This window comes from Mobula birostris, chromosome 13, assembly GCF_030028105.1.
Source record: "Mobula birostris isolate sMobBir1 chromosome 13, sMobBir1.hap1, whole genome shotgun sequence".
Classification (NCBI taxonomy): Eukaryota; Metazoa; Chordata; class Chondrichthyes; order Myliobatiformes; family Myliobatidae; genus Mobula; species Mobula birostris.
Window position 1 is genome coordinate 50,294,329 of NC_092382.1, and position 72,089 is coordinate 50,366,417.

Sequence of the window (72,089 nt, forward strand, 5' to 3'; positions counted from 1 at the left end):
AGGGAAAATAATATGGAGAGAAAGTGGGAAGAAGACCTTTCAGGGATAAGCAGTGGGGATCAGTATAACGGGGAGAGAGCGAGAGAGAGAGTGAGACTGGAGGAAGAAAGAGACTGGGAGAGACGCCAGGGCTGGAAAGCAAGTAGCGGGAAAAAGACTAGGAGGAGAGATTATAAGAAAGCCTGGTAGGGGTGGGGGCGAAACTATGGTTCCGAGAGAGAGGGAAGACCAAGAATCGGGGAGAGCGATAAGGAGACTAGGGACTGACAGAGAGAGAGAGAGAGAGAGTGAGAGACTGGGATGAAGAAGAGTGTGGCTTTGTGAGTCAGTGAAAGGGCTTATGTTCGTGAAGGATGTAGAGGGCTTTCCGACCGGCAGGACATTATGGGATTGCACTGCCACCATTGTACAGTCCCTGTGAAACATTCACTCATTTTCCATCGGGCTGACCCCTCCCTCCCCGTCACCGTGAGTCCACACCCTCCAACACGTTTCGCGATCGCCCTCCTCAATCCGTCCTCGCCAACATCACCCTCCCTTCCTCTCTCCACAATCTCCACCTCCGTGACGCCCTGCCTCTCCGGTCTGACCCTCACTCCCTCTCTCTCTCCGACTCTTTCGCCTCACCTGCCCAGTGCGACTCCCCCTGCAGTTCTCGGACGGGACGGCCCCTGAATGTCTCATGCAGTCCATGAACACAGTCAGGCTTCCTTCCTGTCAGCTGCTTGGAGTCATAGCTGGAACTCAGTGCAGGCTGGAGGCGGCCCGAACTGGAGATCGGCCGTGTTCGAAAGGAATCTTCCCCTCCCTGAGCGAGAAGATGGCGCCGGCCGTCGTCGCCTATACCTCGGAACACCCTGCTCCCGACTCCCCTCCCTTCTACCTCCTCTTCGAAAGGGAGACCCCGGGGTGCCTAGCTTCCTCCTGGGACACAAAACGCCCCCAACCTCCAGCCTGGTATTTTAGGCCTGCCGCATGCTTCTGTCCCAAGCGCGAAGGGAACTAATGTAGAGGGACTTTCCCGGGACCATGTACAGAGCAGCCTCGCTTGCCGTTCGTGTCCTGTACGGGCGAGATCGAGGGCAAGCGTTCACCTCAACCTCCTCAGAAGGTCTTCCGTAACTTTAAGGAGAAGTCCCTGTCAGTCTAGATGTATGTGAAGAGGAGGATGACTAAAGTGAGAGTAGGACCGGTCAGGATAGAAGATGAAACGTGCGCTGGAAACGGGGGAAGAATGGCAGTTCCTTAATGAAGGCTTTTCTTCAGTATTCACCAGTGAGAGGGATCTTGATGTTTGTGAGGACAGTGTTATATGCGCTGATGTGCCATATGTCTAGGTTAAGAGAGTACTGCAATTTTGAAAAAAAAGAAGCAACAAAACATTTGGATATTTAAGTCCTCTTGTGAAACTGCGAGAAGCAGGGGCGAGAGATTGTTGGGTGCATACCTGGCGATTACCTTTGCGTTATCACTGTCCGCAGAGTTATTATCAGGGGATTGGAGCGGGAATGGGATTAGGGATAACCTTGTAAATTATAGTCCAGTGAGTCCTACGTCAAAGATGAGCAAACTATTGGAGACGATTCTTAGAAACGGTATTTACGAGAATCTGGAGAAGCTGATAAGGCAGGATCAGTATGGCTTTTGTGAGGGGCAGATCATGTCTCACGAGCCCGGCTGAATTCTCTGAGGTTGTGACAATGTACATTGATAACGATAGAGAAGTTGAAATGGTATAAATGGACTTTAAAAAAGACACTTATTACAGTTAATCATGGTATGACCTTTCAGAACGGCAGAAGGCTTGGCACCCTGGAATGTTGGCTGGTGGATTCAGAACTGACGCCTACAGAAGACAGAGGATTCGTGTGGTCGGAGCGTTTTCTCTCTGGATGCTGGTGACCAGTGGTGTCCTGCAGAGATGTGTTCTGTTACCCCCGGCTTTTTGTGCTTTATAAACGATTTGATAAAGAAGTGGGAAGGTGGGTTATTGTATTTGCAATGATATGGAGGTTGGTGACATTATGGATAGTGTAGAAGGTTGTCACAGATTACAATGGGACAGTGACAGGACGCAGAGCAGCGCTGAGAAGTTACAGATGGAGTTCAACCCGGAAAGGAACCAAGTGATTCCCACTTTGGGAGGTTGAATCTGAAGGCAGAGGTGATACTTTCTCGAGTCAACCGAGGGCCGCACATTAGTACGAGTTTCACAATGGAAACAGAGTGATGCGACTCTCTCCAACAAGGCGAGGGCCGCTCATCTCTACGAGAAACACAAAGGGCACGTTGTGTTGCACTGCAAGAGCAGAAGGTGAGCTTGAACACACCCACTGTTCTCTAAATTCTTATACTGACGCTCGAAAGGCAATATACCTGAGAGTAAATCGGGAGAAAATAAGTTAACTTCCTGGTCAATAACACAACAGCCTGAGAAGCTGTGGATTTTTCATAGAGTTTACTTGGTATATTTTGATACCGAGATTGGATGGAGAGAAAGTGGTAAATTGTGGCAGGTTTGAGAGTAACTTTAAAGTTAAACAGACTGCATCGCACGTCACGAATATGGGTGGTTTAGTCATTGACTGGCAGAGGTCAGGTTTCTTTCAAACTGTGCGCTGGAAAACATCGCTCTTTAAACTGTCTGCAGCCCTCACTAATTTCCCAAATGCACGTTCCCTTTTTGATCACAGATCTCTGGAATATCGCTGTGGATCTTTAAAACTGTTTGGAGGAATATGTGCAGTGTATTTTATTGTAACGTATGTCAGCTGTCACTATGATTTCCATCACTCAAACCGCCCGGAATGACTGGAAATAACGAAAGAAAATATGAACAAATGTTCCCCTTTAATAAAGAAGTTTCTCCATTTCACTTGCCAGAACAAACTACTTCCCTCAATTTCAGAAGCGAATGTGCTCCGTCAAATGTTACAAAATACATCAACGTCAAGATGAATGCCGACCTTAAAAGCAACACAGATATATGAACAAAAATCGTGTTTAAAAAAAACTGAAGCCAGGTATCATGGAAAAATAACATGGAAAATTCACATCGTATTCTGTTTTAAAGTAAATAGATCCCTTGAGGAGTCACAGTCATGACACGGGGACAGTGAGTAAAAATAGTTTATATAAATGTTTGTGCAGTTGGTTGTCACTGACGTCCCTGAAGTGATAGCCACGCTAATTGCCTCAGTGGAATTGCTTTCACCTCAATAAAACTCTGCTAAACCGATCACCAGTCCATCTGAGCAGCTGAAACGTTCCGTACAACTGAACGCTGCTTCTGACGGAATATGGGATATCCGGCGATTTATTACATCACGGGCATTTTCTATCCCACACTTGTAGCGGTTGGTGTTCCCGGTGAGGTGCCGGAGCTGGTTACTTTATGTACGGTGCCGTCGTCTTGCTGTTACTTTGCTGCGGTATCCACACTGTTACTAAGCACAGATGCTACCGTCGGCTGAAACGTGTTTCCGGAATGAAGAATTCAAACATCTGATTGTTTCATTTTCATTTTCCTTACTTTGATCGAAGTGATTTTTCTTTTGTCATTTACGTCTTGGCCGATATTGGCATTGTTTCATAATTTCACCTGGCTAGGCATTCTGAAGTGATGCTGGTCTCTGCTTTTCCAGGTCCGAGTTTCTATCAGTGTAGACCTTATAACAAGATGGCAGCTTATTTAAATGATTGTCCAGTCTATTTTTGACACATAGGTCTGTTCTTACATAAGTCAGTAAATGATAACTTGTGCTTTGTATCTCTTGATTCCACTTTGTCATCGCTGCAAACAATCTCTTCAACTTTTTCACCTCTAATAATGGAAATCGTGTTTACTGGGGCGATCGTCCGTTCACCGGTACGTGAGTCGTGGAGCTCAGATTCTTTTCTCTAAACTGTGGAAATGTAGCCAATCCTCTGACACTCACATCCGTCATTGTCCTACAGCCGGAGTGCAGCGACGGAGACCGCACACACTGGACTCCCGCTTTCCACTTCCAAACAGAACATATCCATGGGGGCATTCAGAGATTTGCTGCTGAACATAGATATATTTTGCTTTCCTATTTCTTGATGTTAATTTATCGGCGATTGTGATCCTATCTCGGGGAAAATGCGGACTCTCCAAATGCATCACCCGTTACCTGGCTGGAATGGCCTCAGCGTATCTGATGGTGGTTGTCGTTGTTGCTTTAGTGGAACAGACAAACAATATCTACATATATTCTAATTATATTTCTATTTTATTTTCAATTTTTTGCAGTTAATTTAACGGCGATTATGATCCTGCTTCGTGGAAAATGCGGACTCTCCAAATGCATTACCCGTTACCTGGTTGGAATGGCAGCAGCGGATATGATGGTGGTTATCCTTGTTGGCTTAGTGGAACAGACCAACAATATCTACATGTATTCCAGATTCCTGCTCATCACTCCTGTATGCGCTCTGACACTTGTATTTGGGAGAGTAGCGACGGACTGTTCTGTTTGGTTTACGGTCAGTTTTACCTTCGATCGCTTCATCGCAATATGTTGCCGAAAGCTGCGGGAGCGATACTGCACCGAGAGAACAGCAACGGTGGTTATCGTGACCGCGGTTATAGTGAACTGCGGGAGATGTGTCCCGTTTTACTTTGCCCTTGAACCTTACGTCATCATTGACAACACGCCGTGGCGGTGCACCGGCAGATATGAATTCGTTACTTCACCCGTGTGGAGAGCATACGAATTGCTGAACAGTATTTTAAAACCATTGCTACCAATCGGCTTACTCGTGGTGTTTAACGGGTTAACTGTAAGACATATCGTTGTGGCAAATAGAGTCCGCAGAAGGCTTCGGCACAGCAGCGACAATAAGAAAGATGTCGAGGCGGAAAACCGCAGAAAATCGATGATCTTGTTGTTTTCTATATCAGCTAATTTCATATTATTTTGGATGCCCTATGTAGCCCATTCCCTGAAATGGCAAGTGCAGAACTATTTTTACCAGGACAGATATTTGAGTTCCTCGGTATACATTCTCCAGCAATTTGGGTTCATGTTGCAAGTACTCAGCATGTGCACCAATACTAGTATCTATACACTGACACAGAGGAAATTCAGAGAAGAGCTGAGGAATGGAATGACGTATGTGTTTACATTAAATGCCCATCTGTGTAGGTAACGCCCGCGTTTAATGATAATACCGCGGAGTTTTCAAATAATGCTGTTTTACATCGAACAAGATTGGCAAATATGTCTTGAATTCAAACAATTATATGCCTGGTCATCCGGAAATTGCAGAATTGGCGGCAGATTGTTTATTTCATACAGTTCAGGTCGGTAGCAATACAAACGCTCACTGCTGCTGGCGTGATTGTTACATTATTTGAAGTATGTTCCAAACTATCACAGACACTCGTCTGTCACAAGGGCAGGAATAGCTTCAGGGCTTTCCCGGTTTTAGGTATTTCAAAATGGACAAGGTCACGTAAGAGAGTGTAAAGGAAGTGCGATGGCAAATCAGGGATGGTATCGCAGATGCAGAAAGGGAGGACAACGTGGAGCGTTCGTTTGTTAATAAACTGTGAGACGAACACAGAAACGTGCTGGGCGCAATCTCCCCATTTGGAGCATTCTGTACAGCCGCCCACCAGATTAACGAAAACAAAAACGCAACGAAAACAGTGAGGAACTGATCGGGACCGAAACATGGTCATTGGACATGTTATTGGCACGAGTAACTGAAACTTTCCTAATATTCTTTGGCATCTTCCCAGGGTAAAAGGCTTAAGTATGACACAATTTCTCAGTTGTGACAGGGAAGGATTCGTGTCACTATAAGAAAGGCGGACAGATAACCACTCCGTACCGGATCTAAAATTAGAAAAGGAAACGGGTCTGGTGACAGATCTGTCCGTGGGTCAGCATTTGAGAACGATAGGGAGAAATCTCCTTCATTTACCTTGCACAGAGATAGGACCAGAGACCGTGGGATTCATTTGGGAAGGTAAACAGGGAACTGGTGTACTCAGAGAAATGCGCAACAGATATGTGAGGATTGTTTAGGGAGAACATACATGGGGTTCAGTATAGGCTTGTCTCAGTGAGGCAGGGAAAGGATGATAGCGTAAAGTAACCCTGGGTGACAAGAAAGTTAGAACAACTCGTCAAGAGGAAGAACGAATTAAAGATTAGGAAGATAAGATTAGGTAGGCTTATGGCGAGTCACGATGTAGACAGGAAATCATTTAACAATGGACTTAGAAGAGTTAGAGGGGATTTGAGAAGTCCTTGGCGATTTGCACTGTGAAGAAACCAAGGAGGCAGTGAAGCTCCTGACTGAATACATTGATGAATGTGAACACAGCGTAAACAGGCAGATATGCTCGTACATGGCGACGCTGAAAAGTGGATGCGCTGGAAAGTTGGATAACATTATGGTAGATGATTCCTCAGTGCCGGAAGGAATATAATCCAGGTGATAGATGAATCCCCGATACCGGAAGGGATATAGTCCAGGTGATTTTGGAAGGCGAGCTTTTGGACTATTTGTGTCTTCGCTGGCCACGGAAGTAGAACTAGATGACTTGGTGGGGGGGGGCGGGGTGGAAAATGTTATTCATTTGTTGACGAATGATAATAGGGATACTTCTTGGAATTATAGACCAGGGAGTCTTACATCAGTAGTGGGTACACTACTGGAGAGAATTATTGAAGAAGGAATTAATGAGTATTTGGAGAAACGTAGTCTGGCTACGGAGAGACAACATGGCATGTTGCCCTTTATGAGTCAGATTGAATTATTTGAAAAAGTGGAAATAAAACAAACGGAAGAATCAGAACAGTCGATGTGGGTGCATTAATTCTGGTCAGGCGTTTGATCAGTTGCCCATAGTAGACTCATTCAGAAAGTCAGGAGGCATGGGATCTGGGGAATCCTGGCTGCGTTGATTCAGAGTTGGCTTCCTAACAGAAGGCAATTGATGGAGTAGGTAGAGTGAAATCTGGCTGGAAGACAAAGAGCAGCCGTGTTCCGCAAGGAGAGTCGAAATGTCGGTGCACTTTATAACTCAGTTCCGGTGCTCCGAGAAATAGGGCTGAGGAAATGACCGATTTAATCTGACCACACAGCAGCACCTGGATAATTAATGGAATTAGGGCTGACGATCTGAGCAAATTGCTGACCGATTGGCTGCACCAGCAAGTTTTCTAAACTGACCTGTCATTTACATATTACAGGGCAGATTCTGCAATGGCTTCAAAGCATCTTTTCCAATGGAGCCCTACAACTGAAACCCAGCATGTAACAGTGTTCAGCAGCAGCTTCTGGTGCTTATTAAAGGAACCAGCCTTCCAAAATGTCAATTCCAAATTCTCAATTCAAGTACTCATCAATTTATCCGAATACCAATTTACCTCTGAATCGGGGTTTTATCGTATCGGGTGTAGATACGCTTATATTTCTATCCTCTAACCCTGAATCCACATGGCCGCTGTGGAATCCGTGTCTCTGTCTGAAATCAATAATAAATGAAACATACAAAACTACACAAACTAAAAACTCAGTGAAGGCAAAAGCAAATATCCGGGCTCACACTTGTTTTCCTTCAAAACCACCGCAGGCAATTAGAGAATACTGAGTAAACAATTTCCAAAGCTTCTATCTTCTCATGGTATAAGCATCCATTTTACTCAGTTTCCATGCTTCAGAGTGTGCAAGGACAGAGAGATAGAAGAGTATCGACGAATTTCTAGATTGGTCGGTGCTAAGGCACTAAAGTTCAAACCCAAATACACAGTCAGACAGCCATAGGAAACTACTGCACAGAAACAGGGTCTCCAGTCCGTCAGGTCAGAGAAGATTTTTTTTAAACTGCCTACTCCCAACGACCTGCACCCGGACCGTGGCCATCCATACCCCAGTATTTCTCCAATCACCTCTTAAAAGTTGACATCGTAATCTGAATTACCATTTGCGTTGGCAGCACTGTCTACACTTTGACGACTCTCTGGGTGAAGAAGTTTCTCCTCATGTTTCCCTTAAACATTTCACATTTCACACTTCACCCATGATCTCCAGTTGTCTTCTCACCCTGCATCAGTGGAGAAAGCCCGCTTGCATTTACACTCTCTATACGCCTCATAATGTTGTATGCCTCTATCAAATAACCCCTCAGTCTTCTGCACGCTCGGGAATAAAGTGCTAACGTATTTAATATTTTCTTTTAATTCAGAAAACCCAATCCCGTCAATAGCTGTGTAATTATTTTTCTACATTCTTTCAAACTTAGTTACATCTACCCTGTAGGTAGTTGAGCAAAACCGTACACAATATTCCAAATTAGGCCCGAATAAAGTCTTTAGCATAATCAACATAACATCCCAACTCTTGCGCTCAGTACTATGGTCTATGAAGGCCAATATGCAAAACGACCCTGTATAACTGTGCCTTAACCTTCATTGAATTATGGGCGTGCATTCCCGGATTCGTTTGTTCTACCGTGCTCCTCAGTGCCCTATTTCTCATTGTGTCAGTTCATCCCTGGCTGGTCCTCCCAAAGTGCAACATCTAACACTTGTCTGCGTTAAATCCGATCTGCCATTTTCCGCACATTGTTCCAGCTGGTCTAGATCCCATTTCATGCTCCGGTAGTCTTCCTCGCTGTCGACTACACCCGTAATGCTGTTGTTATCGGCAAATTTGCTGATCCAGTTAACGACATTATTGTGCAGATAATTGATGTAAGTGACAAACAAAAACGGGCACAGCAGCGATCCGTGCGGCACTCCGCTCCTCACAGGTCCCCAGTCAGAGAGACAACCATCTACTACCACAGTCTAGCCTCCCCAACACAGCCATGCCCAATCCAGTTTACTGCCTCATCGTGAAAGCCAGGCGACTGAAACTTTCCGAGCATCCTCCCATCCAGAAGCTTGCAAATTCCTCACTGAAGTCCCTGTAGACGGCATCCACTACCTTGCCTTCAATATCATTCCTGGTAACTGCTCATAAAGCTCTGTAAGATTGGTTAGACATGACCAACTACGGACTGGCCCAGACTGGCTATCGGTGATGTTCCTGTTTGTCCAGATACTTCCCTTCATACCCCATGGATACTGAATTTAAACGAGGGACCGTGTGGTGCACCCAGTCGAAGCAAAGGTGATACGACTAGTGGAAGTGGAGAGAGTGATAGGGACCCCCAAATTCCCCGGAGTGCTGGAGGGCGAGGCCCTCTTACTGGACGCTCTCCGGAAGACCTCGAGGGGCAGTCTCGATTTCCGGCTGGGGTGCTTGTGACGCCCGACGTGTGGAGGCGGGCAGAATTCCTGTGATTGTCAGGAATACGACGAAGAGAGATCACCTTTAAGAGAGGGATGTCCCTGGCGCATATGTTCCCGGTGACGGTGATGTCCAGCGCCCCCGTGAGGCCCGCTGGGGAGAAACTATTGGAGAAAAGGGAAAAGTTGACCGCTGAGGCCTTTAACTTTGGGGACTCTTCTGTGCCGCCGGGTTGGAAACGGAGGCTGGCGGAGAAGATGTTGAAGCTGGAAGGTGTCTTTTCCCTTGACGAGTTTGATGAGGGTTGTCCCAAGAGCACTCACACACTATCTGGGTGAGTGAGGACACCCAGTTCAGAGAGAGGTCGCGGCGACTGGCCCCTGCAGACGTGGAAGACGTGTGGCAGCACTTGTGCAAGTTGAAGGAAGCTGATATTAACACAGAGTCCCAAAGCCCCGATGCAACCCCAATAGTACTGGTTTGGAAGAAAAGTGGGAACATAGGCATGTGTGTAGACTACAGGACTGAACAGGCGCACTGTCCCTGACCAGTATACAGTGCCGAGCGGCGAAGAAGCGCTGGCCTGTCTGAGTGGGGCGAAGTGGTTTAGTGTGCTGGATTTGAGGAGTGGATGCTACCAGATCCCTATGAGTGAGGCCGATAAAGAGAGGACGGCATTTATATGTTCCCTCGGATTCTTCCAGTTCGAACGGATGCCCCAAGGCATTTTGCCAGCCCCTGCCACCTTCCAGAGGGTCACGGAGAAGACGTTGGGAGATATGAACTTGCTTGAGGTGTCGGTATATTTGAATGGCTTGATAGTATTTGGGACCAACTTAGAAGAACGTGAGGCGAGGCTACTGACGGTGCTAAGCTGACTGAAGGAAGAAGGGTTAAGAGTTTTCCTGGACAAATGCCTGTTCTGCAAGATGTCTGTTCGCTATGTCCGACATATAATCTCGCGAGATGGAGTAGCTACAGACCCGGCTAAGATAGAAGGGGTGACCTCGTGGCCGTGGCTTCAGACTGTGAGCACTCTGGGCTCGTTTCTGGGGTTCTGTGGGCATTATCGGAGATTCGTGAAGGGCTACACCGAAGTGACTCACCACTTGAACCAACTTCTGTGTGGTTACCCTCCCTTGGGGCAGAAAAGGAAAGGGATTGGAGAAGGGGAGGTTGGAGAATATCTAACCGTAGGAGACCTTCGGACAGAGGTGGGATGCAAAATGTGAGGAGGCTTTCTAATCGCTGAAGGAATTGATGACCCAGGCACCGGTGCTGCCTCTTGCAGACCCCTGGTTGCCGTATGTGCTATACACTGATACCAGCCGAAAGGTGCTAGGGGGCATCCTGTATCTGGATCAGGGCACCGGGTTGAGGCCGGTGGCGTTTGTCAGCCAGACTTTGTCGCCCTCTGAGAGAAACTATCCCACTCACAAGTTGGAGTTCCTGGCGTTGAAATAGGCGGTTGTGGATAAGCTGAGCGACTATCTATACGGGACCAACTTTGAGGTGAGGACGGACAACTATCCTCTCCCTTATATCCTGACATGGGCGAAACTGGACGCCACAGGCCATCGGTAGTTGGCAGCGTTGTCTGCATATGATTTCAGCCTGAAGTACCGGCCGGCGAGTCGGAACATCGATGTGGATGCTTTGCCCTGACGGATGTATGAGAGACTGGACAAGGACGAGGAGTCGGAGAGCGTTCCTGCCCCTGGGGTGAAGGCCATATGTCAGTTTGCGATCGCCGTGAAGGCCGAGGACGAGGTGAGGCCGGATCGAGCAGTGGATCAATGGGGTTTTTCTGATGACGCTCTGCCCACTGTTTATCACAATCTGACTGCTCTGGAGACCAAACAGATGGCCGAATTCAGCTCTGAGGAAGCGGCAACTGCCCAGCAAGATGACCGGGGCATTGGCACTATTTGGTGCGTGGTTAAAATGAGGCATACTGATTCAGAGGATGATAATTTTGATGTGTGGTACGTGCTGCCGTTCACTAACTCCCCCGTGAAGGAGGAAGAGACTCCTGGGCCTTCTCCTACTGAGTCAGGTGAGCCGGGGGGTTTTGGTGAGGCTATTGGTGTGCAGCCTGGGGTACAGCAGGACTCTGACGGAGAACAGGTGGGGCTTGACACGAGACATGAAGAATTCAAACATCTGATTGTTTCATTTTCATTTTCCTTACTTTGATCGAAGTGATTTTTCTTTTGTCATTTACGTCCGGGCCGATATTGGCATTGTTTCATAATTTCACCTCACTAGGCATTCTGAAGTGATGCTGGTCTCTGCTTTTCCAGGTCCGAGTTTCTATCAGTGTAGACCTTATAACAAGATGGCAGCTTATTTAAATGACTGTCCAGTCTATTTTCGACACATAGGTCTGTTCTTACATAAGTCAGTAAATGATAACTTGTGCTTTGTATCTCTTGATTCCACTTTGTCATCGCTGCAAACAATCTCTTCAACTTTTTCACCTCTAATAATGGAAATCGTGTTTACTGGGACGATCCTACGTTCACCGGTACGTGAGTCGTGGAGCTCAGATTCTTTTCTCTAAACTGTGGAAATGTAGCCAATCCTCTGACACTCACATCCGTCATTGTCCTCCAGCCGGAGTGCAGCGACGGAGACCGCACACACTGGACTCCCGCTTTCCACTTCCAAACAGAACATATCCATGGGAGCATTCAGAGATTTGCTGCTGAACATAGATATATTTTGCTTTCCTATTTCTTGATGTTAATTTACCGGCGATTGTGATCCTATCTCGGGGAAAATGTGGACTCTCCAAATGCATCACCCGTTACCTGGCTGGAATGGCCTCAGCGTATCTGATGGTGGTTGTCGTTGTTGCTTTACTGGAACAGACAAACAATATCTACATTTATTCTAATTATATTTCTATTTTATTTTCAATTTTTTGCAGTTAATTTAACGGCGATTATGATCCTACTTCGTGGAAAATGCGAACTCTCCAAATGCATTACCCGTTACCTGGTTGGAATGGCAGCAGCGGATATGATGGTGGTTATCCTTGTTGGTTTAGTGGAACAGACCAACAATATCTACATGTATTCCAGATTCCTGCTCATCACTCCTGTATGCGCTCTGACACTTGTATTTGGGAGAGTAGCGACGGACTGTTCTGTTTGGTTTACGGTCAGTTTTACCTTCGATCGCTTCATCGCAATATGTTGCCGAAAGCTGCGGGAGCGATACTGCACCGAGAGAACAGCAATGATGGTTATCGTGACCGCGGTTATAGTGAACTGCGGGAGATGTGGCCCGTTTTACTTTGCCCTTGAACCTTACGTCATCATTGAGAACACGCCGTGGCGGTGCACCGGCAGATATGAATACGCTACTTCACTCGCGTGGAAAGTATTCCAATTACTCGATAGCATTTTAACACCGTTGCTACCAATCGGGTTAATTCTAGCGTTCAATGGGTTAACAGGAAGGCATATCATTGCAGCAAATAGAGTCCGCAGAGGGCTTCGGAACAGCAGTGATAATCAGAAAGATGCCGAGATGGAAAACCGCAGAAAATCGATGATTATGTTGTTTGCTATATCAGCTAATTTCATATTATTTTGGATGCTCTCAGTAGCCCTTTCCCTGAAATGGTAAGCGCAAAACTATTTTTATTAGGACAAGTATTTGAGTTCCCCGGTATATATACTACAACAATGTGGGTACATGTTGCAAATGCTCGGTGTGTGCACCAATACTTGTATCTATACACTGACACAGAGGAAATTCAGACAAGAGCTGAAGAATGGACTGAAGTATGTGTTTAAATTAAATGGCCATCTGTGTAGATAACGCCCAATGTCAAATTGCAATTCAGCGGGGTTTTTGAGTAAAACTGTTTGAAAAACGAGTACGTTTGTCATAAATTCAAACAATCATGTACCTGGTCGTCCTGACATTGTAAAATCCACTGAAGATTGCACACCGTGCAGTTAAGGTAGGAAACTGGGCAAGCATTCATTGGGCTCGCGTGATTATTACATTGGTTGAAGTGCACTGCAAACTATCACAGAGAATTCACAATCACAAGGGCAAGAATGACTTCTGGACTTCCCCGGGTTCAGATGTTTCAAAATGGACACTGTTGGGTAAAAAAGAGTAATTGAAACACAGGGAGTATGTGATAGTAGCACAGCTGCAGAAAGGGAAGAGACGGTGGAGAGATTACCCATTGATAGACGGTGAGCGGATCTCAGAAGCAGAAGTAGAACAATCACTCATTTGGGAGTATTCTGTAGAGACCACACTCCGTATATATATACACGGAGCAGCGAGGAGGAACTTTCGGGAGATAGATTTTCATTAGGTGCCAAATTAACACGGCTGTTGTCACAGGCAAATTAATCTTCCCTAGTATACATTGGCACTTCCTGAGGTTAAAAAGTTTACAGTTTATCTGTTGCGTCTAGGAAGGAGTCCTGACACAATAATTCGACAAGCGAACTAGAGAACAGTGCAGCCTGGATCTAGTACCAGAAAATGAAATGGATGAGGTGACAGATCTTTTTACAAGGTCACCTATTCGACATATACTGCAACCTTACACTGGGATAAGAGCTGACAGTAGGGAATGCATTTAATCGGTGCTATTAGGTCGGAACTTTAGAGCCGAATTGGGAAATGGTGTCCTCCTTGAAATGCGCAGCAGATGATTCTTAATGAAGCACTTGCATTGGGGTTCAGTATAGAATTGACTCAATGAGGGGAGGAACAGAAGCTGGTGTGAAGTAACCCAGGTTGACAAGAGATATGGAACACCTCGTCAAGAAGAAGAAAGAAAGATACTTAAGGTTCTGGAAGAAAATATCAGGCAGGGCGATGGAAAGTCATAATGTAATCAGGAAGGAAATTAACAATGGATTTAGAAGAGTTAGAACTGGGCTTGAGAAGGCCTCAGAGAATCGTATTAAGGTACATGAAGAGCAGAATGATGACAAGAGATAGAGTGAGACTGATCAGCAATACAAGAGGAAGCATGTGTCTGGAGTGCAAGGAGGCAGTGAAGGTCCTTAAAGATGCTTTACTTCGGTTTTCACCATTAATGAATGTGGATACAGCGCCAGAAGGCACATGTAATGGGACATGACATTGTTAAGAATTATGTGTTGGAAACTTATAAAATATTAAAAGAAATCATTCCTCTGTGCAAGAACGGATATACACCAGGTAATTAGAGAAAGCGAGCGAAGATAAAACTGCGGTTTTAGACATGATATTTCCATCCTCACTGGCACAGGAGTAGCACCAGGGGATTGGAGGATGGAAAATATTAATTCTTGGTTCAAAAAATGTAAGTTAGTCTTGAGAATTACAGGTATGTGAGTCTTCCGTCAATAGTGGCCAAGCTATTGGAGAGGATGCTTCGCGAGGAAAATTATGAGTATCTGGAGAAACATATTCTGGATGGGGACAGTCAGCACGGTTTTGCGTGGGCAGGTCGTCCCTTATGAGCCTAATTGAATTACTTGAAAAAGATAAATAATATAGAAATGTAGTCAGAAAAGTCGATGCGGAGTTTATTAATTTTGTAAGGTATTTGACCGGGTTATGCATAGTAGGCACAACAAGAAGAGAGACGGCTTTGAATCGACGGAAACCCAGTTGCGTGGAGTCAGAATTGGCTTATTAACAGAAGGCAGATTAGGTAGTAGATGGAGGGAGTTCTGTGTGTAGGACAGTGGCCAGTGATGTTCCGCAAGGGAATTATAAATTTAGTACAGTTTACTACTATGTCTCCACTCTGATATTACAGAGAGACCGACTTTAATTTGACCATACTGCAACACATGGATATTTTAATTTAATTACGCTGACGATATAGGCAAGGTGCTGAATTACACAATGGAACTGCACGGTATATAAACTGAGCTTCCGTTTATACATTACAGAGCCGATGCTACAAAGACATAGAAACGACCTTTTGCAATGGAACCCTCAATGTCAGCATTTCAATTTCTTCACCAGCATCTGTTGGTGCTCTTCAAAAGAATCAGCCTTCCAAAAAGCGAATATCGAATTCCTAATTCAAGTACACACGAATTTGTAGTAATTCCAATTTACCTTTGAACAGTAGAAATTTGACGTTACTCGAGTGAAAAGAATGCACGACTCCGGGATTTCGTTCTAGGACCTTTATTTTACTTGGTACCAAGGAGAGAGAGAACTGGCCTCCATCAGCATTCTTCTAAAATATCCAGTTATTGTACAGAAATACAACGACACTCAACAGTATGTTACCGTCGCAAAAAAAAACGACTGAAAGGAGCAGTTACAATTTAAACTATCTTGCCGAGCTCAACACATTAGTTTCTGTTTCATTGGTCGCAGTAGATTAAACTCATACCATATCTTCCAAGAGTTAGCACATAATGTTCGACACACAGTGCAACGCTTTGCTGTCTCCTTGACCCGAGTCATGTAGCCTATTAGCCTTTTCCTCTTCCGGATCCAGAATATATTCATCATATCTCGACCCCTTTAACAATGATTCCACCTGGGCAGTATGGAATCCGCATCTCCCTCAGAAATCAATAACTAATTAGACAAATAAAAGAACACAATCTAAATGCACAGGTTCGGTAAAAAGAAAAAAAGAATCAAGCTTGCAATTTGCTACCTTCAACACCGTTGCGGGTAACGGGCGTAAACAGAATAAACAGTTAATTGCCAGAGTTAAATTCCTGATCAAATATTCTAAAGAGCGGCGGGACGGAGATGAGGGCAGTTTCCGCCAACATATACTAACAATTCATGTAATTTTGGGAAAAAAAAAAACAGCTTCTGAAATTCACATCAGTTCCTGGAAATTTATTTCACTCAATGAAACAGACATGTTCAGAGAAAGAATTAATTCAAACATCCTGTCAATACAAATCTAGCAAACATACGCCTGCCTTCCGCTCATTCACACACGGATTTCCTCTCTTTATCATTCAAGTGAACTAACGCATGGCTGGTCCTCGTACATTATCGTACATTATCAATGCATCCACACTTTAAAATATCGCAGAATATGGACTGATTTTAAATCTTGAACAGTTAACAAATACAGTAATCAATAATTGGAATCACGCACCATTTAAGAAACCCTCTCGAATCTAAAGCAAAGGGACGCCGGAAGTTATGCAGCGTCCGCAAGTTCATATTCAAAAATAGAAAACATGACGTCTCCGCGTCACCGAATTTCCAGGGGCGTCCACGTTTTCTGCCTCTAATCTCTGACTATGGAGAGGATTGAGATTAAAGTAACGTTTAGTTGCATACTATCAGATATACTAATCCGCATTTCCACCGTTGAATGAATATATTGGGAGACTGCACTGGGATCATTTCCACACTAAATGAGTCCGGAACTATCTCCTATATCTCCTCACTGTAGATATATTCCTTTAGTGGCTACCTTCTTTATAATCGCACGACTGCACTTTTTTATTCACAGGCGATAACTTTTTTACTGAGTCTCCATGCTTCACTCTGTGTAAGGACAGAAGAATCAAACATTACCATAGACTTTCTAGATTCATCGGTGCTGCGAGACACTAAAATTCTGAACGATATATATGTGACTTCTGGCTCTAAATTGCCTCGATATAAAGTTTGTTAATCATTGAGCCAGGAACACCATTCACAGATCTGACGTAAATGTAATGGGTGCTTCCTGCTCCCCTGGTTACATTTGGTGAGCACGTCTAGCGGTATCCTCTGTTAACAGCCGAAAGTAACTTAATGGATTTTTGGTGCTGTTTCCTGGACGCATGGGGAGCTCGTCGACTTCATCAACTTCGCCTCGAAATTCCACCCTGCCCTCAAATTTACTTGGCCCATTTCCGACACCACCCTTCCCTTTCTCGATCTCTATCCCTATTTCCAGAGGCATCATATCTACAGTTGTCTACTGTAAAACCATCGATTCTCACAGCTACCTGGACTATACTTCTTTCCATCCTGTATACTTGTAAAAAATGCCACCTCTTTCACTCAATTCCTCCCATCTCAAAGAAAGATGTTTCTCTTCCTCCATCTTCAACGTTGTCCTCAACCACATCTCTTCCTCATCGTGCGGGTCTGCCTTCCCGCAACCCCACCTAGGACTGGGACCACTTGTCCCCACCTTCAATCCCACCAGCAGCGGCGTCCAGCACATAATTCTCTGAAACTTCCGCCACCCCCTTGCCCCAGATTCCGATTTCCACATTGATGCGACTCCGTTGTCCATTCGTCCATCGCCACTAATCTCCCTCCTGTCTCTTATCATTGCAAGCTGAACAAGTGCTACACCTACCCTACACATCCTCCCTCACTAACATTCAGGTCATCAGACTGTCCATTCAGGTGAGGCGACACCTCAACTCTGAATGTGTTGGGGTCATTTATTGTATCTGCTGCTCCGGTGTGGCCTCCTGTCCATCGGTGAGACCCGAGCGTTGATTAGGAGACTGTTTCACCGAACACTAATGCTCCGTCCATCAGAAAAAACAGGACCTCCCAGTAGCAAACCAATTAAATTCTACTTTCCATTCCCATTCCGACAGGTCAGTCCATGGCCTCCTCTATTCTCGGGATGAGGCCGCAGTCATTTTGGAGAGCAAACAACATATATTCCGTTTGGAGCGTCTCCAACCTGATGGCAGGAACGTCGATTTCTCCATTTTCCGGTAATGTTCCCCGACTTCACTACTTCCCTCTCTAAACTTATCTCCAAACCTGCCCCTGATGCCTCTCTGTCCCCCTTCCATTTTATGTCGTCTATGGTCTTCTGTCCTCTCCTATTAGATTCCCCTTCTCACCCCGCATTACTTTCAACGATCAACTTCCTAGCTCCATTCCGGTTTCACGTATTCCCTGTGATTCTTCCTTCCCTTCACCCAACTTCTAAACCTGACTTTTCAATGGTATAACCATATAACCATATAACAATTACTGCACGGAAACAGGCCACCTCTGCCGTTCTACTCTGTGCCGAATGCTTACTCTTACCTAGTCCCACCTACCTGCATTCAGCCCGTAACCCATCATTCCCGTCCTGTCCATATAGCTATCCAATTTTACTTTAATTCACAATATCGAGCCTGCCTCTACCACTTCTACTGGAAGCTTGTTCCACACAGCTACCACTCTCTGAGTAAACAAGTTCTGCCTCCTGTTACCTCTTAAATTTTGCCCCCTAACTCTGAATCCATGTCCTTTTGTTTGACTCTCCCCTACTCTCAATGGAAAATGCCTATCCAGGTCAACTCTATCTATCACCATCATAATTTTAAATACCTCTATCAAGTACCCCCCCAAACTTATACTCTCCAAAGAATAAAGACACAACTTGGTCAACCTTTCTCTATAACTTAGGTGCTGAAACCCAAGTAACATTCTGGTAAATCTTCTCTGTACTCTCTCTATTTTGTTGACATATTTCCTGTAATTCGGTGACTAGAACTGTACACAATACTCCAAATTTGGCCTCAAAAATGCCTTGTACAATTTTAACATTACATCCCAACTCCTATACTCAATGCTCTGATTTATAAAATACATCATACCAAAATCTTTTTTTCACCTCCCTATCCACAAGAGATTCCACCTTCAGGGAACTATGCACCAATATTCCTAGATCCCTCTGTTCTACTGCATTCTTCAATGCCGTACCATTTACCATGTATGTCCTATTTTGATTAGTCCTTCCAAAATGTAGCATCTCACATTTATCAGCATTAAAATCCATTTGTCATCTTTCAGCCCACTCTTCCAACTGGCCTAAATCTTTCTGCAAGCTTTAAAGCCGACTTCATTATCCACAAAACCACCTATCTTTGTACCAGCTGCATACTTACTAGTCCAATTTACCACCCCATCATCCAGATCATTAATGTATACGACAAACAGCGTTGTACCCAGTACAGATCCCTGAGGCACACCACTAGTCACCGGCCTCCAATATGACAAACAGTTATCCACCACTGCTCTCTGGCGTCTCCCATCCAGCCAGTGTGGAATTGATTTTACTGCTTCAATATTAATACCTAACGAATGATCCTTCCTAACTAACCTTCCGTATGGAACCTTGTCAAAGGCTTTACTGAAGTCCATATAGACAACATCCACCGCTTTACTCTCGTCAACTTTACAAGCAACTTCTCAAAAAAATCGATAAGATTTGTCAAACATGACCTTCCACGCACAAATCCATGTTGATTGTTCCTAATCGGACCTTGTCTATGCATCTAATGACATATACCATTTCTGAGAATACTTTCCATTAATTTACCCACAACTGACATCATACTTACAGGCCAATAATTGCTAGGTTTACTCGTAGAACCCTTTTTAAACAATGGAACAACATGAGCAATGCGCCAAACCTCGGGCACCTTCCCCGTTTATAATGACATTTGAAATATTTCTGTCAGAGCCCCTGCTATTTCTGCACTAACTTCCCTCAAGGTCCTAGGGAATATCCTATCAGGACCCGGAGACTTATCCACTTTTATATTCCTTAAAAGCGTCAATACTTCCTCTTCTTTAATCATCATAGTTTCCATATCTTCCCTACCTGTTTCCCTTACCTTACACAATTCAATATCCCGCTCCTTAGTGAATACCGAAGACAAAAAAATAGGTCAAAATCTCCCACCGTATATTTTGGCTCCATACATAGCTGTCCTCTCCTATTCTCCAAGGGACCAATTTTATCCCTGACTATCCTTTTGCTATTAATATATAACTGTAGAACCCCATTGGTTTTATTTTCTCCTTACTTGCCAAAGCATCCCCGTCTTTCAGCTTTTGTAATTTCTTTCTTAAGATTATTTTTACATTCTTTATATTCCTCGAGCACCACATTGACTCCATGTTGCCGACATTTATTGTAGATAACTCTCTTTTTCCGAACCAAGTTTCCAATATCCCTTGAAAACCATGGCTCCCTCAAACTTTTAACCTTTCTTTCCAACCTAACAGGAACATAAAGATTCTGTACTGTTACATGCTCAAGGAGATCTGTTTTTTTTTTGGGAGAATGATGTAATGGTTTTTTGGAGGTCACCTGATGTGATTTTCCCGCCAATGTGAGGTCACGTGATGATATATGCACCATGGGTATATAAGGGTCGACTCCAAATGACGCAGTTAGTTTTAAGTTTGTAGATTTCCAGGTAGAACGTGCTGTGTGTGCGCTTCTGTTGTGTGTTTGTTTTGTGACGCAGTTTCATTTTTAAAACGGAGTATTGCGTTCTATTGCAAAATACAATATTATTGGACTTTTTGGCTAGATGTGCTGATTTACTCAATCCGAACAGTAGAAGGGAGAGCGAAGACTTTATCGAAGTACAGGACTCGAAGGATCGAGAGGAGTCGGCATCGTTTGTCAGTTTAATAAATGATCGACCTTATTGAGTCGTCGTTGGAGGAGTAGCGACCTGCACCGCGGATAACTCTTGCCAAAAAGAGCAAAGAGTTCCTGCAAAGGTTTGCTCTCTCTCTAAAAGAATTTAAGGTCAGTTGTTTTAAACTGTTTATTTTCGGCATCTTGAATCCTGTGGACAGAACCAACAGGAAAGTTGCGTCTGTGAAGAAATCCTTCTCCAGAGAAGTCTCTCCCAATTGAACGTATAAAACTGTTGGACTTCGAATTTACCATTTTAAGAACTATATCTAACTTTGTAGCTTTAAGAACTGTTTTCGCATTTAACTCTTTAAGAACTAGTGCCGAGTGATGATTTGTTGAACGGCTGCCTACCGGTTAACTTCCGGTTAAAGTTTTCGTTTTTTTTTTTCCTTATCATTTATCAGTGTTTAATAAATGTTTGGTTGTTTTTTATATAACCTGTCTCGATTGATGTTCATTGTTGCCGGTTACGTAACAGTACCCTCAAAATTTCACCTTTAAATGACCTCCATTTCTCTGTTACATCCTTCCCATAAAACAATTTGTCCCAATCTACTCCTTCTAAATCTTTACGCATCTTTTGAAAGTTAGCCTTTCTCCCATCAAAAATCTCAACCCTGAGCCCAGACCTGTCTTTTTCCATAATTATATTGAAACTAACGGCATTGTAATCAGTGGACCCGAAGTGCTCCCTAACACTTACCTCCGTCACCTGCACTACCTCATTCCCTAACAGGACATCCAACACTGTCACTTCTCTAGTTGGTACCTCTATGTATTGCTGCAAAAACTGTCCTGCACACATTTTACAAACTGCAAGTCATCCAGCCCTTTTACAGTATGGACTTCCCAGTCTATATGTGGAAAATTAAAATCTCCCACAATGGCAGCTTTGTGCTTACTACAAATATCTGCTATCTCCTTACAAATTTGCACCTCCAATTCTCTCTCCCCATTAGCTGGTCTATAATACACGCCTATAAGTGTCACTACACATTTCCCATTCCTCAATTCCACCCAAATGGCCTCCCTACACGAGTCCACTAATCTCTCCTGCCAGAGGACCGTTGTCCTATTTTCTCGGACAAGCAATGCAACACCTCCACCTCTTTCCCCTCTTACTCTATCACACCTGAAGCAACGAAATCCAGGAATATTTAATTGCCAATCATACCCCTCCTGCAACCATGTTTCAGTAACAGCTACAGCATCATATTTCCAGGTATCAATCCATGCTCTGAGCTCATCTACCTTTCTTTAAATTCTCTTAGCATTAAAATAGATGCACTTAAGAAACTCTCCAGCTCTTACTCTCTTTTTCTCCTTAATGTAGCAAACAACCTTGTTATCCTTTTCTTCCTTCTCCCCTACATCTTTGGTCTGAGTACTCACGATCGCTGTCCCCTGCCTATCCCCTCTACTAACTTTCTCTATCTGTGAACTAACCTCCTCTCTCCTACTCTCTTCAATTTGATCACCCCCTCCCCCACTCAAACCATTCTAGTTGAAAGTCACCTCAGTAGCCTTCGCAAATCTTCCCGCCAGGATATTGGTCCCCCTAGGATTCAAGTGCAATCCGTCCTTTTAGTACAGGTCACACCTGCGCCAAAAGAGGTCCCGATGATCCAAAAACTTGAATCCCTGCCCCCTGCTCCAATCCCTCAGCCACGTATTTATCCTCCACCTCATCGCATTCCTACTCTCACTGTCGCGTGGCACAGGCAGTAATCACGAGATTACTACCTTTGCGGTCCTTTTTCTCAACTCCCTTCCTAACTCCCTGTATTCTCCTTTCATGACCTCTTCCCTTTTGCTACATATGTCATTGGTATCAAAATGTACCACGACCTCTGGCTCCTCTCCTTCCCACTTCAGGATATCTTGGACGCGATCAGAAACATCACAGACATTGATTAGCCTGGGATTTGCAAGAATTGATGGTTGAGAAGAGGCTGATTTTATTTTCTGGTAAATAGACTTCTGTTTTTCAAGGTGAGATATCCGGAGTTCAGGTATTGCGTGTTACAATCAGCGTGATGGGCAAAGCTGTCAAGAGTACGGAACATTGGTTGACGAAGGATATTGAGACCCTGGTCTGGATAAAAATAGGATGAGTAACAAATACCAAATGCTGGAGAAACTCATCAGATCTGACGGCATGTCGGGAAAGGGGGGTGGGGGGGGGGGAAACACAGTCGACGTTTCCGTCTGATAGTTCAGAGTCCCGTGTGTTAAAAAGGAGACATAGCTCAGGTTGAGGTATTCAGAACCAAGTAAATCCTGTGAAAACACTGAACAGGAAAACAGGAGGGCAAAAAGAGGGCATGGCATTGATCTATCTGGAAAGGCAGAGGAAAATCCTCCGGGATTATACAAATGTATTGCAGGAAGTGCATGATCCGGGTTTGAGTAGATCCGTGCCGCCATTAATGTGCAGCCAGAGAGGATGGGCCTGGTGTCAAATGAGTACTTTGTACCCGAATTTTGCGTGGAGGATAACATGGAAGCGGGGAACTTCAGGGATGGAGACGGCCCTGCCCTGAAACATGTGCCAATTGCAGTAAGTCATTAATCCTAACTTTACTGATGGGAAACTACCTACACCTCATTCTCAGAGACACAATCTAGCTGCACTTGGAAGGGCAAACTCCGGTTGAAAATGCTCAGCATAAATTTCGGGCGGGAATAAAGTCTCTCGAGAATTTCGTTGGTTGTTCGAGAAAGGTGACGAAGAGGATGGACCAGTTAAGAGGGTCGCAGGTCACCTGGAAACGATCTCATTTATCGCCCTGGGAAAACTACCAGGCTATCCAGAGATCTATGCATCTTATCGTCTTGTACTATCTTATCATCGCCTCATATCCTCTTTCTCTCCAAACAGAAAAGCAATAGCTCGCATAGCTATTCCTCATAATCCGGGCAGCATTCCGATACATCTCCTCCATAAAACTTCTACATGTTTCCGATAATAAACCCTACATTGTGTTAGAAACTCGCATGTCCTGACCCGATGCATCTTCTGATCTAGTGAGAAGACAAGGAAAAGAAACCGGAGGCCCTCGCGGCCACATCTGCTTCATCTTTAGGCTAAGGTTATGTTCCAGAGGACTGCAAAGTGGCTCATGTCGCACCATTATTTACACGTAGCACAGGCACACCAAGGAAATTCAAGCCAGTGAGCCCGGAATTAGTGGTGGATAGGTTACTGGAGGGGTTAATATTGTCAGCATCTTCGTGTTAGCAGTAAATCGGATTTCACGAAGCTGTTAGACTTCTTTAGAGAGATAACCTCGAGGATCTACATAAGACTCATATCTCGGAGCAAGTAGAGTGGGTGGTCCTGAAGTCACGTGGTGCGCTGACCTTCATTGAGTTCAAGTGCAGCGAGGTAATGTCGCACTGTCAGACTCTGGTGAGACCAGGCTTGGAATATTGTGTCTAGTTCAGCTCGTCTCAGAATAGGAAGCATCAGGGATGAAGGATCAATGATTAACAATTTCGCCGATACGTGTATTCTGGAATTGACGTTGACTGTTGGGACAACATGCAACAGAAACAACATCTACCGATGATAAATCATTTAAAAAAAACTATATATAAAGTAAAGTTCCTGGTTAGAGTACTGCGGTACATGTCCACAGATCCCTGAATGTTGCCTCACAGTTAGATAGGATAGTTAACAAAGCTTATGGGGTGTTGGCTTTCATAAGTCGAGTGATGGAGTTAAGAGTCGCGAGGTAATGATGCAGCTCTATAAAAATCTGGTTAGGCCACAATTGGCATACTGTGTCCAGTTCTGGTCGCCTCACTATTGGAAGGATGTGGAAGCATTGGAAAGGGTACAGAGGAGATTTACCAGGACGCTGCCTGGTTTGGAGTATGGATTATGATCAGATATTAAGGGAGCTAGGGCTTTACTCTTTGAAGAGAAGGAAGATGAGAGGACACATGATATTTGTATACCATATATTAAGATTAATAGACAGAGTGGATAGTCAGTGCCTCTTCCCCAGAGCACCACTGCTCAATACCAGAGGACATGGCTTTAAGGTAAGGGGAGGGATGTTCAAGGGGGATATTGGAGTTCTTTACTCAGAGAGTGGTTGGTGCGAGGAATGCACTGCCTGAGTCAGTGGTGGAGACAGATACACTAGTGAAATTTAAGACACTACTAGACAGGTATATGGAGGAATTTAATGTGGGGAGTTATATGGAAGGCAGAGTTTGAGGGTCGGCACAACATTGGGGGCCGAAGGGACTGTACTGTAGTGTACTATTCTATGTTCTATGTTTCTGTGAAACCAGCGTTTATTCACAATGTCAACACTTTGAGAGAAATGTGGTTTGATTTGATTATATTGTGGTGCAGTGACTGGGGTGTTAGATAGAAGTGGCTTGGCGGGAGGTGTGGTGTTGCTAAATGGAATGGTTGATCGGAACATCTGTCTGGGGGGAGGGTTGGAAAAAGTCCGCTGGAGAAGGTGCACAGGAGGTTCAGCAGAGCGTTGCCGCGATTAGAGCATGTCTTGTAAGCGAAGATTGAAGGAGCTGGATTTTTTCTGTTCGAAGTTAAGGATCGTGATGGAGGTGTATAAGATTACAAGAGATACAGGCATGCTGGACAACAGCATCTTTTCTTCAGGGTGACAACGGCCAATAGGAGAGTACATACGTTGAAGATCAGTGGTGGAAAGGTTAGGTCAGAGGTTTTTTTTTGTACACAATGTGGTGGGATCTGGGAACGCACTGCCCGTCGTGGTTGAAACAATAGGGACATTGAAAAGATACTTGGTGTCTGTCGTGATAATAGCAGATTATGGGCTCTGTGGGAGGGAATAGTTATATTGACGACAGAGTTGGGCTACATAGGTGACAGAGTTTCGTCGGCCGAAGGGCCTGCAGTGCGTCGTACTGAGCTTTGCTCTTTGATCTGCTTTGGTCGTAAAGTTACCATCAGATGAGTTGACGAAGAGGTTTGAGAAAATGAAAGGCAGCTCTTTTATGTCATCAATATAGAACGGGCTTGTTGGTCTAGTGGTATGATTCTCGCTTTGGGCCTGAATTTGCGAACATGCGAGAGGTCCCGGGTTCAAATCCCGGACGAGTCCCCTGATTGATATATTTTTAGAACTTCAGACATTGGAGCTCAGAAGATGAGGGAAGATATTTAGATGTTTAGAAAATTATGAGGGCTATATATATATACAGGTCACTGCCTGCAATCTATCCCACCTCAGGTTAGGCGAGACGACAACTAGAGATCACAGCTTTAGAGCGGACGGTGAAAGATTTGGTTTGGTGAACGTATAGATTGGATTGGACTCGATCGGGAGTGTTGATAAGCTGACTGGCTAATCCCTGCTCCTACAATCTTTTGTTTTTTGTATTATTGAAATTCAGCTCTTTCAATAGTAACATCGAAGTGGGATACAGAAAGTGAGCATGGATAATTGAGTTTAAGTAGATGACCACCTTCCAATTTTTTTTTCACGTCTGGAGACATTCTTGCCGAGCAGAGTGTGGCAAACGTAACCTCGTAGTTTCACAAAGGAACTGAGAAAACCAGCGAATTAGAGCAAACCAGCTAAACGAAATTATGAGGGGTATAGATAGCGTTAATGCAAACAGGCCTTTTCCATTGAAGTTGAAGCCAGAAGTCATAGTTTATGGGCGAAATGTGAAATGGTTAAGGGGGACCTTGTTACCCAAAGGGTGGTATTCAAAAGTATTTTGGAAAGTTTCCATAAATTTAGTCTGCATGAATACCAACCTACAGGTGTCATTGTTAGATGATTGAACCGAAGCAGGGAAAAGGGAAATGAGGGCATTCTGTTGGATAGAAAGAAGTGACAAGTTTGCTTTCGTGGAGTTCCGTACCCAGCATAGCATTTTGCAGTGTACGGTGAGAACTTTGAAGCTGAAGTGCAGTATTTCAATATTAGATTCATTGTGTTACATGTACATCTAAACATCAGGTGAATTTCGCTGTTCGCGACAAGTCAAATCAGCGAACGTTGTGCCAGGGCAGCCCACAAGTGTCCGCAACCAACATAGCATTCCAGCAACTCATTAACCCGAAACCGTACGACTTTCGACTGCTGGTGGAAACCGGATCACCCGGAGGAAACCCACGCGGTCAGGGGTAGAACGAACAACTCTTTGCAGTTAGCTGTGGGATTTGAATCCCGATCTTGCAGCGGCAGCTTTAGTAGTTTTATGCAAACCACTAAACTACCGTGTCATGGTGTGGACACATTGTCTGTTTGTGGACGACAGGAAACTGCACTGTTGCTGGCGGGATGTAAAGCAGTGAGCTGGACGTAAAGCGCCTTCGATATTGGCCATGCAGGATTGTTGAACGGCCAGATGCGTTCGAGATGTGGACAGTGATAATTGAGAGGTTAAAATTCTGTACAGTTAACTATATCCAGAGCAGAGAGACAAATTGTAAATTAACAATAAATTATGTTGTTTCTTCACATTGACCCGTGTAAGGAAAGAGTTATGTACTATATGTCAAAAATCATTTAACGTACCATCCGTGCGTATAAACGTGTGAGAAATATGGTGGCCGTACGACGGGGTAGCACTAGTTAGGAATGTGGGAATGGTTTGAGAAAGTCAGATACCATTTCACGGACTTGTAAATGTTTATGAAAAGCATACTTGTACCGGAAAGGGTTCGGTCCAGTTCTGTGTAAGCCGATTCACAGTGAGATCGCTGAGTGCTTTCTGAAATTTATACTCTACTGTATTTCAAAGTGATTTTTCAGCCAACTTCGAATGATTTTGTAATCTCGTGGGTTTTTTAGACGAACATATTTAGAATGCTGCTTTACTGTAAATCAACAAAAAAACAAGTAAAAAGTCTTAATTTATTTCTTATGGTACCTTGCACACGCAGAGGAACGCACAGCGCTTTCATTCAAACGTAACCACAAGACCTTTAGACGTAGGGACTGAATTAGAACCTTCCGCTCATCAATATCGGCCATTTCATCATGGCTGGTTTATTATCCTTCTCAACACCATCTTCCTGCCTGTTCCCAATAACCCTTGAAACCCTGACTAATCAAGAAGCTGTAACATCCCACTGTAAATATACACAATTATTTAGCCTCCACTGCCGTCTGCGGCAATGTATTCCACTGATTAAACATACTCCGGATGAATAAATTCTATCTTCTCTCTGTTATTAAGGCACGTCCTTTTATCCAGAGGTTCTGTCCTCTCTCTCTCGAACCCCTACACTTCAGGAATCATCTCCAAGTACATTTCTAGTCGGCTCAATATTTCATAGGTTTCAGAGTTAGCCCGAGATTCTTCTAAACTCCAGCGAATACAGGTTCTGAGCCATCAAAGGCTGCTCATAGGGTTAAATCTTTCATTCCCTCGATAATTCCCATGAATCTTTTCTCGATCTTTTCTAATGCCAGTACACTTTTTCTTATCTTATAATGCCTCCGCGTTACACCCTCTGCTTTTATAGTTCAACTCTCTGGAAACGAATGCTACCGTTGCATTTTCTCTCCATACCACCGAAACAACCTGCGCGTTAACATTTACGTTGCCCTACACAAGTACTCCCAACTCTCTTTGTATCTCCGAATTCTGAATATTCCCCTCGTTTGGGAAATAATATAAACTTTTATTTCTTATACCAAAGTGCATGAGCACACAGTTTCCTGCCCGATATTCCACCTGCTTCTTTGCCAATTCCTTTAATCCCAGAAGACTCCCTTCTTTCCCATTCCTGACTGTCTTCATACCGTCCGCAAACCTGGCTACCGAACCATGAATTCTGCCATCTCATTTATTAAACTGTAATCTGAAAGTCAGCAGTCCCAACACCGATCCCTACGGCACACCACCAGTCGCAGGCAGCCGCCCAGAATAAGCCAATGTTACTCCCCCTCTTTGCTTCCTGCCAGTCAGCTAAATTTCTCTCCATTCTTGTGTCTGTCCCGTAATACCATGCACCCTTATGTTGTTTAGCAGCCTCATGTACGGTCCCTTGTCAAAGGCTTCCTGAAAATCCAAGTGATCGACATCCACTGAGTCCCCTTTGTCTATCCTGTCTGTTACGTTCTGAAGGAATTCTAACAGATTTCATGGACCAGATTTCTTGCGGGCAACAAATCGAACTTACGCCTATTTTATCCTGTGCTTCCACGTACCAGGAAAGTTCTCCTTAATAATGGGCTCCCATATCTTTACAACAACGGAGATTATGCTGGCTCACTGTTAGTTATTTAGTTAGTTAGTTAGTTAATTTATTTATCTATTTATTTATTTATCTATCTATCTATCTATCTATCTATCTGTCTATCTATTTATTTATTTTGCCTTCGTCGCCTCTTAAAGAATATTTCACAGTTCTCCGGAACCTTTCCAAAAGATAGTGATTGTTGAAAGATCACAACTGATGTATTTAACATTTTCGTCATCTAACTTTTTCGGAATTCTGCTGTGTAATGCATCCGATCCACGTGAGCGATTCATCGTCAAAGCATTCAACTTTCCAAGTACCGTCTCTTAGTAATAGCAACTACACTCAATTCCGTCCCTTGACAGACCTGGCAAAACTTCTCTATACCATGGCAGTCAATGCTGCTTAGCTGTTAAAAAAGGTGGGATAAGTTGATACGATTTAACGCAGGTACAGCATATCTCGTTTTCTATCTGTCCTTGGAGTTACTCCTAATATGAACTGTTTGTGCTGTATTGCAATGGATTTCTCAATTTATCTTCCACGGGATATACTGCAATGCAACTGAAATAAGTTACATGCGCAGGATGTTCGATACTGGGCATAGTTCAAGGGTTGAGCCGAGTCTTAAAATCTGCCCGGGCGCAAGCCCACCGGTAAATTGTCCCGCCGAAAAAGAGAGCCTCACTTGCCGACCATTGGCCTATATACGCTTTCCATTTCCTATCCATGGGCTGTCTACGTTTATTTCAAGTGTTGTTAAGTCCTTGCCAAAACTGCTGTCCTGGTGAACTCCTTCCATATATTTCTACAATGAGTGCAAATGTTGCCCGTCAATATCCTATGGAATATCTCACTTTATCGAAACATATTTCCATTAGTTTCTAATACCATCATATGTCTAGGGTCATCAGCCTGGCCAGACAAAACATTATCAGTGTGGTGAGTCGTGAATCTGATTTAGCTATGTCGTCGCCAGAGTGTTCAGCAGTGGTATTGTCAGTGTTTTTCTTTTTTGATAATTGCTCTGAAAAAAATAAACGTTAATACACCTGTAACAGGCTGCAGGGTTTCTCTGCTGTGTAACATGCTGCAATGTTTCACTGCTAATGTAATGGTTTCTCTCTAGCAGCAATGTTTGCGTTATGACTAATGAAAACGGGGTTACAATGCTGTTGTTCTTTCTTCTGAGCTGGAAGAGAGATTTTCGCGGTCTTTAGTGGGTGAGAGATGAGGAGAGAAGACGCTAATGGAGAGAGTTGGTAGACCACCGGACGAGGTGGACGGAGCGAGGGTCCGAAGGGCAGTGACGATCGGAGGAGGTCGATGGTGGACGATTGACTTATCAGTGAACTCCAACATTGCGCAACATACTATTTAATAAGATTGGGCCCTTTTCCCCTTCTTTTTCGCTTCTTTTCTAACCATATAGTCAAAGTAAGAGTTATAAAGCTTTATCGTTTAATCGCATATTGTGTACTGTTCATTATTTCGAGGTACTGATTTGTAATAGGGGACACATCACGCAGCATCCACCCAAACGAGATTTCTTAAGTTTGGTTGGGCCGGAGGCTATCACCCCCTAAATTAAGCCGCGAGCCGAAACGAGAGTTACGCACCTCTCAACACACACAAGCTGATGGGGAAACTCATCAGACCACTTCTGCTGAAAGATCTCGACCCGAAACGTCGACTGTTTACTTTCCCTCCATAGATGCTGCCAGGCCTGCTGAGTTCCTCCAGCCTTGTCTGCGCGTGTTGCTTGGATGTCCAACATCTGCAAATGTTCTCTTCTTTGTGTTTTAACATATCTGTGTGCACTGTGATGTTTAGTATAAATATAAAAGAGAAAATGTTCCTTATTGTGCAGATGTGTCCAATTGAAGGAAGAAAATATGCTTGTGTCGTTCTCACGTCACAGCTTTGCAATCTTTACTTTTTTTTCTGCGTCGAGTGCAATGTTTCTGAAGGTCCATCGTATTCGGCCTCTCTTCTCTTTCCACCTATATTGCTCTCTTTATTCAGTTCCATTGAAAGCTTGCTCCTAATATAGCAACGTCACGACAAATATTTTATAGCTTTCTTTTTTTTTAATAAAAACACGTCTAATTTTCCATTTACACAATCTGATTCGAGGGATTGGTCTGTACTGTAAGTTTGCTCATGCCGAATGTTTCCTGTTAACTTACATATCTTCATGACAATTATTCCTTGTCGGACAAATCAAAACAGATGCGCAAACCGTATAAATAATGAAAGCACGTTTTTGTACGATTCCCTATTTGCGATGAATAGCTGTAGCTACTTATTGCAAACTGCATCTATTTTCACACTTGAGGTTCCTTATCCACGAAACCATTGTACAATGCCCAGATTTCAGATTTAGAGAATAAATAACATTCTTCCCTTTGAGCTTGCAGAATTATTATTGTTATTATTACTATTATTAACAATAATAGCAATGATGATAATGAACAATTTTACGATAAAGGTGGTTTACTCCAAGATTTAACCTGCTAAATGTGATTTAATCGTATGCGGATTTCTTCCCAAACCTGCTCCGATCCACAATCCCTCTAAAAGTTTGAGTAATTCTTGATATCACTGCAAAATAACAAAATGTGATATTTAATGCCTACTATATTAATTATTTGTTTGGTCATTAGTAGGTTCCTTGTCCAATGATTTACCTCCTCTGAACTTTTTCATTGGTGAAATCAATTTTGTGGTAATGAATTGCATGCCATTTCGTACCACCATATTACAGTCATCTGTTAGCGCGAAGGTCATTATGCATGTCTTTGATGACGGTGCTTTGAGGTCCACAGCAGACATCTACAGAAACATATGATATCGGAGCAGAATCTTGCCCATTGTGTCTGTTCCGCCTTGCCATCATGGCTGATTGATTATCCATATCAACCCCATGCTCCTGTTTCTCCCCGTAACATTTGATATCCTGATTCATCAAAAATCCTCTGCTTTAAAAATAATAAACGATATGACCTGCATAGCCTTCTGCCGAAAATGAACTCCACCCTCTCGTTGCGGGTATTTTTTTCTGATTTCTATTCCTTGTAAAGGTCCCGCCATAATGAGGCAGTGCCCTCTAGTCCTGGACTACCTTATGATAAGAACATCCTCTCCAGATCCATTTTATCTAAGTTTAAAAAAAAATCAATAGGTTGCAATGAGCTCCGCCCTCATTATTCTATACACTCGCGAGTAGAGGCGCAGCACCATCAAATGATCCACATATGTTAATCGTTTCTTTCATTGTATAATTATCTCTTCTGGACTCTCCACAATATCAATTGTTTTTTTTTTTACTACACAGCTGCCCGATGCTGCCCACAATACTCTAGGGAGCTCTAACCATTACCCTCTAAAGACTCCGCATTACATCCTTACTCGATCGCTGGTAATTAATGCTAACATGGCTCGTGCCTTCCTTACCACCGACTCATCCTGAAAGTTAACATAGACCATAGATATCTACAGCACATTACTGGCTCTTCGGCCCAAAAGGCTGCGCAGACCATGCAGACCACTCTAGAACCGCCGGCTATTTTTCTGTGCTCCATGTAGTTATCTACGAGTCTCTTAAAATACTTATTTGTATCTGCGACCACCAACGTCGCTGGCAGTACATTCCACGCACCCACCAGTTTCTTTACGAGAAACCTACCTCTGACATCCCCCGTACCTACCTCCAAGCGTCTAAAATCAATGACACTCGTGTTAACCATACAGCGCTGGGCGAGCAAAAAAAGCTCTGGCTTTCCTACCGATCCATGCGTCAGATCCACACTAGCAATGTCCTCAGGGACGTTTAGGGAACAATGCACTCCGATGTTCCGTTTGCATTACTATTTTTGTTTCTTTTCCCCATTTAGAATATAGTCCACGCCGTTATTCCTTCCACTAACGTGGATGGCCATGCACTTTCCTACATTATATACCATTTGTCATTTCTTCAATCGTTTTCCCATTCTGTCTAATTTCTGTACAAACACCATGCAATATCAACGCTCGCTGCTTATTCACCAATCTTTGTATCATCTGCAAACTTGGCAAACAAAGAGATCAAGCTGTCCAACCAGATCATTGATATGTTGGCAAAATCAGCATTAACTTCGAACTCTTGTTACATGCCACCAGGGAACGCCGCCTTTATTCCGTCTTTGCCTCCTGCCAGTCAGTCAATGTTCTACGGAGCCCATGGAGATTTAGCAGCCTCATGCTCAGCACCATGTCATGTAATCATAGAAAATGACAGCACAAAAACAGGTGCTTCCGGCCTTCTTTTCATTTAAAGTTGATTTAAACTTCCAGCTGCCATCTAACTGCACCGGTCACAAAGCTCGATACCCCTACTATCCATGTACCTGTCAAACTTCTCTTAAACTTTGAAATTCACTGGTTGAGCTGCTGGCTCGTTCCACACTCCCACGTTCCTCTTAATGAAGAAGATTTACCTCATGTTCCCCTTAAACTTCTCGGTTTCCACCGTTGACCCATGACTTTGGTCCACGGGCACTATCCCTTACTGGAACAAGCCTGCTGGCATTTGCACGTCCTGTAGCCCTTATTGTATTGTATACCTCAATTAAATCTCCTCTCCGTCATCTACATTGTCAAGAATACAGTCCTGACCTATTGAATCGTTCTCTATAAATCAGTTCCTCCAGGCCCGAAAGCAAAATTATTTGGAACAAGTTTCTCTGTACTCGTTCAAACTTGCATACATCTTTTCTGTCAGTGGATGACCAAAACTGCGAACATTGCTCCATCTTAGGGGTCATCAGTATAACTTCCCATCGTCGGGACTTAATAGCACGCAGAAAACAGTTCTGGACTGAATATTTTGATTTATGTCAGCCATGCGATATATGCATTATTTACGTCCCTATCCACCTGTGACACCACCTTCACAAGTTATCTGTATTCCTAGTTCATTTTGTCCTCCCACACTCTCCCTCAATGCCCTACGCTGCACTGTGTCAAACCTATGTCACTTGCCCTTGTAGCATTCCTCAATAGCAGATCCAATACCGCATGGTCTCTCTGCAGGACTTTTACCTACATATGAAGGAAGCACTTTAGACAAACTCTATCACATTCAGTCCTTTTACAGTATTCTCAGTGAATAATTGGACATTTTCAAAAAAACTATCTGTTATAACAACCTGATGTTTCTTCAAACAGAGTGCGATGTTTTTAATTTCCAAATTTGTTTCCTTAAATCCCTCGGACTGTTTGTTCGTCGGTAATACAGCCGACGAACTCTGTGTGTTGGTGCGTGCCAAGTGGTTAAGACTTCGGTCTAGTGATCTGAAGGTCGCTAGTTCGAGCTTCAGCTGAGGCAGCGTGTTGTGTCCTTGAGCAAGGCACTTAACGACACATTGCTCGGCGACGGCACCGGTGCCAAGCTGTATCGGCCCTAGTGCCCTTTCCTTGGACAACATCGGTGTCGTGGAGAGGGGAGACTTGCAGCATGGACAACTGCCGGTCTTCCATACCACGTTGCCCAGGCCTGCACCCTGGAAGCTCTCCAAGGTGCAAATCCATGGTCTCACGAGACTTGTAGATGCCTATATATATTATAGCCATATTAATTTGGTCGTACATTCTCTGTTTCTCAGTTCCGCCCTGTTTCTCAATTCCTGTTTGTTTTCACACAGAAGGGGCATTCAATTTTTCGTTTCACAAAGGTTTTAATGTTGAATTAAATATTCTGGTAGGTAAGTGATATGAGAACGGATATAAATCAGTTTATTTTGCGCTGTCCTAGTGCAGTCCTGATACTGATAACTTGGGCCACTATGCAGATCCTGTTGTAACTACCAGACTGTCGGAGATGGTGTTGGAAGTCACTAAGTGTCTGACACCGAACGTTCGTGTGGTCATTGATGGTGTCACTGATAAAAACGATAGTTTCTACTCTCCGTGTCCATCACTCTCACTTTATCTGATCTCCAGACTGGACAGGAAACACCTCACAGATTCTGGTGCCGAGAATCCTGTCTCCGATCTCACTACAAAGCAGTCACTGACGAAGCCGAAACTGAATGAAAGAAATCTGGGAGATTCATGAGTCATATTTCTTTATGCACCTCTGATAAAGCTGGATTCTAAAGCAGATAACTGGTAGTAATAGAGTCTTTGTGAGCATGAGACTCTGGGTAATCCGGTTCATTGTAAGTGGATGTCGGATGAGGATCTATGATCAATGGTTGTTTTGATAATAATTAATAGGGATTTACACCGTTTCCGGAGTCTCTCTGCTCTCACCCTCCCTCCCTCTCATCTCTAGGCCTGGCTGGAACGGTGTCACTGATTTTCTTGCCAAGGATCTCGCCATCACAGTCAGTGCAAACTGCGCTCTGTCACAGTTAAACCTCGGTGGTTATGAGATGGAAGACTCGCGAATGAGACTTGTGCCCGGAGCTATGAGAATAGACAATGTAAAATACAAAGACTGATGTCAGTATCAGTCTGCGAGATATTGTGTTCAAAATCACTTGGTGTCTGGGAGTGAAGGCGAGTATTATCAGTGATTGTACAGCCGATATAGTCTGAGAGTCTGCACCGTCTCCTTCCTTTCCATCACCCTCTCTCTTTCTGACCTCCGAGACGTACAGAAGCCGTCTCACAAATTCTTACATCCAAGGTTCCGATTCTGCTCTTCGTACAAAACTGCGTGCTAAAGGAGCTGGATCTGGGGTCAAATTCTGTCACAGACCGAACTGTTCACTCCCAAACCCCGCTCTCCACTGCCTTATACTGTCTCTCGCCAGTTTGGAACCCAACGTGTTCCTGTTTGTTTTCATACTTTACAGGAAACCTCATCACTGCTACGGAGCCTTTACTGCTGATTCACTTTTGGAAATAGTTTTGAAATATACCCCAGCCTCTGTAATTGATACTGATGTACAGTCTGTTTACTTCCTTTTTATTCTTCGAACTGTTTCAGGCTAAGCGGAAATCAGCTCATTTGAGAGCAAAGCAATCAAGTGAAATTACTTTGATCAACGGTGGCCGGCTCCCGCTGCCTGTTCCAGTTGATTCGTTCTCATGAGGACAAAACGACCAAAATTGTACAAGGTCAGAAGTTTCCCGGGTGAACTCGCGCGCGTCCGAAACAGGCTGACATGTACTGATTTGCATTTTCTATCAAAACCACCTGATGGCACACGTCAGATTCCATGAAGCTACTGATGTTAATATCAGGATATTAGGAGTGATCTAATAAACTTATTCATGAATTTCTTCCACGAATTACAGGGACATGATTGCTCATATTCTCAATGACAAAAGCCCCTCAGGACTGCGTACTGAGTCCCTTCCTTTACTCCCTCTATACCCACGACTCTATCGTCACCCACAGCTCCAATCTTGTAATTAAATTTGCCGACGACACTGCATTGATTGGCCTAATCTCAAATAATAACGAGGCAGCCTACAGAGAAGAATTCATCACCCCGACACAATGGTGTCAAGAAAACAACCTCTCCCTCGTGGTGACAAAAACAAAGGAGCTGGTTGTGGACTACAGGAGGAATGGAGACAGGGACCAAATTCAACATTTCCAAGTCTGTTATTGACACAAAATTCACCTTTTAATATTGATCAGGACACAATGTATTTTTTATATTGTTAATGACATAAAACATATTTATAGATTGTTACTGACAGAGCATCGTATAATTTGTGTTCCGTGTGTTATCTGAATGTACTTGCCTGTGATGCTGCCACAAGTCAGTGTTTCCCTGTACCTGCACCTTCCCGTACTTGTGCACTTGGCAATAAATTCAACAGGATCTGAGAAATCTCAGTGAAATTTGATTAGTGATGATCATCTTGGCAGCTCGGTAGGTCAAATGTATGAGATGGTACACTGTGAAATGTGGCCTACAGGGAATACGTCATCTCTGACACAGGGATGTCAAGAAAACAACCTCTGCTTCAATGCCACAAATACAAAGGAGCTGGCTGTGCATTACAGGAGAAATGGAGACGGGCTAACCCTTATTGACACGAATAGATCTGGGGTTGAGAGGGTAAACAGCTTTAAGTTCCTCGGCATCCACATCACCGAAGACATCATGTGGTCTGTACACCCCAGCTTCTTGGTGAAAAAGGTACAACAGCTTTTCTTTCACCTCAGACAGTTGAGGAAGTTTGGTATGGGCCCCCGAATCCTAAGAAGTATCTGCGGGGGCACAATTGAAAGCCTCCTGACTGGCTGCATGGCTGCCTGGTATGGGAACTGTACCTCCCTTAATCAGAGGACACTGCAGAGTGTGGTGCGGACAGCCCAGCGCATCTGTAGGTGCCAATTTCCCATCATTCAGGATATTTACAAGGACAAGAGTGTAAAAAAGTGCCGTAGGATCACTGGGGACCCAAGCCATCCCAACCACAATCTATTCCAGCTGTACCGCAGCATAAAAGCCAGGACCAACAGTTTCCGGGATAACTTCTTCCACCAGGCCATCAGACGCTGATTTGTGTGTAATCTATATTGCAATGACTGTTCTATTTATCATAAATTATTTTAAAATATACATTGAGCATTTAGATGGAGACGTAACGTAAAGATTTTTACTCCCCATAGATGTGAAGGATGTAGAAAATAAAGTCAATTCAATGACATCTTTAGTTACTGAAAGTCTGCTCTGTCTGACGTCAGAGTACGGAGACAATTATACCGATTCCTCGCTCTATCAGGGTCTAACAAGATATAATCTGAGAGTCATTGATTTTTAATGTTTGCTCATTGATAGGTGCCGAAAGTGGAAAACGGATCGCTCCGGCTCAGCAGTACATCCTTTTGACCAGATGTCTTTCCATGATTCGCAATAGCTCCGCTTAAACTTTGGATTCAAAATCCAAATTCTAGCAACTCAACACATTAAAACATTTTCATTGAACAGAAAGCAAATTATTATCAATACGATACCACAAATAAATCACTTCAATTCACAACGCCACGGGAAATTGAAACCATTACATTAATTTCAGTCTTCTTGTCAATGACAATCTGGATTCCTAGGGGAAATGTGCCGGCTGAAATAGCAGGCATGGATGGAAGCGAGCACTACGCAGGACTGGAAGTCTTAGAATTTACAAGAAAAGGTGAATCACACAGTGAGACCAGCGCAGTCAGCCTCATAAATCGTATTCAAAGTGTGAGAGGGAGAAGCGTGTTATCAGCGCTGAGATATTCTCAAAGAAGCCGAAGGCCACGCATCGGTACCAGTCCCACAATGGATACAGAGTGGCGAGTCAGCCCACAATGATAATACCAGTTCCGCACATCGCGCATCGATACCAGCTCCACGATAGATGCACTCGTGAGACTTTCTCCAGGCTGCCGAAGGCTGTACATTTGTGCAAGTTCCACACTGAATGTAGAATGGTCAGACTTTACTTTTCCAATAAGCCGACGGCTTCTCATCGGTCCGAGTTCCAGAATAGGCACAGAGTAGTTTGTACTACAAAAGCAGAAGCAAATGAGCTTGAAAGGTGAGCTTGACCACACTCTCTGTTCTGCACACACTTGGGTTTTTGACGAAAATGAGTAGACACTGAATGGGGAAATCGGTTAGAGATAGTCGTGAAGTGCAGATTATTACTACAGAGAAATAGGCACTTCCGTTCATCTGGTCATCCCTCTGTGATCATCCATATATCTGCACCCTCTGTCCCACTCTCATCCACGTACCTACACAACCTTCACTGAAATGATACAATTGAATCCGCATCTACCAGTTACAACATAACGTCCCAGCTCGTGTACTCAGCGATCTGATTGTGAAGGCCAATGTGATTAGAGCTCAATACGAGCCGGTCTGCCCGTGACGCCGCTTTCCTGGAATTATCGATCTGTATCACCAGGTCTCTTTTTAAATACTGCACATTAAAGTCCACATATTCAATATGTGCGCCGAAACCTGTTGTATCTTTCCTCACAACGCAGAGCATCTCACACTTCTCTGTATTAAATGCATCTACCATTTTTCAACCCATTTCCTAGCCAGTCAACATCAAGCTACAAGCTTGGATAGAGTTCCTGGCTGGAACAACGCCTCCAATTTAGGAGTCGTCCGCGACTGTTCTGATTCAGTTTTTTTACATCAACATCTGAGTCATTAACATGCCTAATACTAATCCCTGCACTACTCTTGTCAGAGTCAAAGAATTAACCATCCACTCTCTGCTAATCAAGAAAAAGAACGTTCGTCAATCCGTCCACCAGCCGCAGCTAAATTCGTAAGGGCGTGTAACATTTTATTATCAAAGGTCTCTGGAATATTGCTCTCAATCTGTCTTATATGCTCAGAACAACATACGTACAACGTGTTTTATTCTGATACATATCATCAGCTGTTACTGTGACTTTCGTCATTCAAATGACTCGAAATGACTAAAAGAAGCGACAGAAAAAAATGACGTCAGATGTCTTGGAAAGTACATTGGTAACGTTCATACTATATTTTGTTTACAAGTTAATAACTTGTAACATCCCTTCGGGATACGAATTCATGTCATGGTGCCAAAGTGAGAATAAACCACTTTAATGTCAGTGTTTGTGTAGCTGGTTGTCCCTCATGAGACTGACGTGATAACCACACTAATTGCCTCAGTGGAATTACTCTGAATTGCATATAACTCTGTAAAACCTGCCATCAGTCCATATGAGCAGTTGGATCGTTCCCTGCCACTGAACGCTGCTTCTGACGGAATATGGGATATCCAGCGATTTACTACATCCCGAGCATTTCCTATCCTGCAATTGTAGCGATCGGTATCCCTGGTAAGATACTGGAGCTGGTCACTCTTTGTATGGTGCCGTCATCTTGCTTTCGTTCGGTTGCACTGTTTGGACTTTTACTGAGCACAGATGCTACCTTCGTCTGAAATGTGTTTCCAGAATTGAGCATTCAAGCATCTGATCGTTTTGTTATTCAGCTTCCATATTGTTTCTATGTGATGCTTTTTATTTCTTTTGTCAATTACTTTCATGCCGAAATTGCCATAATTGCATTGTTTCACCTTTATCGGATTTCTGAACCGACAGTGGTCGTATTTCCAGTTCAGAGGCTTTTTTTATCTGACCGGTCAGTCGAATATCGACACTCAGGTCTGTTCTCCCATAAAACGTTAAATTATAATTTATGCATTACATCTCATGATTTCAGCTAGTTCACTTCAAATAATGGAAATGGTGTTGTTTATGGAGCGATCAAACTTCACCGGTACGTGAGTCGTGGAAATCAGACGCCCGTTTCTAATCTTTCGGAAGGTCGCCAACCCACTGCTAATTCTGTCCATTATTGTCCAGCCGGAGTGCACGGACGGAGTCCCCACAAATTGGATTCCTGCTTTTCACTTTCAAAAAAAGCATTCCCTGCGGATCTTTGGAAAAATGGTAACTATTCAGATATTTGCAGCTAACGGTAATTCTGTGTTGGTTTTTATTCTCTCCAAATTTCTTGTAGTTAATTTAACGGCCATCGTAATCCTATCTCGGGGAAAATGCGGACTCTCCGAATGCATCACCCGCTACCTGGTTGGAATGGCAACAGCGGATCTGATGGCGATTATAGTTTTCGCTTTCGTGAAACAGACCAACAATATCTACATTTATTCCAGATCCCTTCTCATCACTCCTGTATGCGCAGTGACAACTGTATTATTTGCTGTGACGAGGGACTGTTCTGTTTGGTTTACGGTCAGTTTTACCTTCGATCGTTTCATCGCAATATGTTGTCGAAAGCTTGGACAACGATATTGCACTGAGAGAACAGCAACTGTGGTTATGCTGACCGTCGTTTTAGTGAGTTGCGGGAGAAGAGTCCCGTTTTACTTTACTGTTGAACCTTACGCCATCATTGACAACGTGCCGTGGCGTTGCGTCCTCACGCATGAATACGCTACTTCACCCGTGTGGAAAGGACTCGAAATACTAGATAGCATTTTAACACCGTTGCTACCAATCGGCTTAATTCTTATTTTCAATGGGTTAACAGTAAGACATATAATTGCGGCAAATAGAGTCCGCAGAGGGCTTCGGAAGAGCAGCGATAATCTGAAAGATACCGAGGTGGAAAACCGCAGAAAATCGGTTATTTTATTGTTTGCAATTTCAGCTAATTTCATATTATTCTGGATGCCCTATGCAGCTCATTCCCTGAAATGGCAAAGGGAAAATTACTATTATATGGACAGATATTTGAGTTCTCCGGTATATATACTACAGCAATTTGGGTACATGTTGCAATCTCTCAGTGTGTGCACCAATACTTGTATCTATACACTGACACAGAGGAAATTCAGGCGAGAGCTGAAGTGGGGAATGAAGTATGTGTTTACGTTAAATGGCCATCTGTGTAGATAACGCCCTCTCCAATTGCAATTCAGCGCAGTTTTAAAATAAAACAGTTCAAAAAATCAGTAGACTTGAGAAATATGTCATAAATTCAAACAATCATGTGGCTGGTCATCCTGAAATGAATAAATTCCAAAATATCGTAGAGACTTGACAATAATCCAGGAAATGTTACCGCAGCATAAAAGCCAGGACCAACAGGCTCCGGGACAGCTTCATCCACCAGACCATCAGACTGGTGAACTCACGCTGATCTGAGTGTTTTTCGATGTTGCATTGACTGTACTATTTATTCTAAATTATTATAAATTACTGGGATTGCACATTGCACATTTAGACAGAGACGTAACCCAAAGATTTTTATTCCTCATGTATGTGAAGGATGTAAGAAATAAAGTTCATTCAATCGCAAGGGGAGGAATGACTTCCGGACTTATCGGGGTTCAGACGTTTCAAGATGCTCATAGTCGGGTAAAGGAGAGTAAAGGGAAAGCCTTTTAAACACAGGGAGAGTGTGATGGTATCACGGCTGCGGAAAGGGAGGACATTGTGGTGGGATTGTATGTTAATAAACTGAGAATGGAACTCGGAAGTAGGAAGGGAACAAACACTCGTTTGAGAGTATTCTGTACCGAGCTCCCATCACCAAAACTAAAACAACACACAGAGACAGTGACAGTTCGGGAGATAGATTTTGCACAGGTGCTTAGATAAACACGGCTGTTGTCAGAGGTAAGTTAAACTTCACTGATATTCATCGGCAATTCCTCTGTTTAATAGGTTTAGATGTGACAGAATTTCTCAGTTGTGTACAGGAAGGAGACCTGGCACAAGTAGCGGGCAGTCGGACTAGTGAACAGTCGATCTTGTGCTAATACTAGAAAGTGAAATGGGTCAGGTAACTGATCTCTCCGCGTGTCAGCATTTCAGAACGATAGAGCACAGCGATTCGACATACCCTACACTGGGATAGCAGCAGACAATGTGGAATGTACTTAGTTGATACTATTGGGTAGGAACGTGGGAGCAGAATGAGGGAAGCCATTTGTTCCTTCAAATGCACAAGAGAGATATGGGGATTGTTAATGGAGCACTTGATTGGGGTTCAGCATTGGATTGTTTCATTGAGGCGGGGATCGGATGTCTCCGTAAAGTAATCCTGGTTGATAAGAAATGTGGAACACCACTTCAAGAAGAAGAAAGAAATATACTTAAGGTTTTGGAAGAAAGAATCAGGCAGGGCTATGGAAAGTCACATTGTAGCCAGAAGGGATTTAACAATGGACTTAGAAGAATTAAAATGAGGAGGCATGGGAGCGCCGCATTAAGGTAGGTGAAAAACAGGGGTATGACGAGAGAGCGAGTGGGAGAGATAAGAGATGAAAGAGGAAACGTGTCTGGAGTGCAAGGAGGCTGTGAAAGTCCTTTATGATACTTTGCTTCGGGATTCACCAGTGAGCGCGACCTTGAGGAATGTGGACACAGCGAAAAAGGGCAGGTGTGCTGAGGCATGCAGCCGCTTAGAATTACGAGCTGGAAACTGGGAGTTCACGAATATGAACCATTTCCCGGTGCTAGAAAGTATGCAATCCAGGTAATTAGAGAAAGCAAGCGAAGATATTGCTTCGCTTTTGGACATGACATTCGGATCATCACCGACCACAGAAGTAGTACGGGAGGATTGGAGAACGGCAAATGTTATTTCTTTGTGCAGGAAATATAGTCTTGATAGTCTTGAGACTTATAGGCCAGTGAGTCTTCAGTCAGTAGTGGGCAAGTTATTGCAGAGGCTTCTTAGAGATGGAATTTACGGAGAAACGAATTCTGGTTGGGCATGGTCAGCATAATTTTATGTCTCTTATGAGCCAGAATAAATTGAATGAAAAAGTGAAAAAAAAATAGGCAGATGAAGCAGAAGAGTGGCTGTGGGGTATATTAACTTTGTAAGGTATTAGACTGGGTTCCCTATGGTGCACACTTTCAGAAAATCAGGTGACCTGGGATCTAGTAAAACCTGGCTGCATAGATTCAGAACTAGCTAAGCAAGGGAAGGCCGATGAGGGAGTGGATGGAGATGTTCTGCAAGGAAGGTATAATCTTTCGCACACTTTACAACTATATCTAGACTCTGCAATTACTGTGTTCTGAGATTGACATTACTTTGACCATCCTGCAGCACTTGGATAATTTACTGAGTTACGGCTGATGATGAAAGCAAAGTACTGAATCTGGACTGAAGCTGCACGCTCTCTAAACTGAAATCCCGTGTCCGTATTACAGGGCTGATGCTGCGATTACATCAAAACAATCTTTTTCAAAGAAGCTCTGCAACTCAAAATCAGCATTTCAAAGTCTTCTGCAGCAGCATTTGGTGCTTCCCAAATGAACCAGCCTCCCTGAATGCGATTTTCAAATTCCCAATTCAAATACACACGAATTTGTTTTAAGTCAATTTACATTTGAACAGCGGGTTTATCGTACCCGGAATAGATACACTCATATCTCGTTCTGTTTTACCTTAATTTCACATGCCGAGTGTGGAATCTGTGTCCCCTGCTGAAATCAATACCAAAGCAAACAAGCAAAAGAACACAGTCTAAATACGCAGGTAAGGCAAGACTAAAATCTAAGTTCGAACTTTTCTTCCTTCAAAACTGCCGCCGGTAACATTGTGTATGGAGAATAAACATTTAATTCCTAGAGTGCAAATCCTTATCAAATATTATAAAGAACAAAGGGAACCCAGATGTGGGTAGTTACGGCCCCATGCACTAATACTTTATACAATTTCGGAAAAAGAAGCAGTCTCTGATATTCACATGTTCCTGTCAATTTATTTCAACCAATGAAGTAGACATTTGCAGGCTGTGAGGTCCTATTGTGAAAGAAAAGATTAATTCAAATATCTTTTCAATGCAATCGTAACAGTCATACGACGAGCCTTCCGTTGATTCAGGCACACATTACCTCTGTTTCTCTTTGAACCGAGTTCACAAATGTCCAGTCCTTGTGCAATATTTTACATTCTCAACACGTTCACACTTTAACCTTTCGCAGAGCATGACATACTTTTTAAGTGTTGAACAGTTAACAAGTAATCTATAATTAGAATCATACAACATTTAAGAAATCCTTTCGAGTCGAAAGCAAAGGGACGCTGGTACTTACGTATGGGACACAAGTTAATATTCAACATATTGAAATAATGTCGTCACCACGAGACCAAATCTCCAACGACTTAAATGTGCACTCACCTCCAATCACTGACCAAAGATGGGATTGAGTCTAAATAACCGATTTGATGTATAACACCATGCCTAATAATCACCATTACCACCGTTGAAGCAACAAATTTGGACACTGTACCGGGACATTTCCCACACAGACCTCAATCCGAAACTATGGTATTAATCGCCTTTGTAACAGGGTGAAGGCATATTCGTGTAATGTGAAACCTACCTTATAATCGGAATGAGGAGTTTAGGATGATGGTGCCTAACAGAGACTGTTTTGCTTGCATCTTCGGAAACAGCTCTATTTCTATCTTTAAAATCTCTTTTTCTTCATTTTCAGGGTTCTATTGAAGACTCTGGCCTGGAGTTACACGCCATAGAAACATATACAACTATGAAAGCGATAGATAAGATAGAAGCAGGAAAGTTGTTTCTGCTGGTAGATGAAATCAGTACTTGGGGGCATAGCCTCAAGATTCAGCGATGTAGATTTTGAACGGAGATGAGGAGGAATTGCTTTTCCCAGAGAGAGGTGAATCTGCGAAATTCTCTGCCCAATAAAGCAGGGCACGCTATCAGATTAAATACATTCAAGACAAGGCTGGGTAGTTTTTTTTTTGCATAGCTGAGGAATAAAGGGTTATGGAGAAAAGACAGGTGGACGGAGATGACTCCAGCGTCAGATTGGCCATAATCTCATTAAATGGCGGGGCAGGTTTGTTGGGACAAATGGCCTACTCCTACTTCTATTTTTTACAGATAGAAATTCTATTTCATGAGAAACTTCAGGTAATGACCTGCTAAACCTAAAAAAAAAAAAAAAAAAAATTCTCAAACAGGTGGCAATTTTATATGTAAAGGGCGTGGAATCTGAAGTGATTCTGATTCTGGGACAATGTAATCATAGCAACTGAATGTGGACACAAAGAATTTCAGGTAATAACCTGCTAAATCAGAGATCATTCTCGGAGGAGTAAAATGCCAGACCTACCAAAGAAGCAATCTGCAATCTCGTTTGTCTCTGTCTGGGCTGCCTTATTAACTGGTTTGGACCAGTCAGAGTTGAAAGGCACAAATACACAAGGCTGGGTTGGTACAATATTGGATACAGTCCTGCACAATGACAAGTAAAAATGTGACGAGGTAGGTCAGGTGAATTTGAGACAACAGGATTGGCATCGTAGACTCCTTTCCCGGGTAAGAACTTTTTTTATTCATTGACTGTTCATGGAGGGTCAAGGATTCCATTGGATTGCACCAGGCTAGATAGTTTGTGAAACAACGTACTTTTTAGTTGAGTCAATAAAAGTTACATCTCAGTAAATGCAGATTCTCTGTGCCTCACTGGTCAATATTACAAGGGGTGGTACTTGTAACAGAATTGTCGTGTCAGAGAGTGCGGGAATGATCTAGAGGATAAGTCTGTTTTGTTCACGGGGAGAATCGAGTCGGACCACGTGGGTGAGGTACAGAGCGATCTGGGCGGGGTAGTTAGTGGTTACTAACCCAGTATGAATAATACAGGAAATTAGGAAATTCTGCAAGTCCGAAGGACTTGGATTGTTTTAATTCTAGAGGATAACTCTAAAAATAAGTGTTGCAGAAGTTGTCGCAATATGAGGAGTTCTGCGGTTACCTTACCTTCAAGGGAAATCTGCTAGGGATGCCCTGTGGTAAATCGCCCAAAGGGTGCTGTCGAGCAGGACGTTTAAACAATGACAAAAACCAGTTGCAGTTGGTTGTTAAATGCGTATATGATAGAGTTACGACAAAATGCTAAGGCAGAACGGCACAGGTTAGAATCGAAATACGAAAGTCAGTATAAAGTAGAAGCCATGCGAGATAGGTTGCAACAGGAAATCCCAGAACAGCAACATAAAGCTAAAGCCAAGCACGATAGGTTAGGAGAAGTACACAAAATGCTTCCAAAGCAGGTAGAAAAGTTTGTTTGAGAAAGGGTTAAACGGTTAGAGAGGTGTGGACTTGATGCATATGAACCAGTTTCAAATGCCGTGTGAGAGATTACTTAAAGGAAAATATAAGCTAGAGGAAGTAGCCAAACTAGTGAAGGATGAAGTGAAAGGATTAAGGAAACAGTGCCGAGATTTAAAGACGGCTCTGAATGTGATTCGGAAATCAGCACAGGAAAGAAAGAGCAACACTGGCGATCATGCAAACTTTTTAAAGCAGATATAAATGCTGGGGGACCAATTTGCTGCGGTGAGAGGAATAATATGTACTTCTGGATCTAAAAAAAAAGAAAAGGGGCGGAAGGTAAATATGCAGGTATTGATTGATATGATTTCCGAGATGAAGCTATTAGATACGACCATAATAACTACGAAGCACCACTTCCCGAGGAATTCCTGCAGACAACGTACCAACAGGAGCCAGCGCTACCGTTTGCACGATTTGCTGCCATAGTTTCAATCGCTGACGGGCAGCAGGGGGAGCAAATTAAATCAAACTAGAACATAACTTACACCACACCAGTAGAACGAGAATGTCAAAACAAGTTTGCAATTACCTTTTACAGACAGCAGCATACATGGACTGCCCTACCACAGGAGTAGCATAATTCCCCATCAATATTTCGCCAGTGCCTAGGGTAAGGTTTAAAACAGTTTTCAGAAGCCCAGTGTTTGTTGCAATATGTAGATGATCGAGTCTTGCAGACTGAAACCACGCAAAAAAATTATTGACAAAAGTGTTGCAAAATATTGCTTGAATTGGGACAAAGGGTAAACCCCAATAAAGCACAGGTGATGACACCAGAGGTTAGGTATTTACGAATTATCTTAACATTGGGGAATAAAAAGATAAATTGAAAAGCGAAGAGTAGAATTCGTTATCAAACTGCCAATTCCCCGAGACCTAAAAAGGTTGTAGTCCTCTCTGGGTCTGGTAGGCTACTGTAGTGGTCATAGTGCTGGAGTTTCTACTATGGCAGCAACTTTAATAGAGTTACTGAAAACAAATGTTGCGAGGGAATGGAAATAAGAACATACCCATGCCATTAAAGCTTCGAAAAAGAGTTGCCCACTGTGCCTGCTTTAATAACCCGAAATCCGAATTAGATTTGGATTTGAGAAATGACTACAACTGATATCACCCTCTCAGCAGTGCCGTTCCAGGAGACGCTCGGGAAGTTAAGACCAGTAGCGTATGTATCGCGCATGCTCTCACCAGTTGAACGGGGTACACTGTACGTGAAAAAAAAAACAACAACAACGTTTGTCAGCGGTTTTCTGGGCAGTACTACATTTTGCGTTTTAATTTAATCAACTGACAATAATGACAGTACACACCAGTATAAAATTACTATGAGATGTAAGGAATAAAGGTGGTCCAGTATGCCAAAATAGAATTAATTGATGGGCATTGCTGTTGCAAGGAAGAAACATCAGTGTAAAGAAAATGAAGAGAACCTCAACGTTAGCCGATAGCCTTGTGTATCAAGGCAGTGAAAATGAGTGTCAAGTTATGATAGGTAATGATCCCATAGGTGTATTTGTATCAGAACAAAACAAAGAGGGTGGGAAAGGATCAGATAAAGTCATGACTGAGAACAAAGACATGAAGGAAAGTGAAAACCTCTATTTTAAAGTTTTATAGATGGATCCTTGTCTGTCCAGGATGGTGAGAGAAGAACGGGGTGTGGTATATATGTAGACGATGTTCATGGCCAGGAAATGTATAGTGTAGCTTTAAAGTTACACAAACTCCCGAGTGCACAGGCAGCAGAACCTGCAGCTGTATCATACCAGGTTAGCCAGGCAGAACGTTTTCCGCTAGACAGGCATTCTGATAGTATGTACGTTTGTAACAGCCTTACAGAACATTTGTCTCTGTGGGAAGCCAGAGAGTTTGTTTCAACTGATGGGAAGCCCTTTCCCATGTGCAGCTTTATTAGTATATAAATTTGCGGAGGCAAAAGGGAAAAAAATATGTAGTCATAAAAGTAAAAGCCGGCTCTAAATTATCTCCTGAAGGAAATCGAAACACTGATGAATAAGCGAAGCAAGGTGCATTATTTGGGCCGACCATATAACCTACTCTAGAAACCGCGCAGATTTCCCGTACCGCACAGTAGTCTATTTTCTAAAGCTCCCTGTACCTACCTAATAATCGCTTAAAAGGCTCCATTGTATTTGGCTCCACCAGATTCGCCGCCAGTACATCCCACTTTCCCTTCACTCTCTGTGTGAAAACCTTACCACTGACAACTTGAAAACGTGTCCCTTCGTGGTTAGTCATTTCAGCCCTAGGGGAAAATAATCCCTGGCTATCCACACTATCAGTGCTTCTCAACATCTTAGGCAATGTCTGTTAGGCCATGCTTAATCCTCGGTAGCTCCACGGAGAAACGACCAAGTTCTCCCATAAGTCACGCTATCCAATGCAGGCAACATCCTGATAAATCTCATCTGCGCCTTTCCATAGTTTTCTCATCTTTCTGTAGTGATGGGACCAGAACAGAACACAGTGTTCAGAATGGGGACAGACTAACAACTTATATAGCTGCAAAATTACCTCATGGCTCTTGAGCTCAACCCCACGGCTGATGAAGACCAACAGACAATAAAACTTCTCAACAGCACTGTAGACCTGCGCAGCAGCTTTAACCATCCTGTGGATACGAATCGCAAGATCCCTCTAATCGTCCACACTGCCAAAATTCCTACCACGAATACACTATTCTGCCTTAAAATTTGACATACCAATGTAAACCACTGCACATTTATTTCTATTAAACTTCATCTGTCACTTCTCAGACCAGTTCTGCATCCTATCGATGCTGTGCTTTAATCTCTGGCAACACTCTGGACTACTCACCACACCACCAACTTCTGTCTCTTCAGAAAACCTGCTACCCTACCCTTCTACTTCTCTATCCAGGTCATTTGTAACAATCACAAACAGCGAGAGTTCCAGAGCAGATCTTTGCGGAAAACCACCGACATCCATCAGAACACGAACCGTCTGCAACCTCCATTTATCGTATTTGGGTGGACAAGCCAATTCTGGATACGCAAGACAAAGATGCCTTGCCTCCTTACTTTCTGAAGGAGCCTTGCATAGGAAACCTAATCAAATGCCTTGCTGTACACCACTATCCTACCTGCATCAATGTGTTTTGTTACATCCTCACATAACTGGGCCTGCCTTGAAAGTCATGACGGGTCCTTAACAATGCCAAACTGCATATCACTAATCAAATTATGTTTCGAAATTTTCATAACTGCTGCCGCTCAGGATCTTCACCAACAACCTATCCACCACTGAATTAAGACTCACTGGTCTATAATTTCTTAGGTTATCTCTGTTCCTTTTCTTGAACAGGAATAGAACATTTTCAACACTCCAAACATCCGGTACTTCTACCGCCCTGGCTGGTCATGTAAATTTTATCGACAGACACTCCGCAATCTCCACCCTCGCTTCCCGCAGTAACACGGGGTATATCTCATCCTGTCCCGGTGACTTATCTAACCTAACGGTTTTCAAAATCTCCAGCAGATCGTCTTTCCTAATGTCTATATGTTCAGGAGATTCAATCCGCTGTAAGTCAGCTCCACAATTGCCAGGATCGTTTTCCCCTGGGGAATACTGAAGGGAATTATTCATTATACTCTGCTGCCTCCTCCTACTACATGCACACGTCTGCACTGTCACAACTGTTTGGTCCTATTCTCACACGGCTCATCCTCTTGCTCTTCACATACTTGCAGAAAGCTTTGGAGTTTTCCATTATATATATATATCTCCTGAGTCGAGAATTAGTGAGCGTGCTAAACTCTTATTCACATATTATTTCAAAATATTTCGAAATCTGGTCATCACTTTAACTAAGTCTCTTTTCGACTATTGTTGATCACATCTGTGATGCACAATGAGGTTCTCTTGTCCTTCTACTCAGCCGTGCAGAAACAACGAAGCAGACACATACTTCTCAATACATTCAGAAAAGCTGATTCAGTCTGTTAAATGTCTCCTTAGTAGGATGCAGGAGGTATTAAAACATATTTAAGATAGTTTCATGACTCGTAAGCGCAATGAAGTTCAGTACTACAGTAAAACGCTCTACGCACCTTGCACAATTACCTCTAGCCACTGAATACAAGTGGCGGTAGCTTTGCAACTTTCTATCCTGTTTTCACTGATCCGTAGTGACTCCAAATTTCAATTTGAACTAATAGATTGCAGAAATAAATCTAAGAAGACTTCAGTGTAAATGCAGCAAATTCCGTTCAGTCTGCAAAATGAAAATTTGCGCCCGGAAGCTGCGAATTGACAGGGAGTTTGACAAAGAGGATAACTCCTCCTCCTGGTTTCAGCTATCACCTTACAATGTTTGTGCACAAGTATACTAACGTGTTCAGGATATACGTGTATACTGGGTATTTTAACAACTATATTTACTATTATATTCCTGGTATGAGACATCAGAGAAGAACATCTCGGCTGTGTAAAGCTGTTAGTGATGATGGTTTGCCGATCTTATGTTCCCCGCTGGTTTCCATTATCTCAATCTTTTGAAAACAAGCTGTACTTATTTTCGGCATTGAGGGTCTTTATCCGCGAAACCATTGAACATGTCTGGATTTGTTATTTTTTTCGTGCAGACTGATTCAATAAGTGGGTGTAATAAGACTTGCAAGTAAATAACACCGAATTTCATTTAGATATTCGGAAATAAAAATGTGTCTGTGCCTGGAAATATAAACACGACCCAATGTCATGATGAAAAAAAATGAGTGAATGCTTCTCCTTAACCATCAGTTCACTCCTGATATTAGAACGAAAATAGTACCGAAAACCAAGGCTCAATGTCTTTGTGTTCCACTGCTGCCCAGTAACTCGTTCTAACATTGACAGAACATCCCTCTGAATTGCACAACCGATAATAGCAAATCCATAACCATAAGTTGCATGGAAGTTATATCCCCAACACATAGCCATCTGATGCTGGGCAGGGTACTATAAATGCCATTATTGATTGCACTTTTGAGGTATTGATTTTACAGTTTGTAATTTGCAGCGTTATCAACATCTTATTTATTGCGAGGAAGCGGGCATTAACAAATAAAGACATAACCGATAAGTTCTACTGTCCAGCCAGAGTGCGGTTGGTGATGACTGGGTATCACCACTAACTGTGTGATCCTGCTGAAGAGCAATGTTGTTATGTCCTTTTTCTCTGACCTTATTGTCATTCATCTCGTTATCGCTGTGTCCATCATGAGACTGCAAGCAAGAAAATTAGCAGTATACTTAAAAGATGGCTTGAATAAGCAGCGATCTTCTCTGTGTGAGAGATCGTTGGACTGAATGAGATAATAACACTGCAGAACCGAGGGATCTGGACAAGCTGTAACATTATCCATGTGGTCGTGGTGTACACGAATAAGCACTGATAACACCTCTCAGACAGAGATGTGCCTGTAGACCTGTGACAATCCTGTTAATTCCGGTAATGGGTCCCTTGGAAGGAGGGATCCAGTTTCTTCTCACAGCTCAGAAAGGAAATCATATTATCTGTCTCGCAAATGTAATCCTTCTCAATCTATCTATTTATATGCGCCCATTGGCTATAAATTGAAATTGTATTTCTTTGAAATAGCCGTGCTGACAATTTCTACGGAATATGGATTAGATTAGATTATGAGAACACTCAGTCCTCTTTTCTTGTCACTTAGAAATGCATACATGCATTCAGAAATGAAACAATGTTTCTCCGGAGTGATATCACAGAAAACAGGACAGACACTGACGGAACGGGACCTCCGCCTGTAGCTCAATGGAGTAATACATAAATTCTGTGGCTGCCTTTAATTCCTCCTTTTCCACAGTCTAAACTTTGAATTATTCAACTTTTATTTTTTGGATCTTGGAGGAAAACAGTGGTCATTATGTCATATTCTTTAAGAAGTGGAAAACAGCTTTTTGAACTCAGCAGTGGAAAGGGAAAAACTTCGAAAGAAAAAACAGAAGGTATGCCTGTCTGGACTGAGCGTTTGGAACGTGCGTTGATGGGTCTCAACAACATTTGGGTTGTGAGTCTTAAAGAAGGTTCCGAGAATTGGAATTTATTGGATTATTTTGCCAATTTGTTTCAACCTCTGTATCCGGATATTCTATCTCAGCCTCCCGATATTGAAAGAGCTGACAGAGTTTTCCCTTCGTCAGATATAGCTGGACCAATTTTAGTCAACTTTCTTCGTTTTAAAGTTAAAGACCAAATCAAAAAATGTGCAAGAAAACAGAACGTTTTAAAATTTAACCGTTCCGAGATCCTTTTTTATGAAGATTATCCACGGGAAGTTATGGAACAAAGGAACAAATTCATATCGGTCATTAAGATCGCTCATGAAAAAAGTCTCTTTACATCCCTGACATATCAAGCGAGATTAAAATTATTTCCGACAGATTCTACCCCTCGTGTCTTCTTGGATCGTCAAGCGGCACCGGATTTTGTCAGCTCTATTGTGGAATCGGCTGATGTATGTAGGATATTAGAGTTTCTGAATAATTTTCAGAATGAATACAGGCTTTGATGATTTAGGTATGCTGAAGATATCCTTTGATCGATGGATTACTTAAAGAAGAGGTTCTTGGTTTGACTAAAGAGTGACTTTTTTAAAAAATCTGTTTAGTATACGTAGTGAATTAATACAGCGGATAAATTGTTAACTGGTTTGGTTATCTCTTTCTATTTCCCTTTCTTTATTAATCAATTGATAGTTTGCTTACAGTTAATATAGACTTTTTTCTTATATTATGGAGTGTTTAGTAATAGATAATTAGCTTTAGTTATTTTGTTAAATAAGTTAGTAAGATAAAGAATAATGGCGCTGCTTATCTCTCTTTAGAGAGTAAACTGTTTGGGTTAATACTATTACTTTGGCGTCTTTGAGGACTGTTTTCGATTTTCCTAGTTTATTTTCGATGATTAAGTATAAGCATTTTTTTTCTTTGCTGGACTTTCTTATCTTAAGGTTACGTATTTTCTTTGTAATGGGGAGGGGGGAATTGAGAGAAAAAAAAACTTTTAATCATTACTTAAATTGAGCGGCACGCGGAATTCCGTTCTTATGCTTTTCTTCCCGGGGATGCGTTCCGGCCTTTTCTCTCTTTTGCCGGATTTCTTTCTTTGGGAATAGTGGGAGGTCTTGGAGTATTTTTGTATTTTGGGGTTTGTCGTGGGATTTTTTTTTACGCACACTTCCTGTATTTTTTCCATTATGGTATTCTGGAGCATGCGCGTTTTCTATTTGGTTATATTCATCACCGCCATCTTTGATTAGCCTGCGATGGTATGCGTGTATTGTCGCGTTTAAGAACAATATCCAATGGTACGTAAACAGATAAACGTTATTAGTTGGAACGTACGTGGCTGGAATCACCCTTTTAAGCGAAGGAAGTCTTTTAAAGTTATTAATCGATTCCAGCCTGATATATTTTTCGTTCAAGAAACGCATATCAGAACAGGCGATCAAAATAGATTTTTGAAAACATGGAAGGCCCTTCAATACCATGCTACTTGTCAAAATAATACAAAGGTAGTATCTATTTTTATTAAATCTAATATTTTATTTATTCAAGAAGACATTGTCTCAGATAATAATGGTAGATCTTTAATTATTAAAGGAACAATTTGTAATAGAAAAATTGTCCTGATTAATCTATAAGGACTTAATGTAGATGATGATCCTTCTTTGGTTTATTACCAGACTTAAATGAATATGTGCTGCTGATGGGAGGTGACTTCAACTGTTGTTTAAACCCTTTGATTAAAAAGAGTTCAACCAATCAGCAGCTTCTGAGTCGTTCGGCAACACTTATTAATTCATTTTTTAATTGATTACGGTTTGATAGAAATCTGGAGAAATTTACATCCTAAGGACAGAGATTATTCTTTTTATTCACATGTGCATAATAAATATTCGAGAAATTGATTGTTTTATAGCTGATTTCCGATTTTCGTCTGAAGTCCAGAAATGTGAATATGATACCATTGCTGTCTCGGATCATGCGCCTTTAAGCTTAACTTTTGAGTTAAATGATGTTAGTAATGCAAACTTGCCTTGGCGCTTTCCAGAAAATTTAATACAAAGTTCGGACTTTGTTAAATGTATAGAGATTCAGATAAAAAAAAAATCTTTCTTCTTAATAATATGGGAGCTGTCTCGAGATTGACTATATGGGATACACGTAAAGCATATCTGCGAGATCAGATGATATCCTATTTGGCTAACCTCAAGAAACAGACAAAAATTGAGGTATATAGAATTTCAAAACTAATTAAATATCTGGATAACACTTATGCAGTTTTTTTTTTAATGTTGATTTATTTAAACAAAGAGTTGAAGTTAAATTACAATATAATTTACTATTAACTTATCCTATTGAAAGAAATTGGCTTAAATTAAAAAGTCAATTTTATATGTTTGGAGATAAAAGTACAAGCTATTAGCATCTCAACTTAAAGACAAATTTTTTAAAAATCGTAGTTTAGCTTGTAATTATGAAGATATTAATAATTTTTTTCAAGACTATTACAGTGAACCCTATAAATATCTGTTTCGAGCTGACCCTTCTAATATGTATGCCTTTTTAGAAAAGAATGATTTTCCTAGAATATTTGTTGAAGATCAGCAAATTCTTGATGCTCCTTTTACTGAAAGTGAAATTCAGAAAGCTATTCTTTCAACGCAATATGGTAAAGCTCCTGGTTTGGATTGCTTTACTGTAGGATTGTCTAAAAATTAAATATTTGTTTGCTCCTTATATCTTGGAAATGCTTGAAGATTCTTTTCTGCTAGGAGAGTTACCTTCCACATTTTATGAAGCCCCTTTTTCTTAATTCCTAAGAAAGGTAAAGACCCTACTGATTGTGCTTCATATAGACCTATTTCATTATTAAATGTGGGTGCTAAAATTCTTTCACAAAATAATGGCTAATCGGATGGAGAATATACTAGCTAAAATTATTTCTCAGGATCAAACAGGTTTTATAAAAGGCCGTTATTCTTTTTCTAACACTCGGAGATTGTTATATGTTATATACTCATCCCTCTCTAAGACTCCCCAATGTGTTGTTTCTCTAGATGCTGAAAAGGCATTTGATAGAGTTGAATGGAAATATCTATTTAAAGTTTTAGTGAAATTTAGCTTTGGTACTAATTTTAATAAATGGATTAGATTGATATATAAAAGCTCTATTGCCACTGTTATTACTGATAACTGCAGATCCCACTTTCTCCAACTTTCCCGGGGTACGAGTCAAGGACGTCCGTTAAGCCCTTTGTTATTTAATTTGATGTTGGAACCTTTAGCTATTGCACTTCATGAAGCTGAAAATATTCAAGGTATTTCTATAAATGGGACTATTCATAAGATCTCCCTTTATGCGGATGATCTTTTGGTTTATGTTTCAAATCCCGAAGAATCTTTTCCTTGTTCATTGAAATTATTAAATGAGTTTGGATTGTTTTCAGGATGTAAATCAAACTTGCATAAAACTGAATTATTTCCTTTAAACGATTCTGCTTCTATATATGATGACATTCCTCTAAAAGTTACGGATTCTTTTAAATATTTAGGTATTATTATCACTAAAAGGAATAGAGACCTTTATAGAGCTAATTTAGTTCCCTTAGTGGATTTTATGAAGCATTTTTTTTCTAGACAGAATCCACTTACACTTTCGTTAGCAGGTCGAATTCATGCAGATAAAATGATGACCTTACCAAAATTTCTATATGTATTTCAAAATATTCCTATTTCTCTAACTAAGAAGTTTTTTTGATCAAGTTGACTCTATAATTTCATCTTTTGTTTGGAATAATAAAAGACTAAGAATTGGAAAATGTCATTTACAAAAATTAAAAAAAGGATGGAGGTCTTACTTCGCCTAATTTAAGAATGTATTATTGGGTGGTTAATATACGTTATGCGTGTTCTTGGTTATGTTGGACAGATAAAAAGGAACGACCGCCTTGGGTTGATCTGGAATTGAAAATTGTGACACAATTTCATTTAACTTCTTTATTAGGAGCTCCTTTACCTGTACAATTAGCCAAAATTTCTATTCTAAATATAAATCCTATGATTAATCAATCATTACTAATTTGGTAACAGTTTCGTAAGTTTGTTTTTAATCTTAAAAAAAAATAACCTTTTTAGTTTAATTTATCGAAACTATTTATTTAAACCTTCACTTAGTGGTCCTACCTTTTCTCTTTGGAGAAATAAAGAAAGTTTTTCCTTTATGTACTTGTTTCAAGAAGGCCGATTGATGTCCTTTGAGAAATTAGTAACTAAACACTTTCTCTCATATTCACATTTCATTTTTGCAATATCTTCTGCTCAGACATTTCTTACAAGAATATTTAAGTAATTTTCCATATATACAGGACTCTGACCTGTTAGACATTATTTTACAAAATAACCCTTTATTGGAAGGTTGCATTGGGAAAAATTATAATTTACTATTACAACAAGATAACTAGCCTTTACGTAAGATTAAGCAAGATTGGGAAAGAGAGCTTAACGTGACCCTGATAACAGAGGATTGGTTGCGAATTTTGAAGCTGGTTAACACTTCTTAGATTTGAGCCAGTCATTCTTTACTTCAGTTTAAAATTGTACATCGTTATTATTTGACAAAGGAGAGATTGTCGACAATATGTCCTAATGTAAATAGTCAGAGTGATAGATGCAAAACTGAGATAGCTACATTGACACATATGTTTTGGTCGTGTTCTGTATTGAAACAATTTTGGAAATCTATTTTTTCTACAATTTCTACAGCTTTAAAAATCAATTTACAGCCTAATAAACTGACCGTTTTGTTTGGTATAGTTTCTCAATATAGTCACGGTATTTCTAGATCTGACCAATATGTAATTGCATTTATCACATTATTGGCTAGAAGGGCTATTTTATTAAAATTGAAAGATGCCTCTGCTCCCATTTTCATACAGTGGTTCTCTCAGGTGATGTTATGTCTTTGTTTGGAAAAAAAAATAGAAGTCGAACTTTTGATCCTAGATTTGACTTCGAGAAAAGGTGGGGTTCTTTTGTCCTTTATATCATTTGATTTGAGTTAATAAAGATGGTCCTTTTCTGATGCTTGGGTATATGGATTTGGTTGGCGGGTTGATGTCTTTTTTTATGGAAGCTTGTATGGCGTATAGCTCCGGGGTTGTGCTCCAAATGACTTTTTTTTCCTTTTTTTTTTGTTATTAGGGTGTTTTTTTCTATTTTAGTTAGCAGAGGTTCTTTTTTTCTTTATTTATTTTTTCCATAAAAAAACATTTTTTTCTTTTTTATTATTATTATTCAGCTTGGTTGATAGCTTAAATCTTATTCTACATATGGATATGTTGTCTTGATTGTTTTGATGTAGTTTTCTCTGTTGTTGATTTTGAATAATAATTAACAAAAAGATTTAAAAAATGAAAATGAAACACTGACAGAACCACATGATTATAACATATAGTTACAGCAGTGCAAAGCAATACCATAATTTGATAAAGAACAGACCATGGGCAAGGTAAAAAAAAAAAGTCTCAAAGTCCCGAGTCGATCGACTCCCGAGTCCCCGATAGCAGGCTGCAAAACGAAGAAACTCCCTGCCATAAACCTCCAGGCAGCGTCTACTTTCCAATACCTTGGAAACTGCCGACCCCAGCCGAAACTGAGTCCATCTGTCCATAAACTTCGAGCATCCGACCAGCCTCCCGAGTGCCATCCTCTGCTGAGCGCCTTCGACCTCTCCCCGGCCGCTGAAACACGCAAAGCCGAAGATTTTGGGGCCTTCAGCTCCGGAGATTCCGGTTACCACACAGTAGCAGCGGCAGCGAATCGGGCATTTCAAAAGATTTCCAGATGTTCCGCTGTGCTCTCACGTCTGTCCCCATCAAATCAGAATTGTGCACGGTCCCCTAATTGACAGATAACAGACATCACCACCGAAGTGGCCGCGCGCGCTGCCGTCACGCTGCCATCTTCTCCCCCCTACTCTGGAGAATTAAAATCAAAAACCATATGTATACTTGAAATGATTGTGAAATTCGTGCAAGGTAAAGTCCTGGAAGAATATCAATGTGTTATGCCCTAGCTCATTTGGTTTGTTGTTTTATTTCTAATTCTTTTTAAATTATTGTTTATCTTTGTTAATTGTCCGTCGTTTCCGACGATGCCATATTTTTTGAAGGGAAAAATTCACAGTGAAAAGCCGATGCAGTCTCGCACTCTCGGCCGGTAATACCTGGCTGTCAGGAAGGAGCTCAAAGTGAACGGGCTGCCTCTGAGTAGATTACGACAAGCCCGCCACCACAGTTGCAAGTAAGTTGCTGTTTATAACATTTTAAAATAAAGGGTGTTGGAGATGTTATTTTGGTACGAAACTTGAGTTGCTAGCTTGAGAAATATTAATAATTAGTAACTTTCATAGCATGAACAACGTGCACGAAATGTATCAAATCTGATATTTGGCAGAGCACATTGGCTCCCTGTTAACGACAGGGAGTTTTTAAGGGGGGTAAAATGAAGTAAATGTGCAATATATGTGTTCCTGAAGCTTGAAGGCCCGCGTTTCACTGAGCCGTTAGCAATTCAGTGTTGGCTGTAGTTGATGATATTCAGCATAATAAATGTTATCGATATTTATTTGACCAGTACGAAATCAACATTTTCAGGATGACAATGACAGTAATTGTATTTACCGAAGAACCACTATCTGGAATTTTGCTGCAGAGTTGGAAGAACAACACTTTCCAGCACGTAAATATACCGTTCGGCCCGTGTCCTTAGGTAACTCCCAGTGAAGATCCTGAAAATCTCCCTTCACGCCCTTGAAATTTGGTGCAGTTTCTTGCATTTTCATTTACTTCAGTAGAAATCATCACTATTTTGCCGGTTTCATTGTTTGATTTTACACAACACTTGCCTGACGTTCGATTAGCTAAACGACATTATCACACGGGAACGGGTGAGTATTTCTCGGTATCTATTTCTCACTTTCTCGAGGATTTAGCCTTATACCTTCCGCCAGCGTCATAGCTTGGAAAATGAAAAGACCTTCATGTTGTTACCTAACACTCCTCCAGCATTCGTCCTCCTTAACTTCCTCCGCCTTCAACGGGATCATACGACGATACAATTACCTACACCTCCCCCAGCCCCTTCTGCGGTTTCTGCAAGTATCACGTCACTCCCTTGTCCACTATCCCTCCCGACTAATCTCCTTCCTGGCATTTATCACTGCAAGCGTTACAGTTGCCCCACCTGCAACTGCACGTCCTCTCTCATTCCACATTGGTGAGACCAGATACAGATTCCGGTACCGCATTGTGGAACGCATTCACCCTTTAAAATCCATGCTTTTTCCATTAGCGAATGAACGTGTAAACATTCCGCGGTGTTCCTATGCAGATGGATCTGCGGCCTGTCTATAAGGACGAAGCCAATTGAATCCCAGGTAGACCGGCAAAATGAATTTCAAACTGCCTTGCAACAGGATGCATAGATTCACTTTGGAGACTGGCTCTGTGACTCGCTTCTTAAAATATCCTACTTGATGTTCACAGATGACACCGCACAAGAGTATGATGGAATATTCCACATTTAAAATCTTCAGCAAGTCAATAGGAATGTTGATGCCATCCAGTAAATGACCCCACTACATCGCATTTCATTCTGCAGTGTGTACCGTGTTCAGTGCTCGTCCAGGCAGCACCTCCAGCGTCTGAGGATTGACCACAGATGCAGGGGAAGACGCCAACTCAGAAATCCAGTGCCGAGAGCCACATATCAGTTCGAGTTCCACAATGGATACGGAGAGGCGAGTCATCCTCCAGTGAGCCGTGGGCCGCATATCGATACCAGTTCCACAATGGATACAGACGTGAGACTTTCTCCAGGAACCGAGGGCTACTCCGAGAAGTTCCACATTGGAACTTAGTTTTCCAATAAACTGAGGGCCGCTCATGGGTACGAGTTTCACAACAGGCACGGAAAAGTCACACAAAAGCAAAAGTAAATGTCTGTTCCGCACATACTTGGGTTGGTGACCAAGTGGAAAATGAGAAGGCACTGAATGGGGAATTGAGACCGAGAGAGTCATGAAGACACAGATTAGTACTGCAGAGAAATAGGGTGTCCTTTCCATCTAGGTCATTCCTCTGTGATCTTCGCATCGCCCCATTTATCTGCACCCTCCGACTCCCTCTCATCCACGTACCTGCACAACTTTCATTGAAGTGATCAATTGATTCCACATCTGCCAGTTACGCTTGCCTTTCCTTTCACACTCGCTCTACCCTCCGAGTGAATAAGTTATACTCCATATACTTTTTGCATTTTTCAACTTTCTCCCCAGGCCTATGACCCCTACTTGTAGATTCACTTAAAGGATAGAACATAGAACATAGAAATCTACAGCATATTACAGGCCCTTCGGTCCACAATGCTGTGTCGACCATGTAACCAACTCTAGAAACTCCCTAGACTTTCCCTGGTGCATAGTCCTGTATTTTTCGAAGTCTCATGTACCAGTCTAAAAGGCTCTTAAGAGACCCTCTTGTACCCGCTTCCACCACCACCGACGGCAGTGCATTCCATGCGCACAGCACTCTCTGTGTGAAAACCTTACCCCTGGTATTCTCTCTGTATCACAACGTAGACCACCTCATACTTGTCTGTATTAAATGCCATCTGCCATTTTTCAGCCCATTTCCCAGCAAGTCAACATCAAGCTTCAAGCTCGGATAGAGTTCAGGGCGGGAACAACGCCTCCAACCTAGGTGTCGTCCACAATTCTTCTGATTCAATTGTCTACATCGACACCTAAGTCATGAACATACATGGTAAATGGCAACGGACCTAACACCAATCCGTGCACTACAATTGTCAGAGTTAAAGAATCAACCGTCCACTCTCTGCTAATCGAGATAAGAACGTTCATAAATCCGTTCACAACCCGCAGATAAATTCGAGTAGGTGCGTAACATTTTTTTTTATTATCAAAAGGCCCTGGAATATTACTCTCTAACTCTCTTGTATCATTAGAAGAACATATGTACAGTGTGTTTTACTGTGATACATGACATCAGTTGTTACTGTGACTTTCATCATTCAAATGAACTCGAAATGACTAGAACAAGCGACATAAAATTATGATCCAATCTCCCCCCTCCATAACGTGTACTCAAATTCACCTGCCGAGCTAATGTCCCACTCTTAAGGTCAGAAGCGAATGTGCTCCGCTGCTTTTGGAAAAATAAATTTGTTTGTCCATGAATGTCTATGTTGATTGATCAGGATGATTGTCTTTGTTAGAAACAACACTGATCAGGAAATGTCCCATTTCAGCAGCTGACGTCAGATGTACTGGAAAGTATATTGGTAACGTTCATATTATCATTTGTTTGAAAGACAATAACTTTTAACATCCTTTAGGGATACGAATTCATGCCCCGGTGACAGAGTGAGAAAAACACATTAATGTAAGTGTTTGCGTAGCTGGTTGTCCTTCATGCGGCTGATGTGATAACCACACTAATTGCATCAGTGGAATTACTCTGAATTACATATAACTCTGTAAAACCTGCCACCAGTCCAAATGAGCAGTGGGAAAGTTCCGTGCATCCGTTGACGGAATATGGGATATCCAACGATTTACTACATTGCGGGAATTTCCTATCCTGCAATTGCAGCGATCGGAATTCCTGGTAAGATACTGGAGCTGGTCACTCTATGTACGGTGCCGTAGTCTTCTTGCTTTTGATCCGCTGCATCGTTTTGACTTCTACTGAGCACAGATGCTACCTTCGTCTGAAATGTGTTTCCAGAACTGAGGATTCAAGCATCTGATAGTTTTGTTTTTCAGTTTCCATAATTCTTTTCAATGCGATCCTTGTTTCTTCTTTTGTCAATTACATTGGTGCTGAAATTGCCATAGTTTCATACTTTCACCTTACTCAGTTTTCTGAACGGATAGTGGTCGATTTTCCAGATGAGAAGTTTTTGTTTTCAACTGACCGACCAGTCTAAAATCAACACTCAGGTCTGTTCTTCTATAAACCACTAAATTAAAATGTATGCATTAAATGTCATGATTTCACAACAAATAATTTCGTCAGCTGTTTCGTCTCGAATAATGGAAATGTGTTCTTTACGGAGATATCGACCCTTCACCGGTACGTGAGTCGTGGAAATCAGATGCCCGCCTCTTAGCTGTCGGAAAGTTGCCTTCTGCGACTTCTGTCCATTATTGCCCTCCGCCGGAGTCCTCACATATTGAATTTATGTTTTTCACTTCCAAAAAATCTATACCCTGAATAGCATTCAGGCACTTGGAGCTAACGATAATTGCGTCTTCTTGTTGTTTTTTTTTTTTTTTGCTCCAAATTTCCTGCAATTAATTGAACGGCGATTGTGATCCTATCTCGAGGAAAATGCGGACTCTCCAAATGCATCACCCGTTACCTGGTTGGAATGGCAACAGCGGATCTGATGGTGGTTATAGTTTTCGGATTACTGGAACAGACCAACAATATCTGCATTCATTACAGATCCTTGCTCATCACTCCTGTATGCGCTCTGACACTTGTATTTAAGGTTGCGACGAGGGACTGTTCTGTTTGGTTTACGGTCAGTTTTACCTTCGATCGGTTCATCGCAGTATGTTGTCGACAGCTCGGGGAACGATACTGTACTGAGAGAACAGCAATGATGGTTATGGTGACCGTGGTTATAGTGTGTTGCGGGAGATGTGTCCCGTTTTACTTTGCCGTTGAACCTTACGTCATCATTGACAACATCCCGTGGCGTTGCGCCCACACACATGAATACGCTACTTTACCCGTGTGGAAAGGAGTCGAATTACTGGATAGCATTTTAACACCGTTGTTACCAATCGGCTTAATTCTACTGTTCAATGGGCTAACAGTAAGACATATTATTGCGGCAAATAGAGTCCGCAGGGGACTTCGGAACAACAGTGATAAACAGAAGGATACCGAGATGGAAAACCGCAGAAAATCGATGATTTTGTTATTTGCAATTTCAGCTAATTTCATATTATTTTGGATACCCTATGTAGCTCATTCCCTGAAATGGCAACCGGTAAATTATTTTTATCAGGACAGATATTTAAGTTCCCCGGTATATATACTACAGCAATTTGGGTTCATGTTGCAAATTCTGAGTGTGTGCACCAATACTTGTATCTATACACTGACACAGAGGAAATTCAGACAAGAGCTGAAGAATGGAATGAAGTATGTGTTTACGTTAAATGGCCATCTGTGTAGATAACGACCACGTTCAATTGCAGTTCAGAGGAGTTATCGAATAAAACAGTTCTAAATGTGAGTAATTGGTCATAAATTAAAACTGTTATAGGCCTGGTCGAAAAATAATTGCAAAATATACGGAAGGTTGCACACTTCCTGCAATTAAGGTGGAAAACTAGACAAATGTTCACTGAGCTGGCATGATTGTTACGTATGTTATGCTACACTCCAATCTATCACGGAGAATTGACAATCACAACGGTGGCAATAGTTTCTGCACTTCACCGGGTTCAGATGTTTCAAAAACCACAGAGCCAGGTAAAAGAGTGTAAAGGGAGTTCCAGTGAGAGTATGATATAATACATCTGTAGAAAGGGAATAAATTGTGGAGAGATTGTATATTCAGAGACTGTAAATTCATCTCAGAAGCAAAAAGGGAACGATTACTCGTTTGAGAGTATTTTGTAGAGACCACGCGCCTTCCTACCCTGCCAACAAAAAAAATACAAACAAACAAACAAATAAACAAATAATCAAACAAACAAACAAATAAATAAATAAATAAATAATACGGAGAAGCGAGGAACTGGGTTCGGGAGATAGCTTTTGAACAGTAAAATATTAAGTCGGCTGTTGTCATAGGCAACTTAATCTCCTTAATATTCATTGGTACTTCGACGGGTTAAATTGTTTAGATATGACAGAATTTCTCAGTTGCGTCTCAGAAGGTGTCCTGGGACAATAAGTGGGTAGGCGAAATACAGACTGTCTATCCAGGATTTCGTACCAGAAAATGAAACGTATCAAAAGACAGGTCTCTTCGCGGGTCAACCGTTGGACGTTTAGTATAACCTTACCCTGGGATGGGATTGATAATATGAATTGTATTTAATTGATGCTACTTGGTAAGAACTTGGGAGCCCAATTTGGGAAACAGACAGCTGTGCAAATAACGTCCAGGTCCAATTGCAATTCAGCAGAGTTTTCGAATAAAGCACTTTTAAAAAATGACTAAGTTTGGCAAATATGTCATAAGTTAAAACAATCATATCTCTAGTCATCCTGAAATGAATAAGTTCCAAACTATCACATAAAAGACAGGACCAACAGGCTCCGGGACAGCTTCATCCACCAGACCAACATACTGATTAACTCATGCTGATTTCAGTGTATTCCTATGTTACATTTATTGTTCTATTTATTATAATTTACTATGATTGCACATTGCACCTTGTGACGGAGACGTAACGTAAAGATTTTTGCTCCTCATGTATGTGAAGGCTGTAAGAAATAAAGCCAATTCAATCACAAAGGAAGGAATGACATCCGGACTTCTCGGGGTTCAAATGCTTCAAAATGATCATGGTCGGGTGAAACAGTGTAAGATAAGTATCTTTGAAACACGGGGAGAGTGTGATAGTGCCACAGCTGCAGAAAGTTGTGGGGGGGGGGGGCGTTCCAATGGGGCTGTATGTTACTGGACTGTGATTAGAACTTAGAAGTAAGACGGGAACTGAGTTCCGATCACCAAAACGAAAACAACTCATAGAGACAGTGACAGATCGGGAGATAGATTTCGGACAGGCGTCATGTTAACACGATTGTCGTCAGAGGTAACTTAAACTGCACTAATATTCACCGGCACTTCCTCTGTTTAAAAGGTTTAGATGTGACAAAATTTCTCGGTTATGTCCTGGAAGGACACCTGGCACAATAAGCGGGCAGGCGGTCTACCGAACAATCCTGGATCTAGTACTAGAAAATTAAAGGGATCAGGTAACAGATCTCTCCGCGGGTCAGCATTTCTGAACGATAGAGCACAGCTAATCGACATTTACTTATACCTCACACTGGGCTATACAGACGGTATGGAATGTATTTATTTGAAACTATTCTGCTGGAACTTATGAGCCGAATTTGGGAAGTGATGTGTTCCTCCAAATGGACAAGAGAAATATGGAGATTGCAATGGAGCACTTGATTGATGTTCAGTATTCGTTTCTTTCATTGAGGCGGGGATCGGATGGCCGTGTAAAGTAACCCTGGTTGATAAGAGATTTGGAAGACCGCTTCAAGAAGAAGAAAGGAAGAAACTGAAGGATTGGGATGAAAGGATCAGGCAGGGCTATGGAAAGTCGCGATATAGCCAAGAGGGAATTTAACAATGGACTTAGAAAGGGACATGACAAGGCCTGAGAGCCGCATTAAGGTAGGTGAAGAACAGGAGATGAGGTGAGAGAGTGGGAGAGATCACCGATAAAAGAGGATGCATGTGTCTGGAATGCAACGAGACAGTGAAGGTCCTCCTTACTGACAACTTTGCTTCGGTATTCTCCAGTGAGTGCGACATTGATGAATGGGGATACCCCGAAACAGTACAGGTTTGCTGGTACATGCAGACGCTTAGAATTACGAGCTGGAAACTGGGAAAACATGAAATAAACCATTCCACGGTTCTGAAAGTGATGCAATCCAGGGAATTAGAGAAAGCGAGCGAAGATATTGCTGCGCTTTTCGATATGACATTTGCGTCATCACTGGCCGCAGAAGTAGTACTGGAGCTTGGAGAATGGCAAATGTTATTTCTTTGTTCAACAAAAGTAATAGAGGTAGTCTTGAGAATTACAGGCCAGCGAGTCTTCAGTCTGTAGTGGACAAGATATTAGAGAGGTTTCATAGAGACGGAATTTATGATTATGTGGAGAAACATATTCTGGATGGGGACAGTCAGCATGCTTTTGAGAGGGTCCGGCCGTTCCTTTTGAGCCTCAATAAATTCCATGCAAAAAGTGAAAGAATAGGCAGATGAAATCAGAACAATCTGTCGGAGGTATATTAATTTTCTTAAGGTGTTAGGCTGGGTTCCCTTCGGTGCACGCATTCAGAAAGTCAAGAGGTCTGCGATCTAGTGAAAACTGGCTGCATAGATTCAGAACTGGCTAACCAAGGGAAGGCCGATGAGGTAGTGAATGGAGTGTATTCTGCCTGGAGGACAGTGTCTAGTGATGTTCCGCAGGGAAGGTATAATCTTTTGTACATTTTACAACTATATCTGGGCTCTGATTGTATAGTGTTCTAAGAGACAGACATTAATTTGATCATCCTGCAGAACTTTGATAATTTACTGAGGTAGGACTGATGATGAAAGCAAAGTACTGACTCCGGACTGAAATTGCACGTCATCTAAACTGAAGTCCCAATTATTTATTATTAATTATTATTTATTATTATTTATTATTTATTGCAGGGCCGATGCTACGATTACACGAAAACAATCTTTTCCAATGGAACCCTGCAACTCAAAATTAGCATTTCAAAGTACTCAGCAGTATCCTTTGGTGCTCGCCAAATGAACCAGCCTCCCAGAATGCGAATTTCAAAGTAACGATATTCACATGTTCCTGAAAATTTATTTCAACCAATGAAGCAGACATATGCAGGCAGAGAGATCCAATTGTGAAAGAAACGATTGAGTCAAGTATCTTTTCAATACAATCCTAACAATCACGCGACTACCCTTCAGCTAACTCGGGGACGTATTACCACTGTTTCTCTTTGAACTGAGCTCACAAATGTTCAGTACTTGTGCAATATTTTACATTCTCATTGCGTTCAAACTTTAAACTATCGCAGAACATGACGGACTTTTAAGTGTTGAACAATTGACAAATAATCCATAATTGGAATCATACAACATTTAAGAAATACTTTCGAGTCGAAAGCAAAGTGACTCTGGTAGTTATGTATCGTTCGCAAGTTAATATTCAACATATTGAAATAATGTCGTCACCACGTGTCCAAATCTCCAGCGACATAAACGTGCTCTCACCTCCAATCACTAACCAAAGGTGAGATTGTGACTAAATGATCGATTTGTTGTATACTATCATGCTTAATAATCACCATTACCACCGTTGAAGTAACAGATTTGGACACGGCACCGGGACCTTTGCCACACGGTCCTCCAATCCGGAACTATGGTCTTCAAAGCCTTAGTAATGGACGGAGGTATATTCCTTTAGTGTGATACCTCCCATATAATCAGAGGGTTGAGCTTAGGACGACGGCGCCTAACAGAGACTGTTTTGCTTGCATCTTGGGAAACAGCTCTATTTCTATCTTTAATATCTCCTTTTCTTCTTTTTCAGGATTCTTTTGAAGACTCTGGCCTGGGATTGCACACCATAGAAACATATAAAACTATGAAACGGATAGACAAGATAGAGGCAGGAAAGTTGTTTCCACTGGTAGATGAGGCTCGAACTTGGGGACATAGCCTCACGATTCGGCGATGTAGATTTTGGAGGGAGATGAGGAGGAACTGCTTTTCCCAGAGAATCGTGAATTTGCGGAATTTTTTGCACAATGAAGCAGTTCAGGCAACCCCATTAACTATATTTATCACAAGTTTGGATATATTTTTGCATGGTAGGAGAATTATGGATTATGGAGAAAACACAGGTCGGTGGAGATGACTCCATGGTCAGATTGGCCATAATCTCATTAAATGGCAGAGTAGCCTTGATGAACCAAATGGCCTACTCCTGCTTCTATTTCTTAAGTTCTTCTGTTTTATTGTTTGCCGCACATCTGGTTATATTTGGTTAGCACGTCTAGAGGTATGCACTGCTAATACCCAAAAGTAACTTCCGAGATTCTTTGATTTTTCTCTTGCTCTCCTATCCTTGTATTTTCGGCAGAGGTCGAACGTTATGGATGTAATTCTGAGGTTTTATAAAGCTGCTGTGTGTTCTGGCATTTTGATATGTTCGCATACAAACACAGATCAATCAATTTCCTTTCCTCTGCAGTACCTGCTCTCCGGTGATCCGTTGAATTTAACAGCTCACAATGGTTATCCCCGACCAGTAATGAATATCATGATCAATATCTCTCAGGTGCTGAGGCACAAACTATGTAGTGCATGTTACATTGTTCTTTCAGATCCCTGCCCCTATTTCCTTCCATTGCGACTTTCATTCTGGTCCCAATGGGGAAGGCGGCGGGAGTAGTGGCATTACTATTGGGTTCTTTGGTTTGATGCTGGCAGGTGATGTATGAAAGTGGGCTGCCTATCATCGTCATAATCATACGGAGCCGCGTCACTACGTCCAGCACAAACGTCCTATTTCAAACCCAGCCCGTTTCCCTCTGAATGGAGATGCTGGCCCAGCGGCTTTTCCATCAGCTTTAGACACCTAGTTTGATCGCCATTATTACGTTTCTTTTCTGGTAATGGCTTCGGCATTATATTTAAATACATTCATAATCAGTAGAGATTTTACTCAATCCTTCCACGTCACTACAAGTTATCACTCACTCCTTTCTTTCACAAAGCTTCTAAAACTGATTCAAATGCATTAGTTCCACCCACCCTTCTGCCAAATATTTTGCCTTCTCATTAAGTTTGTCAGATTCTCTTCAAGACGTGTCACCACATGATTGAAAACATGACTGCTTCTTCTAATCAATCCTTCTGTACTTCATTTTGCTGCAGTAATTCTACCCAATTCTCAATTAAGCATCCTTTTGCTCTGACTGCGTTTAAATTCCCTGCCTCACATCGTCCCATCGGTAATCATTATGATCTTTATCGCAGCGTTTTTAGTTTCCTTCATACATACATGACCAGCGAGGTCTCCACACTGAGGAGAACTCCGCGTTACCTACTCCTCCATCAGAATATTAAAAAGGCAAGTTCTGAGTGTGATGTTATACTTATGGGAGACTTTCATTTCCAAGATATTGAGAGGGGAACCCAGTGACTAATGGATTACAGGGAGGTGAATTCATCGAGTTATTGAATTATTACCAACATAGAAACATTGAAAACCTACAGCACAATACAGGCCCTTCGTCCCAAAAAGCAGTGCTGAACTAAGTTAGAACTACTTAGGGGTTACTCATAGCCCTCTATATTTCTAAACTCCGTGTGGCCATCTAGGAGTCTCCTCAGTTTCTCCTCACAGTCCAGAAAGGGAATCAAATTATTTGTCACGTAAATGTAACCCTTCCCAATCATTCTCTCTCTCTCTCTCTCTCTCTTTCTCTCTCTCTCTCTCTCTCTCTCGCTCGCTCTCGCTCTATCTATCTATCTATTTGTTTATCTAAGTACTTATCTATCTATTGATATACGTGCATCGGCAATAAACTGAAAAATCCTTTCTTTGAAATAGCCGTGGTGACAATTTCTATCAAATATGTTGAATAATAACTAGAAAACAGATTTATACTTGAAATGATTGTGAAAATCGTGCAATGGGGGATGCTGAGCCTCACTCGTCTCAGACTCCGAGGGAAATGACGTTACTGCGCTGTCTTGAGCAAAGGTGTGGTGTTGAGGGACCAGTTGAGATCATCCATATGTGTTCACCCAGAAACCGGGTTCTCCGAACTCTCCCCACGGCCGTGTCGTGCATGTGCAGTGAGACGTGGTCAGCCTGTATTTTCTTTAAGGCCAGAATCATCTCTTTGGACGTCCACCTTGAGACTCAAGTCATTCTGTCTATCAGCCGCTCTACCTCCTCCCTGTACCCGCATCGTCGTCGCAGTTGATGTATACTTGAAATGATTGTGAAAATCGTGCAAGATAAAGTCTTGGAGGAATATCAATAGGTTGTGCCCTATATTTATGGTTTATTGTTTTTCTCCTAATTCATTTTTATTTATTGTTTATCGGTGTTGATTATCCGTCGTTTCCGACAATGGCTTAACTTGTGAAGGAAGAATGTCATAGTGAAAAAGCCGTTGCACTGGGGCAGCTCCACTCTCTCGGCCTCAGAAGTCTTGGTCCAATGGCAGGAAAGAACGTCAAGGCTGCAGACTTCCTCGGCCGCAATGAGTAACCGTGACGCCTTCCGTGCCAGGTTTTGCCCTTCGCTCTCCGTGACGCGTTGCTGCACTGGCTTCTTTGTGTTGGATCTTGTAGTTGATCTCATCCGCCGAGTCCGGGAACTGGCTTCACATGCTGGGGTAGGCAAAGCCCAAACTCACGGGAGTTCGAGTTTCCCGGCTACCCTCACCTGGTTTAGCCCGTCTGTCGAAGCGCCAGACCAGGGGTTGCCACTGTCGGATCTAAACAGTTACTCGGAGCCACCGGTAAGAGCTAGGTGTCAGGAGGGGACTAAACGTGTACCAGCTGCCTCTGGGTAGAGTACGACAAGCCTGGCACCAGAGGTGCAAATAAGTTACTGTTTATGACATTTTAAAATGAAGGGTCTGGGAGATTTTATTTCGGCACGAAATTTGAGCTGATAATTTGAGAACTACTAATAATTAGTCACTTCCATAGCAAGAACAACGTGCTATATAAGTATCGATTCTGCTCTTTGGCAGAGCACAACAGCTCTCTGTTAACGACAGGGAGCTTTTTAAGCGGGTAAAATGAAGTAAATGTATATATGATTCTGAATATTGAAGACACAATTTTTACTGAGACAATGCTAGTTGTAGTTGATGATATTTAGCATAATAAATGTTTACGATATTTATTTGACCAGTACAAAATCAACATTTTTAGAATGACAATGATAGTAATTGTATTTAACAGAGGGATAGCATCTGGAATTTTGTAGCAAAGTTGGCAGAACAACACTTTCTAGCAGGTAAATATACCGTCGGCCTGTGTCCTTAGATCCCGCCCATTTAAGATGCTGAAAAAACATCTTCACACGCTTGAAATTTGGTGCAGTTTCCTACATTCTTATTTATTTCAGATAGTAATCATCATTATTTTGCAGGTTTCATGGTTTTATTTTGCACAACATTTGCCTGCCTTCCACTGACTGAAATACATTATCATCCTGAAACGGGTGAGTATTTCTGGATACCTATGTTTGCTTTCGGCAGAATTTATCCTTATATCGTCCTCCAGCGTAATAGCTGGGGGAAAATAAAAGACGTTCATGTTGTTACCTAACACACCTCCAGCATTACCACTCCATAACTTCCTCCGTCTTCAATGAGATCTAACGACAATGCAATCTCCAACACGGCTCCCAGCCCATTCTGCGGTTTATGCAGGTATCCCGTCGCTCCCTTGTCCACAATCCCTCCCTATTTCTACTCTCCTTCCTGGAACTTATCACCGCAAACACTACAAGTGCCCTTCCTGCATCTACACGTCCTCCTTCATTCCACGTTGGTGAGACTCTATATAGCTTCCGGTACCGCATTGTGGAACACTAACGCTTCACATTCGCCAGTTAAATCCATGATTTTCTAATTAGCGAATGAACGTGTGAACATTCCACAG

The 72,089-nt window shown here is 42.2% G+C and overlaps 1 non-coding gene across 1 annotated transcript; it reads left to right on the plus strand.

Annotated features, from left to right (window-relative positions):
* Positions 1-25,709: 25,709 nt before the first annotated feature.
* trnap-ugg (transfer RNA proline (anticodon UGG)) lies at positions 25,710-25,797 on the plus strand. Its single transcript is given in 2 exon segments — positions 25,710-25,745; positions 25,762-25,797. It is a non-coding gene; the product is annotated as a tRNA-Pro (tRNA).
* The last annotated feature ends 46,292 nt before the right edge of the window (positions 25,798-72,089 follow it).